Source organism: Nerophis ophidion, linkage group LG26 (assembly GCF_033978795.1).
Source record: "Nerophis ophidion isolate RoL-2023_Sa linkage group LG26, RoL_Noph_v1.0, whole genome shotgun sequence".
NCBI classification, from domain to species: Eukaryota; Metazoa; Chordata; class Actinopteri; order Syngnathiformes; family Syngnathidae; genus Nerophis; species Nerophis ophidion.
Genome location: NC_084636.1, coordinates 24,540,117 through 24,612,205, shown reverse-complemented (window position 1 = coordinate 24,612,205; position 72,089 = coordinate 24,540,117). Strand labels below are relative to the sequence as shown.

Genomic DNA, 72,089 nt, shown 5'->3' with positions numbered 1-72,089 from the left:
ATGCCATAGTTTATGCTAAGTGTTTACCTCATGCCTTGCCAAGTAAGTTTTGTTTGTTCCATGCCATAGTTTATGCTAGTTGTTCGCTTCATGCCGTGTCCCTCCAAGTTTTGTTTGTTTCATGCCACAGTTACGTAAAGTTCCATGTTTTCTGCGCTATTAGCTTCAAGTTCTATCGTCACCTTGTTCCTTCGCCTTGTTTTCTGCTTTGTACCTCGCTGAGTGTAATTTACGATTAAATGTGCCTACCTGCAAGTCCTGTCCTTTCCGCATCCTGGGAGAACAAACCTCGCAGTAAGCTGGACTGTGGGGTCTATTGTAGTGAATCACACCCGAGTCATCATAAATTAATGAAATCTTTATTAGAGACGTAAACAATGTGATAAAGAACATTTTACATCCATCAAACTAGGAATCTCGATATCTGGTCAGGACATTCCTCACTCTTTTGCCTTCACCTTCATTGTCCATTCGTTTTTGGTGAATTTATATACTGTGGACATAAACGTTAAGTCCGCGACATACATAGCGGACAATAACTGATACAGTCTGCTTTGCCAGTCCAAATGCATTCGCCGTTTTCCTCGACGGCCAGGTAATACAAAGCACGTGCTACCTTTTTTTTTTATCACTTCCACGTGAGCACGCATTCTTGTTGTCTCTCCTTTTACAAATTGACAAAGTTTTTTGCTAAGTAGAAACACAGCTGACCCGGCCGGACATTGGAAAGTTCTCTTGCCGTCTGAGAAGTGTTGTATCCCAAATAGCTGCGATCGCTTACTCTTAAGGTATTCATGTGTGATTTCCACAATCGTCTGTACATGTAGTAGAAGGAGAAACACGGTATGTCTGGATGACTCGCCTCAATATTTCTAGTGTTTACCTCCGAGTTAGGCTAAATAATTATTTGTTTAAGGGGTTAAACAACTTAGTGTAGACATGGCCTCAGTCTTCTTGATTTGAGTGAGGCGTTTCGCCTGCAGTGGATGTACCCTTGGAGTGTTAAACATATCAGTTAAATGAGGGCAGGGAAAAGGTCATCTTGAGGTGTACATAAGGACTTGTCTATTAGCCACACTTTGGGCTACTAGATTGTACTTCTGTTATGCATTTTTCAGAAAATCTTTGAAGGTGCAAAAACGCAAAGCTGAATTAAAGTATTTATTTGAGTAAATACTTTATTTCATTAATAAATAATATAAAAAAATAATGTGCCTTAGCACCAATGGTTTTACATTTTAATGACAAAAAGTGCTAAAATTTAATTTTCAAGCATTTTTTCTATCGCTCATACACCATATTTCCAAAAGTATTTGGCCACACATCCAAATGATCAGAATCAGGTGACCTAATCACTCGGCTTTATTCTAAGAAAATTGAATAGTATGGAAACAACAGCGACTCAGCCACAAAGTGGTAGGCCACGTAAACTGACAGAGGGCTCAGCGGAGGAATTATGGCGTGGGGTTGTTTTTCAGGAGTTGGACTTGGCCCCTTAGTTCATGTGAAATGAACTTTGAAATGCTCCAGGATACCAAAACATTTTGGACAATTCCATGCTCCCAACCTTGTGAAAACATTTTGGAACGGGCTCCTTCCTCTTCCAACATGTTTGTGCAGCAGTGCCCAAAGCAATGTCCATAAAGACATGGATGACAGTCTGGTGTGGATGAACTTGACTGGCCTGCACAGAGTCCTGACCTGAACCCATTAGAACACCTTTGGGATGAATTTGAACGGAGACTGAGAGCCAAGCCTTCTCGACCAACATCAGTGTGTGACCTCACCAATGCGCTTTTGAAAGAATGATCGAAAATTCCTATAAACACATTCCGCAACCTTGTGGACAGCCTTCCCAGATGTGTTGAAGCTGTAATATCTGCATAAGGTGGACCCACAACATTTTGAACCCTATGGGTTAGGAATGGGATGGCACTTCAAGTTCATATATGAGTCAAGGCAGGTGGCCAAATACCTTTTGCAATATAGTGTAGGATGCTTTCACCGTTTTTAATCCGTTTTTTTAGAGCACTTTGTGTGGTTGGTGAAAGCGGTCTGCCTAAGTTAAAGTGACTGTTTATAACTTGCTCAGTTATATTTTTAAACCACAAATATATGAAATTAGCTTATATTACCCTAAGTTGTTTAAAACAACACAATTTAAAAATATATTTTTTATTAACACTTGCTTTTTATTTTGAATAAAATAGGCCTGTAGTGGTAGTAGTAGGAGTTGTAATAGTAGTACTCCCCGAGAAGCAACTAACAATTTGCAGTCCATGCTGTTATGATAGTCTACCATTTAATGATAGCTAACGTTAGAAGGTACATTTTGCCAAATTGCTATCATTAGCTGGAAACAAAACATAGCTATAATGTGGTGTCTGGGGCTCACACAGGAACATATAGGCTTACACCACTTCGAAACGTTAGCACCTTCCAGGCAACCGCAAATAGATGTAGAAATGTAAAAAATTCATACAATAATTATTGTGACCAAAATTGAAGTATCTTGTTTATTAATAGAGAAATATGTTGTCTCTTGCATTTGTTTGCATTTAAGATGGCTAGCAAGTCAGCGCTAGCTTGCCTCTCAATGAAATGAGCAGTGTCACCAGTCAGTGAGTTAATCAATCTCATTTTTATTAAGATACATGTAATTTAAAACAGTAACACTGTAGCGTGTTTTAAATAGGTTTATCATTAATCCCGTTTATCTTCACATTCCTACAGCCTCGTAAATGTTTACTTTAAATCCAACTGGTAAACAAATGAATCAGGTCGTGTTTAAACTGATATGACTTATTCCAGTTATCATGTCTTCGTTATTAGCATGTTATTACATTATGCCTTTGTGCTCTTTTTTTTCCAATTGTTGCTCTTTTTTGTTTTGGTTGTATTTCTACCATGTGCCACAGCCAATGAAAAACCAGCTGATGGCCGATTCAGACGACATAGGCCAGTATTGGTCCGTGTTGTGTTCGGACACCAAACATTCTTGACACCAGTTAAATATTAAAAAATATTGCTAAAATGTGTTCCTTTTTGTCCACTAGCGACGCTGAAATCATTATTCATGCGTTTGTTACATCTCGTCTCGATTACTGTAACGTATTTATAAAAATGTCTATGTCTAGCATTAAAAGATTAAAGTTGGTACAAAATGTGGCTGCTAGAGTTTTGACAAAAACAAGAAAGTTTGATCATATTACGCCTATACTGACTCACCTGCACTGGCTTCCTGTGCACTTAAGATGCGACTTTAAGGTTTTACTACTTACGTACATGTATAAAATACTTAACGGTCTTGCTCCATCCTATCGTGCTGATTGTATTGTACCATATGTCCTGGGAAGAAATTCAAAGAACACCGGCTTATTAGTGATTCCCAGAGCCCCAAAAAAGTCTGCGGGCTATAGAGCGTTTTCCAGTACTCTGGAATGCCCTCCTGATAAAGGTTAGAGATGCTCCCTAAGTAAAAGCATTGAAGTCCCATCTTAAAGCTCATTTGTATACGCTAGCCTTTAAATAGACCCCCCCCCCCCCCCCTTTTAGACCAGTTGATCTGCCGTCTCTTTTCTGCTCTGGGGGCACATATTAGGTGATCATAGATGATGCGCGAGCTGTTCAAAGTGGGGACCACTCATCTGTGCATCAGTTCGGGACGTCTCTGCACTGCTGACTTGTTTCCACTCAAGATGATCTCCTGCTGGCCCCAATATGGACTCGACTCTTACACTATTAACTAGATTCATTCGACGTCCATTGCACCGGTCGCCCGGGGGGACTGGGTGGTTCCTCACATCTGCGGTCCCCTCCAAAGTTTCTCATTGTATCCCATTGGGTTGAGTTTTTCCTTGCCCTGATGTGGGATCTGAGCCGAGGATGTCGTTGTGGCTTGTGCAGCCCCTAAGAAACTCGTGAGATAGGGCTATATAAATAAACTTTGATTGATTGATGATGGAAAAATAAGAGACTTGGATTAACCATTCATTTATTTTTAACACCATTTTTTCTGTTGATCTCAGGTGCACTTGAACCTTTACAAGCTTTACACGCTGCTTCTTTGTTTTGTCGGAATGAATGTGGGTTCCGTCAGCCCTGATGTTTGCTAATAAGGGCATCAACGTGCATGTGCTGACTGAAAAGGCAGTGAGAAATGTGACAGATGCTCAAATTGGGTGTGGATACTGAACACACAGGTAACTGCCACTAATGACACTGTTTGCAGTTTCTTGCCTAACGTGTACAGTATCTCGGTATTGTAGCTGTGTGCAAAGAGAGGTTAAGTGACATGGTAGCGATAGGGATGGGGTTGGCTTGTGTTTTTAAGCGGTTGTTTGACTTGCAAAGCAGGCAAAGGTTTGATGAGAGGCCCCTTCCCTAGAAATAGAACGCTAGGGATATGGACAGCCTCGCGTTGTGCCGGGCTTTGAGCTTCCTCACCCGCAAGCATGAATTAGTGATAAGCTATGTTTCAAGCCACAAGGAGGTGCCGGGATCAGGTTGGTTGCTGTGTTTTTCTCAGTATGCGTTAGGTCATCTGGGGACAGTTGCATGTAGAAGAATCCCTCTCTGCCTCTTTGGCTTTCAGTTCAATTGTGTGTGTGTGTGTGTTTGTGTGTGTGCGTGTTTGTGTGTGTGTGTTTATCTCAGCTCAGCGTCTTTACCCCCTTAAAGCCGCGACCCGGGGTCAGCTCCTGTATGTGGGAGGGGATAACAGGTACACAAGCTTGCTAGCCAAAGCTCGGTCCCTCGCGCAGGTGTTTGTATGGCTCCTAATAAAGAAGAGCGGGTTGAGCCGGGTCTGGATGGGCTCAGCGAGATCAATTTCCACCTTCAGAGGACGTGAACCAGAGGCCATGAGGTTGCCCTCTCCCTTTCTATTTCTCTCGCTCTCTGTTCCTTTCATCTCTTTCTCTCTGTCACTTCTAAGCCAGCAACTCTCTTTTTTTGTCTTTGTCCTCTGCTTCCACCCTGTTGTCCTCTGCATATTCAGATGAGGCTTTCGCTAATACAATTTGCTCATGTCATGTCAGACAGCCTGTTTTTTCATCAGTGTGGTCAGATAGAGGGGGGGTATTCAAACTGGGATGCAGTACAGTATAACCTCTACAGTTAAATGTCTGTGGAGTTATACAATCCAAATGTTTCCCAACAACTATTAGGAGAACATGACCGGAGAAAAGCATCTAAGAGTGTTGGGGGGCTTTTGTCTTAGCTTGTTATAATAGTTAAAGATGAACTGTTTTATTGTTTTTACGTTGCACAGTGCTTAATTTATTTTTACACCTACATGACAATTAGGCTAAGATAGACTTGATTCAATCCACAATGAGAAAATTATGTTGTTGCATTGCAGATACAAAAAGTCCACAAAAAATGAGGTAAAAAATGAGGGAAACATCAAAGAACATGAAAGACATTAAAAACTGTCATGAGGCGGGTGTTTACGCAGCTTGCTGCGAAGTTCGTTCTACCGGGATGGAAACAGACTACTCTGGACAAGGCATGCAGGTAAAAAACATGATTTAATCTTGACTCAAAAAGGTGAAAACAAAAAGGCGCACAAGGCGAAGGCCAAACTTAGCGCAGGAAACAAAACTAGCACTTAGCCTGAATTATGGACATCAAACAAAAACTCGCTAACTGTGGCATGACTAATAAAAACTTACTTGGCATGGCATGAAGCAAACAATCGCATGACACGAGCAGCGTGAACTAAGCATGAAAACTGTGGCATGAAAGGAGCAATATCGCCAGACCGACTGACTGGCAAAGATGGTTTAAATATTTTCTTGATTAGAGCCAGGTGAGCGTCCGAACACCAGCGGCATGTGAAAATCATATGCGACCATGGCAACCAAATCAGACAAGAGTCCATCAAAAAAAGGAACTAATGGAGTTCAAAACAACAGAAAATAACAAAAACATAATCCAGACCACTGAACATGACAAAAACAGCAACAAGCTGCCATTTCAGTGGAGACATTTTTACATACAACTACAAAGTAAAACACAACTAAAAATATATACAGTATATGCAATACATGCTACGCAAATACGATTACACCATGCATAGACAAACAACAAAACACAATTTAGCACACACATACAACGCAGTGGCCTCTGCAGTGCTCTGCGCCATCGTCCACTAGGGGTCAGGGGCAGACCCAACAAAGCAAGAGAGCCAACTCTGTCTTAGATTGCCCACTAGCCTGTGGCCAATGTCCGATTCGTGCGGAAGAACGAGAATCCATCTAGGGCAGGGGTGTCCAAAGTGCGGCTCGGGTGCCATTTGCGGCCCGCAGCGTGATTTTTATTGGCCCGCGACACATTCTGTAGACTAACTAAACAGGTCCCAAATTAGAACAAAAACTATGAAAAATTCAACGGGACCAAATCCCCCAAAAATGGGACCTGAAAACCAAAACGTCCGACAACCTTACTGAATAAGGTCTTTGATGACTTCCTTGTGCCCTGTCATGAAAAAGTGTACACATTTCCTTGTTTTTGAGTGTACTAAAGCCCTCAAAAGCACTTCAGTTGACAGTATAATAGCAATATTAGTAAATACAAGCTTACTTTAGAGCACAGTTAACATAAACACAAATAAAATCCTTATTAAAATAATCATGAATGATTTTATTGCTTTGTTATTTATAACACACATCTAAGATGTAGAAGTGTTTTTCAAATGTTAGCATATGTTCACCTACCATATTTTTTGGAGTATAAGTCGCTCCGGAGTATAAGTCGCGCCTGCCGAAAATGCATAATAAAGAAGGAAAAAAAAACATATATAAGTCGCACTGGAGTATAAGGCACATTTTTGGGGGAAATTTATTTGATAAAACCCAACACCAAGAATAGACATTTGAAAGGCAATTTAAAATAAATAAAGAATAGTGAACAACAGGCTGAATAAGTGTACGTTATATGACGCATAAATAACCAACTGAGAAGGTGCCTGGCATGTTAATGGGTTGTACTTGTATAGCGCTTTTCTACCTTCAAAGTACTCAAAGCGCTTTGACACTACTTCCACATTTACCCATTCACACACTGATGGAGGGAGCTGCCATGCAAGGCGTTAACCAACACCCATCAGGAGCAAGGGTGAAATGTCTTGCTCAGGACACAACGGACGCGACGAGGTTGGTACTAGGTGGGGATTGAACCAGGGACTCTCGGGTTGCGCACGGCCACTCTCCCACTTGAATGACTCTTACTCTTATGGTAAGAGTCATTCAAATAACTATAACATATAGAACATGCTATACGTTTGACAAACAATCTGTCACTCCTAATTGCAAAATCCGATGAAATTTTATACGTCTAGTCTCTTACGTGAATGAGCTAAATAATATTATTTGATATTTTACGGTAACGTGTTAATAATTTCACACATAAGTCGCTCCGGAGAATAAGTCGCACCCCCGGCCAAACTATGAAAAAAACTGTGATTTGTCGTCCCAAAAATACGGTACATTGTTTTGGTTTGAGTATTTTTTCATATACAAAATGTATGAAAGTGGCCATTGCATCCTTCAATTTTTCTCTATGTGGCCCTCGCTGGAAAATGTTTGGACACCTCTGATCTAGGGAGACCGAAGTGTCAAAGAAATGCTCATTTAGCTTCGTGAAGGTCGTCCAACCCAACGCTCAATGCTAGCTCCGCAGCTCCGTCTCTTTCTCCGCATCTCCCCCCTAGTCTCTCCAAACGGACTCTGGTGTGGCAGAGAGCATGCAGCCGGTCTCAGGGGCTAAAATGGCCATAGTCAACAGGCTCCCCTGATGCAGATCCAAAAGTTAATTCACATGAAAACAAGAGGGAAACATCTAGAACACTTGGCTTGGCGCAGTGGCAGAGTGGCCGTGCGCAACCCGAGGGTCCCTGGTTAAATCCCCACCTAGTACCAACCTCGTCACGTCCGTTGTGTCTTGAGCAAGACACTTCACCCTTGCTCCTGATGGGTGCTGGTTAGCGCCTTGCATGGCAGCTCCCTCCATCAGTGTGTGAATGTGTGTGTGAATGGGTAAATGTGGAAGTAGTGTCAAAGCGCTTTGAGTACCTTGAAGGTAGAAAAAGCACTATGCAAGTTCAACCCATTTATCATTATAACCCATGGCTACTGTACACAAGAGCACAGAGCTCCTGCAACCAGCAGCCACTACAGAACCGCCATCTTTGAAATTAAGAATCTTTCAAACATCTAATAGGGGCGGTATGGCGTAGTGGGTAGAGCGGCCGTGCCAGAAACCTGAGGGTAGCAGGTTTGCTTCCCACCTATGGACATCAAAGTCGCTGCCGTTGTGTCCTTGGGCAGGACGCTTCACCCTTTGCCCCCGGTGGCTCTCACACCGGTGAATGAATGATGAATGAATGATTGGTGGTGGTCAGTCTACCCCAGGGCAGCTGTGGCTACTGATGTAGCTTACCACCACCAGGTGTGAATGAATGATGGGTTCCCACTTCTCTGTGAGCGCTTTGAGTATATAACAATAGAAAAGCGCGATATAAATCTAATCCATTATTATTATTATTATTATTAATGCGCAAATCACCTTTAACACTTTGTCGTTTTCGTGTTTTGTTGTTTTTAAGTTCAACAAACTATGAATTTGGTCAACCTTTTTGGCCTGCAATCAAATCCCATTTTGAGTCCCAGTCCAATACGTCGAAAAAAGATTAGAGATCTGAAAATGTTTATTTATAGCCAATAAATAACTCAAGTTAGCACCGTTACACATTTTTATAAAACCAATCTAATTAAATGTAGAATTTGCTATCCATCCATCCATTTTCTACCGCTTATTCCCTTTTGGGTTTGCGGGGGGCGCTGGCGCCTATCTCAGCTACTATCGGGCGGAAGGCGGGGTCTACCCTGGACAAGTCGCTAGTATTGTTGTAAATCATATTACATAATAAAGTGCAGAGTAACTAACCGAAAGCTAGAACTTCTGTTGGTTTCATTTGGATTTAGCTTTCAAAGCCTTCCTGCAGTCCAGAGACTTACTCCCAGATAAAAAAAAAAGGACCCTCTCAATTATCCATCCATCCATTTTCTACCGCTTATTCCCTTTGGGGTCACGGGGGGCGCTGGTGCCTATCTCAGCTACAATTGGGCGGAAGGCGGGGTGCACCCTGGACAAGTCGCCACCTCACCACAGGGCCCCCTCTCAATTAAAAAAATACAATAATAACAGTAAAAAGAAAAAACTATCCATTCATCCATCCATTTTGTACCGCTTGTCCTTTTTTGGGATCGCGGGGGAATCGGAATCTTAGAAAGTAGAAAGATTACAGTATCATTGGCAGTGTGGATAAATGATGGGTTTGAGACAGTGTTTTAGCAGACACACGCAATCCTGGAATTCAAACACGCACATGTGCATAACAGGGAATATGGAAATGTGATTGTGTCTCCTTGAGCATGAATCATTTTTGAGGGAATCTTTTACCTGAGTACAATTTTTAGCCATGTAAACACTTAGACACAGCTACGGTAAAGATCGACTGTGCTCAGCAGCTAATCAGCCAACAGTTTTCTTTACAGAGTGGCCCAGGGCCAATTTAGATTTTAATCTTAATCTTGATTTTAATCGTGTTCAATAATTATATCTAACCTATTTTACAGTTTACCTCCTTGTCAAATTGGTTAAATCATGTGTTAATCACAAAGGTTATAATGTATTTAACACATAAACCTAAGGTTTATGAGTTAAATAGATAATAATCAACATTTTTGGCCTCCGATCCTGATCTAATATTTATTTAACACATAAATCTGATTGAAAAAAAAAAAGTACTATTTAAGTATGCGGCATAAATAACTAACAAAAAATAAATGTGCACACAATTATGTTGTTGTAAAATAAGTTAAAAATTAATATAATTCTTAAGAGAGTTGTCAATAAAATTAAGTGCAAATAAAATAATGCTTCACTACTTTATTCATATTTTTTGCACTTAAGAAAATGTTCTATTACTTTAGCTCCAGACTTCTTCTGTTTGTTTGATATTGTCATTACTGCTTCAAGTATTGGAAACCTGATTACAACTGAGCACTGCTGTGGCCCATACAGACCACAGCTGAGAAACTGTTATATTTTGGTGGTCCTTTAGGGAGTGCTCTCGGCCCAACTTGAATTTTAAGAAAACGGATCTATATCACAAGGACATTTTTAAAATTTAGATTAAAGTCATTATGAGTCCACTTTAAATTTGGGGTTTCTTTTTTTTTTTTTTTTTTTCATTTTGAGTCAGTGACATACAGCAGTTTCAAGAATGATCAAATATTACTTCTATTTCCTCTGACAAAAAATAGTTTGGAAACTGTACAAATTGTCATCCCGGGAATGTTTTAACTTCCTTTTGTTATATTTTCATCTCGATACTTTTAATAACTGCACAGTGACCTTCTATTATATGACTTTCTTCATATTGACGAGTGTAGCATTGGAATGTTCTTCGCTCCTGCTTCCGAGTGGTATACATTCAGACACCAAATGAACATTTCAGCCAGATTTCAAGGTGTGGAGACACTGTTAGGCGTAGTTGTTTTTTTACAGAGCGAAGGCAGGTGGGGAACGTGAGAGGTGAATGCAGGTGAACAGGTGTGGGGAAGGACAAGGCGGCCAGGTTCGGCAGGTTTGGTGGGGGTGGGGGGCTGCAGCGAGCGTGCAAACATACCTCCAGCTAATCTGCACCGCTCTAATTTGAATGCTTGCTCATATGGAGCACAGCGCATCCGACAACCAACCCCCCTGGTCTTACCCCCTGCTGGGTCTCCCTGGCTGATGGAGCGGGTGGTAGCGGTGATGATTGTGGATGTACGATACATGGCGTGTGTGTGTGTATGTTTTGTACATTATTGATGTCCTTGTGATGCTACCGGTGTGTGTGTGTGTGTGTGTGTGCTCGAATGTGAGCGTGTTAATACAGGAATCGAGGATGGCTTGTTCTCCTGAAACCCCCCTCCCACGCCGCAGGCTTCAGTCGATCATTTTAATCTCCCCCCACACGTGAGCAAGGGGACAGCCTTTCCTGAAACTTGGCACACAGTGGAGGGTGGGGTAACCAGCTCAGACCGGATTGACAACCTCTCTTCTAATACTGTTCCCTCGCAGCTTGTTGCGTGTCCTCTTCCTCGTGGTTTTTTTTTCCACAGGGTCCACTGTGGCCGACCCTCTCTTGCTACAATCTCTCCACAATTTTTTCCTTTCCCTTCTCCCTTCCCTGGTTCAAAGCTGACACATAGTGCAACTCCCAGCATGCATTTTGATCCCTGCTGCCCTCTGCCTACCTCTCCTCCATGACCTCCTGCACAATTGCATGCACACAAACACACACACACACACCTGCGGTTGTAGGTGTTTACAAGGAGACACTTACTCAGCCATCTGCACACATGCAGGAAATAGAATATGTAGTCAGCATCACAAGGTACCATTCCGTACGTATGCAAATCTGTGTTAAAGTATGCATATGAACAGTATTTCTGAATATTTTGTATTGTATGAGTAAGACAATAGACAACATGTTATTATTGTGCATCACACAGTTTTGCCGGTATTTTGCTGGCTTTTTGGTTATTCATTGTGGCCTAAAATGCGTGAATTTGCGGCAGCTTTTTTAGAAAGTCGCATAGAAAGTTGCATAAAAAGTTGCGATCTTTTGAGACTTTTTTTCCAAAACATTGAAATAATTTGTGCTTTTATGAGTTTGCCAATGTTTTAGGTGTTCCCTGTAACCTTAACCTCAAAGTACAGGATTTAAACAACAAATGGAAAACAAATATACTGTATTGATGTTTTACTCGTTTTATATCACATACATTTCAAAGATCGACACTAGATGGCAGTCAAACCACATACATGGAGGTCATTGTCAAATCACTGTATTGTTTTAGTTCATTATAAGTAATGAAAGTAACTAGAAATTGTGTCTAAATTCTGAAAATCCGAATGAACTGAAATGCTAACAGTTATCACACTAGCCAGATAGCGTCAAGTAACAAAATATGACTCTTAAAAAAAGCTGGCATGCTAACGTCATGTATCAAAATTTTACCAACATTTGATAAAGAACATTCATCAAATGTTTTCCATTTGATAAATGGAAAACAAATACACTGTTTTGATATTTTACTCGTTTCATATCACATACACTTCAAAGGTCGACACTAGATGGCTGTCAAACCACATACTTGGAGCTCCGTGTCAAATCGCAGTATTGTCTTAGTTCATTGTAAGTTATGAGAGTAACTAGAAATTGGGTCTAAATTCTGAAAATCCAAACAAACTGAAATGTTAACAGTTATCAGGCTAGCCAGATAGCGTCAAGTAACAAAATATGACTCTTAAAAAAAGCTGGCATGCTAACGTCATGTATCAAAATTTTACCAAAATTTGATAGAGCCAGCATTTCTGTTTTGTTAAAGGGTGAGGAATTATCATCACACTTCAACATCTCTGTCATGTAATTGCTGCCAAAAAAGAATATGTTCTTAATTGAATTATATTGGATGAATGAATATTTAAATACATGTAAATTAGGAAGTAAATGTTTGTACACACCATTACCCACAAGCCTTAGCGCCATAGACGGGAACCAGAAGTAGGTTTGAGCTACACAGGAGGACAACAATTGTGCCGTTTTGTCAATATACGGTTGCTGTTTGAATTTGACTGCTGTTCCAAGACAATTTTGATGGGCGAAAATGATGCTGATTGGCTAAAATGTGTGGCCATTGGACAAATTTGGAAGGCCTCCCATAATTCGCAGGGGTTGGTTAAGTTTGCTTGAATTTGCGCGTTTGCGAGAAGTCACAAATTCCATGCTGTGCTAAAAATTCTATATCTCTCTCTTTTACTTTTTACTTTTTAAATTGATCTCAACTCTGTACACTACTGCTGGAATTCAAATTTTCCTGAAGGAATCAATAAAGTACTATCTATCTATCTATCTATCTATCTATCTATCTATCTATCTATCTATCTATCCTTCTATCTATCTATCTATCTATGGCATCTATCTATCTATGGCATCTATCCATCTATCCATCTATCTATCTATCTATCTATCTATCTATCTATCTATCTATATATCTATCTATCTATCTATCTATCTATCTATCTATCTATCTATCTATCTATCTATCTATCTATCTATCTATCTATCTATCTATCTATCTATCTATCTATCTATCTATCTATCTATCTATCTATCTATCTATCTATCTATCTATCTATCTATCTATCTATCTATCTATCTATCTATCTATCTATCTATCCATCTGTCCACATATCGATCTATCTAATTTTTAAGGGTTAGAAAAATACAATAGAACATTGACGGTTAGTCAGTGTCAACCTTTGATTTGTGAATGTGAATTATATTTATATAGCGCTTTTCTCTAGTGACTCAAAGCGCTTTTACATCGTGAAACCCAATATCTAAGTTACATTTAAACCAGTGTGGGTGGCACTGGGAGCAGGTGGGTAAAGTGTCTTGCCCAAGGACACAACGGTAGTGACTAGGATGGCGGAAGCGGGGATCGAACGTGGAACCGTCAAGTTGCTGGCACGGCCACTCCACCAACCGAGCTACACCGCCCTAAAATGTTTGTTCTTATTTTATAACACTTCGTTTCCATTGCAAGTTAAAATATGTTCCCAAACCACCTTTACCTGCAAGGTTTTTAACATTTTTACCGTCCTTAAAAAAGGACATTTTCTACCAATTACGTTATATTATGCATGCAGAATTCCAGATAAAAACTTGGATCTTTATTTGTTCTGTGCTGCTGCACCTTGTCACGTCATTAGTTTTGAAATAAACGTTGTGTAAGCTTTACCACTCAGCACTTTTAGCATACACTAGGCTGAACCGTCATGGTGAGGGGCAGAGCCTTTTGTGCTGTATGACACGCTAATGATGGCATGTGTCTTTCAAGATGTAAAAAAGAGACATTGCCTTTGAATTTCTTGTTTTAGGCAAATATTTCTATAAACAGCACATTTTGATTGCCTTTCTATTTTAACACAAATATGCAAATTGAGGCAAGGTTTGTTTCTGTTTGTAATTCAAAGTTATGTTTGGCAACTTACAGTTGTGTACGTTTGTTGACATTTTTTCACCGCTGAAGCCGTCATATCTTCTTGTTGAGTATGTGATTGTTTTTTTTAACTGTTTTAGACTGTGTTTATTTTAGTCAATGACGTAACAATCAGAAAATCAGCATTGATTTGTCACAGCCTATTTTGGTTTGCCTGTTAATGCAATGATGAATATTTGACAAGTTGCATTTTTCTGTTGGAGAAATCAAAATGTTCAGAGTTGTTTCTGATGTTCTGTCTTTCCCCCCTTCAGGCAGGAAGACAGACGGACGGCAGGACGGATACACGGGCGGGGGCTGTGCTAGGCGGCTCGGCGGCAGGCTGGTGGAAGATGTCGTCCGGAGCCGGCGGGAGGGGAGGGAGGCGGCTCAGGGGGACGGCGGGCGGAGGGAACAGCGGATACCGAGGTGGATCCGGAGAGGCCGAAGAGGGCCCAGTGGGGATCCCTTTCCCAGAGCACAGCGCAGACATCCTGGGCAGTCTCAACAAGCAGCGGCTCAGTGGCCTGCTCTGCGACGTTCTCCTGGTCACACAGGACCGGGAGTTCCCAGCTCATCGCTCTGTCCTGGCATCCTGCAGCACCTACTTCCACAAGCTGTTCACCTCAGGGGCGGCCGCAGATCAACGCAATGTCTACAACATCGACTTTGTGGCGGCAGAGGCTCTGGAAGCGCTGCTGGACTTTGTCTACACGGCCACGCTGACCGTCAGCCACACCAGTGTGGCGGATATCCTCGCAGCCGCACAACTTCTGGAGATCTCACCTGTTCAGGATGTCTGTACCCACCTGCTGGACACCAAAGTGCTCTCCCCGCCGGTAGGACACAATTCTAAAAGCACAAATGGGTACCTTGGGGGGGGGGAAATTTAATCCCTAGTATAGTTGACGCATTTAAAAACAAGTCAGTGCTACTCTGGTCCAATCAAAGTGGCAACACCGTAAGATTAGAAGGCATATTCGAGACATCTTTACCATTAGAATAAAATAGGGATTCAGTTTACGCTAGACACCTGTACAACGCTTTCTTGTCATTGACTTTTCAACTGCTTTCAAACAACTGTATCTCGATATTTTTTTCCTAGTTCCGCCTTCTTATTCAACACCTAAATGTACTGGCTTTATATACGTGTCTTAACAAACAAGAATAACTGTTAAACATTAAGGTGTGTGGTCCTCACGACTCCCCCTTCATTACGTTCTGCAGTCAACCCCGTCAAGCTTACATCAAGGCACTTATCAGTCTCTCTCACGATGCCAAACTCACACCCACGGCCTTGGGGTTAGTTCAACGCTTACTCATGCTGGGCCAATAGCTTGTGTGGAGGAATAGCACGCTCTTTTTTCCTTTTTTTGCAACCACATCATATCACAGCTACACGTCCACATAATCAAGCGTGGTGACGTGCGATAGGCTCCTTCATGTATTGTTATCTCATAATAAAGATGTCACTGTTTCACTCGCGACGATCATGTAGGAAAAGACTTCAGTGGATTTTTCATTGTGGTCATTGCAATGTACCATTCTTGCATCTTATATGTGGAAAAAAAATTTATCTTTTTCAGATTTATTTTCCTAGCATTTGCCTGACTTTAGACATGCACCTGGGGATAGGTTGATTGGCAACACTAAATTGGCCCTAGTGTGTGAATGTGAGTGTGAATGTTGTCTGTCTATCTGTGTTGGCCCTGTGATGAGATGGCGACTTGTCCAGGGTGTACCCCGCCTTCCGCCCGATTGTAGCTGAGATAGGCGCCAGCGCCCCCCGCGACCCCGAAAGGGAATAAGCGGTAGAAAATGGATGGATGGATTGCCTGACTTTAAGATATATTTTTCCTCATTAAAAACAATGAAACATAACACTTTAATTAGCTATGCAGTCACATTGTTAACTGTTGGAAGAGAGATGGCCGCTGAACTAAAAACTCTTGACAGGATGTATGGGCCATCATGTAGGGATGTAACGATAAAAGGTAGTAATGATAACCGTGGTAAATCACCCAAACAAAGGTTATCAGTATTATCGTTTTAAATACATTTTTTTAATAAAAAAAAAAAATCATGATTGACGACTGTACTTTGATAAACTCACAGACTGACTGGCACCACCTTACTGGCTTAAATGCTAACATGAAAACAAGATACATTAACTGTTGCCTTCCTCAGAGGTTGCCACGTTATACATGAACGTCTTTCTCCATTAAGAAAATATATTCCCTAATCTTAATTTATATAAATACATTGCTGTCTGAGCAACTTAACTATTCAGTTGGACACATTGAACCTAAAAGCTGTGATTCTAAGTACAGAGTGATCCATCTATGCACAGAAATACAAGACAAGGTGTTTTTAGAGTGCGTTCATGAACAGCTAAACAGAGTAGCTAGGCGCAATGCCTGCCAGAAAAGTCAAATAATACATTTTATTTGTTACACACTTTTAATTGAAATAAATCTTAAAATGCTACAGTACAACCTGATATTTAAAACAAATGTAATATTTGCCATTAAAACAGATGAAATTCTAGGACTAAAACACAATCAGTAGCCTTTTGTACTTGGGCAAAATGTATTTAATATGATCATAATTCGAATTACAATTTTACTGTGTACATGGACATTGAAAAAATTATCAGATTGTGATGTGCATCAGACCTAGAATCGGAATACTTAATTTTGACATGCGTAGCACATTGCTTAAACGAAAGTAGAAGAGGAAGAATCAGTGACTTCTGCTGTAAAAAAATTTGGCTCTGTGCATTTCTGCTTGTCCGACGCTGTCACGTTATGCACGATTTTTCCTTCTGTTCGCTACTTTTGTTTTACCTCTCTTTTTGAAACTGAGCTGTTCCGTGGCATCCACGTTGTGGTGATATGTACTGGTTGCCGTAGTTTCTGGAGTCGCAGTCGTGTCAGCATCAGGGCGCATCTTCATATTGTGTGCATTAGCACTTGGAGTAGCTGTAAGACCGTGACAAAAACAGCTTGTTGAGACCACATTAGATCCCTTCTTTTATTGTTACATCGACGCATGACACTACAGACCATACTTTTGTTTTTGCTAGTCTTGGTTTTAGAGCAACAAACTCAACAGTATATAACACTACTTCTGTCCATCTTGAATGGTAAGAGACAGTAGCAAGACAATCGCTTCATTCCGAGATTTGTAAATTTGGTCCCCCCTCCACAAGTATATCCAAAAGTACAGCTGATGTCATAGACATGCGCCGTAAAGATAATTGATTGATTGATACGTTTATTAGTAGATTGCACAGTACAGTACATATTCCGTACAATTGACCATTAAATGGTAACACCCGAATAAGTTTTTCAACTTGTTTAAGTCGGGGTCCACGTTAATCAATTCATGGTAATGTTGACCCAAACCTCGGAAGAAGTGTTTTCATGCGCTCCCACATCGGAATAAACCACTCATTTTAATCAGAAGAAAATTTTGATCCAAACGTATGTGGTTAGGTCAGAAGATTCCGAATGACATGTTTACATGAAGTATTTTTATGCCAGTAAGGCTTTTAATCCAAATAACTGTCTGTATGCACATAGCTAGTGAAGCATAAGAAACACAAGACATGCAAAATATTGGGTTTAGCTTTGTCAGAAGAATTAAGTACAACTACTTTTGAACACATTCAACTATACAGCTGTAATAATGATAATTTTTTATATCACACATTTTTATATCGTTACATCCCTAATGTGAAGGAAGGGCATTTCCCCCATGAAAAGAGGAGTAGGTGACTTCTGTGTTTACGCGTTACAGTTTCTTTCCTGTCTGCTCTAAAACCTAAATCTTTTTCTCCCTCTCACTACTTCTCCAGGCGGGCATTGAGCAAAGAGAGGGGGATGAGGAGAGTGGAAGAGGAGGAAGAGAACAGGGAAACCAGGTGCGAGCTCGGGAGTTTTTGGAGTACTTCCAGAGAGGGGCCCACTGGAGCAGCAGCTGCAGCACACCAGAGCTCAGGGACCTGCCTACACACCCGCACTTTAATCATGGCAACGGGGGGACCCCCAGCAATGGGGCGCCCGGTGGCCCTGGCGAGTACTATTCCCCCCTGGCCCTGGCTTTGGCCCAACGCCCCACACATGAACAAGAGGAGGAGGAAGAAGAGGACGACGAGGACGAGGACGTGGAGGCGGTGCAAGGCAACGGGATAAACCTTACGTCATTTTACTACCCTCCGTCCCAAAATGGGCACTTCTACCTCACCCCTGAGGTTCGATCAGGGCACGCAACAGAGGCAGAGGACGGGGCCAGGCAGCTGATGGCAAGGGACAGAGGCTCAGCCAGTGCCCTCCTGCAGAGGATGATGAACTCCATCGAGAGGCAGAAGGAGTGTGGGGCGGCCGGGGAAGAGCCGGGCGAAGGCGATGACCCTGATATGGAATTTTACTACAATTACTTCAACAGCGCGCACTACGAGGACACGCCCTCTGCCGCCGTGACACAAGGAGCAGCACCGCTGTGGCTATCGCGAGGCAACGCCGGCCATGACAGGGTTGGCGGAGGGGAAAGGGGAGTGGGGCCGAGGGCCAGCGGGGGAGGTGGAGGGGAGAGGAAGATGCGCTCTAAGGCCTTTCAGAAGTGCCCCATATGCTCCAAGGTCATTCAAGGAGCAGGCAAGCTACCCCGCCACATCCGAACACACACGGGAGAGAAACCCTATGAGTGCGCCATCTGCAAAGTGCGCTTTACCAGGTAAGCCCAATTAATGAAGCGTCGGCCCCATGTCACATGTATTAACAGTCTCTGGGCAAAGCACCCAGCAAGTAGGGAGTGCCGCCAAGTCAAGAGAAGAAGAATTAGGCTTTGCATTAAGATCAAGCCTGCTGTTTATTTTTGCATGGCTTAGCATGTGGAATATTTCACTGGAATATATATGGTTATAAAAGCGGATTTCACTTTGACAGTGTCTAAAGCAAAGTCCTGGTTGTTTAACACAGGGGTCCTATAAAAGAAGGCTTGCTGGTGTTATCGAGTAGAGGGCTGCTATAAAGTTCAATAGAGGGCGGGGGGTACAGGATTGTGCTCTGTGTGCTTCAGTGCAGCCATTTGAACTTTTGATCTCTGCTTATGTTGATTATTGCCCACAGCACTGTAGTTAAACACCCCCACTCCCCTTTCGCTTTGTCCTGCCTTCACCTTCTGAAATCTGCTTTATGCGGCTGCAACCAGTCTCAAGTCAGTTGACTTTCTCCATAGTTAGGAGCCCCTTATTTTCCTGGATTTCCTGATTTTAATTTATCAATCTGAGAATTTGTGCTTGGAAATAGATGCACAAATACCTTGCCTGCTGGCACAACAATTAGAGAAGACAACTTGGAATTGGCCTCTCGGTTAAATTCGACCGGCAGTGGGAAGTATTTGTAATCTTAATCTTGTTTGATCAGGGTTACGAGTGCACTGCACGCGGTAAAAAAAATCAGCCCTGTCCTAAAATAATTCACTTATGTCAGCGGGAATCTCCAGCAAGTGTTTGTGTTATTGTTTTGTGTGTTCCTGCATCTGGTCATCTAACATTTGTAATATATGACAGTTCATTCAAGTTGTTGCTCAAGACAGTTAATCCTTTTCTATTTCTTACGTAGTTGAGGGCTCCATGGTAAAGGTGCAGGAGCATGACGAAGGCATTCTTATCAACGTACAAAGTGCAGTGCATTATTGTGTAAATTATGCATGTTATAATAGTATACAGTAGTAACAGTTACACCAGTAATATTTCAGGAATACAAGTTGAACAAAATTCATACCACTGTATTAGAAAGGCATGCAAACATTGTTTTTCTTAATTGTGGTTAACTTTTATTTACTCTTCCAAGAAATTTAGGGGAACAAATGCAGTGTGCTTTTGCAGCTCTCTCTCCTACATATACTCAGAAGTGAAAATCTCCAAAATGAGTTGTAGGACTTAAACTAGGAAGCTGAATTGTTTTAATGAATTTTCTGATATGTCAGTTTTTTTATTTTTTTATTTTTTTAAATATATTTTATTGAATTTTACAGTTAAAATCACATTTGACAATCATACTTTGCTCACTCAGACCCTTCATACATGCACACATCCACTCGTCCACACTCACATGCACGCTTGAGGAGGGAGGTGCATATGGGCTTTAACAACTCAAGGTTTACAGTGTAGACATTATTTGAAAAAGTACCCAGACGATGTATATATCCATCCATCTTGCCCTGGCTCAGGATCAGCAGACGATCCAGACCATAGCAAAATGGATAAATATTCCTCGGCATCAAGGATCCTCAGGCTCTCTACCGTTCACACTTAAAAAAGAAGAAGAAAGTCACATTTTTGTGGCTTGGTCAGATGCAAAAAATTAAAGATACAAATATTTTTTTTAAAAAGTCACACAAAAAAGCAAGTAAACCATATCAAAAGTGACACAAAACAATGGTAGTGTGGGAACACTACAAAAATAATAACAGTAATAAAAAAGGAATAAAACTACAAAAAATATATGTATTCTTATTTGTATATATTTTTTTCTCTTTCTTCCCTTCTTCCTTTCCTTTCTCTCCCCTATCCTTTCTTCCCCTCCCTTTCCCGAAAAAAAAAATGTCTAGAACATATGATTCAATATATGTCAGTGAAATTCCCATTTATTCATATTTGTAGAGTTTATAAATGTTATTTTTTCAAGAGTCATTACGTTCACAGGTTAATTTAACCAGTTCCTGAAGTTTGGTGCAGATGGTGTTTTCCACTCTTTGAGAATGAGTCTTTTGGCCAAAACCGTCCCGAGAAGCAACACAGCTGTAATATATTCTGGAAGTTTTTGTGTTTCTGAAGACCACCCAAACAAAATGATATCCCTGTCAAGGAAAGGTTTTCTCTGATATACGAGTAAAAGAAGAAGATGCTGGACAAAAATGCTCCCGTCCAAAGGCAAAACCTAGTAACTCACTTCTAGCTGATTTTGAGAAAACAAAGGAAAACCAATCTATCTTGATGCTGTTTTACAAAGATTTACAAAGTCATCAAACGTATAGATGTTTTCTTGAGCTTTCATTTTCTTGCCGATTGAGCCATGGATTGAATCTGCTCTCATGAACGTGTGCCCTTTCTCCAGATATTTTATCACAATCTCGGGTGGGCCCCATTCTGCGTTTGCACATTGGGCAAGAGCCGTGTACAGCGTCCAGTTTTTATTTTGACCTCCACAGTTATCTGCCCAAAAGAGTATGCAAGGGGAAGAATCAAGAACACTACATTGTACATGCATAGCTCGGTTGGTAGAGTGGCCGTGTCAGCAACTTGAGGGTTGCAGGTTCGATTCCCGCTTGTGCCATCCTAGTTACTGCCGTTGTGTCCTTGGGCAAGACACTTTACCCACCTGCTCCCAGTGCCACCCACACTGGTTTAAGTGTAACTTAGATATTGGGTGTCACTATGTAAAGCGCTTTGAGTCACTTGAGAAAAGCGCTATATAAATATAATTCACTTCAATTCACTTCATTTAATGAAGGTGCTTGCAACGTCCTGGGCCAATCTTCCAAATATCCCCTCGTGCCATAATATCACATAATCAGGTTGACCGTCGGCCCCCATTCGTGCAAATGTCTCATTAAAGACAATACGGCGACTGACAAAGAAGCTCCGGTTGGGCCCTTGAGATGCTAGGTTATTCTGTTGTATCTACGCGGTTATGTGGTAGTTGCTAGGTCCTGCCATGTGCGTAACAGCTTACTTACGGAACAAATTACAATATCGCATACACTAATGTAAAGCATATCACCTAGGAACTCCAAAATTATTATCAGCTCAGTTTTGACCAAAATTTAGTTACTGGGTTTTGCCTTTGTACGGGAGAATGGTTGAATAATTGGACATTCCCTAAACGAATGAGACAGTGATCCTTCAGCTGATTTACATTTATCACAAAGTGGAGACGTATCAGGATAAAATTTGTATAATAAGACTTTGGAGTAATAGAAACAATGAATCACTTTAAACTGCCTGAGCCTATGTCTGCTGTTAATTGAGCAATTGTGAATTTGAGAGAGTGTCCGTTCCTGTTGCTTTTTCCGTATTTTTGTTCTTATTTCCTGTTCCCATGCTCTTTTAACACCGTCTGCTGATGTAATGGACATAATGAAGCAGCTGGCAAATTTGGCGATTAGCTTTTTACTTGTAGGCGATAGATTTAGTAATTTTAATAAGAGAGGGTGTTTTTCATATACGAGCTGATTCTTTGAAATGTTTTCTTTAATACATTTTCTTACCTGAAAATAGCGAAACCATCTGGATTGGAACAAGTTGAATTTGATCCGCAATTGCTCAAATGACGCAAGACTGTCCTCGAAATAAATTTATTTTATGCATTTGATTCCGTTTGAGTACTAGTTTAAAAATGTTCCGTCTATTATTGATGGAATAAATGCATCATTGTGGCACATCAGGTTTTTAAAAATTATTCTGGGTAGAAAATCCGTAAGCTGCTGTCAGTCACTGTGGAGTTGTCCTCATAAAAAAGCCAAGTGACACAGTGAACAACTGAACATTGAGCTTTATTGCCAGTCCACAGTTCCGCTCTTGACTGCAATTACACAGATAAAGATGTAGAGTTTATGGCTTTATTTCACGCGGCCTGGCTGACCCCACGGGGAAAAGAGAGACCAGTGAATGCAAGCAAACGGTCGTCAATTTAACTCAAAATAAAACAATTTGTAGCGTATTTAGCTGACTGCGTTAGAATCAATATGTGGATTTTCTGCATGACGGACATGCCTCAAGTAGGCCTGATTTGATGTCTTTTTCCTTTGCTCGCAGGCAGGACAAGCTCAAGGTCCACATGCGGAAACACACGGGAGAGAAGCCTTACCTTTGTACGCAATGCGGGGCCGCCTTCGCTCACAACTACGACCTGAAGAACCACATGCGCGTTCACACAGGCCTACGGCCCTACCAGTGCTCCAGCTGCTTCAAGACTTTCGTGCGCTCCGACCACCTGCACCGCCACCTCAAGAAGGACGGTTGTAACGGCATCCCGTCTCGCCGGGGCCGAAAGCCTCGGGTGCAAGAGCCCGGGCTCCTAGAGGCCCAGATGGGCCTGCTGAGCCCTGGCTCAGACACTAGCCTGGAGCCTCACATCATCAAGGAACGGCTCTCTGAAGCACTCAAGTTGGAGGTGGAGGGTGCCCACGCACACAGCCCTCAGCTGCAGGAGGTAGCGGGGGGGGTCGGACCCTGAGACATGAACTTCAGAAATGACTGCTGTCACTCTGCTCCACCTGTCCACACAGAGGAGTAAAAAGCGTACATAAAAAACTATTCCTCTATAAACCAAATCAGGGTGTCTCCAACAATTTAATCCTAACATTTTTTTCTCCTTTCACTTTGGCAAACAAAGTAGATGTGCAAGCACTTGAGTCGGTTTAAAGCGCAATGAATGCTTCTAATCGCGCTCCCAAGACGTCCACTTTCTGGGACATTTCTTTCTTATCAGTGATTGGGGTTTTATACATTGGCATAATGTATAAAGGACACTAAGACACTCTTTAGCAACTATGCAGTTGATTTTAATTTTTAGTTTTTTTTATTACTTTTGTCCTCACAGCCTTCGAGCTCTGAGCAGGCTGTCGTACGGGTGAAGCGAGGACAAATCTTTCACAGAGAAAAAAGCTTTTTTTTCCCTAAATTCTTTTGCAGGTCTATCGATGTACAGTTACCATAGTAACAACGTTGCCATAATATGGCATATGCAAGGAAAACTCACCACACTTGTGATGCAACAGCTTTCTCTGTCTCTCTATTTCTCGCTTTCTCTTTCTCACTCGCTCTCCAAATGCTCCAGAAAGAGTCAGACGAGGGTTCGATTGAAGTGTTACTTACTCGATAAAGAAAATGCATTCTAAGAAATGATAGTGGCGAGTCGAATCCACGTTGGTGGGGGCTCGAGGGTTGCAGGACCAAGCGGCCGGAGGGATGGTGTTTTTAAAATGCTCCCACTGCTCTCACAGCCCTGCGATTTCAGATCACCCTGTTGAAATTTGTCTTAATTTTTGCTTTTTGTTCCCTTTTTTTGTTTTGAGTTGACTGGGTACTTGACACTTTATAATTGTATACGTGTATATACAGCATGTGGCGATATGACATCCCTGTTGACGCTAAGGTGTATTTAACATTCTGGCTTCTCCTCGCGGGCTTGATGTCGTATTTACGGGCCTGTATGAATGTTTGTTGAGAGACAAGACAGAGTCACCTGTTTGTTTTTGTTATGAAAAAACAAAAACAAACCGTTGACAGTTTCTGCCCTGATAGGATGAGGAGTGGGAATGGATGAATGAATGTGCTTCACTTTTTGCAGTGTGTCCTTGTGTGACAAGGCGCAGGTTTAGGTAAACGACATGAAGCCCAAATGAGAGAAATGAGCGTGATGAAGAGAAAAGATTAGCACCTTGTTTTTCTATGTTTGCACAGCTTTACTAAAGACACCCAACAAAAAAGAGGGAGATGATATATATATATATATATATATATATATATATATATATATATAGAAAAAAGTTTGCTTTGACTTCTTTTAGCCGTGGGGTCCACCTGTGCGATGAGCACCGTCCCCAGTCTGGAGGACAAATAGGAGCGCATCGGCAGCTGATTCATGGGGAAGGGGGACAAATGGAGAAGGGATCTTGCCATGTCTGTTGCATTCCAAAAAAATAATCTCCCCCAGCTCAGCCATGTTTCCATGCAGGAGGAGCGGGAGGGGAGAGCAGGGGAGGGGGAATCAGAGCAGGCCTCTCCCTCTCTGTGGTCCTTTAATGCCCTTTAGGGATATGATTATAATAGAGTATGGTGTTATCGTGGGTAGGACGCTCGGAGAGGCGGCAGTTTAATGTGCATGCGCGCGTGTCGGCGTGCGTGCGTGTGTGTGTGCGCGTGGCAGCCACAGGGTCCCTCTGGCCACATCATCAGTGTGTGAGTCAGCCCCGGCCTGTTCAAACATGCACCTTGAGCTGCCAGCCTCAATGTACTTCTCTCCAAACACACTCAGCCCAAGACACCAGCATGCACAAGTTTAATTTCCACCTACTTCTCGACCGGGGATAGGCTATTGTAACACTTTTTTTTTTTTTTGTATTGGGGAGAGGCTGGGCACCAGTGTTGGCGTAGCTCCTTCAATCAATCGACAGCGCCTCTGCTGGTTGTAGCCAAGTCGTGCACTCCATTTTCCCTCCACTGCCTTCCGCCCACGTGCAGCTGTGATAGGCTCCAGCCCCCCCCCCCCCCCCCCCCCCCACTTCTCCTGTCCTTAATTGCACCTTCTCTGAAACAAGGCAGGTTCAGAATGCACTTTGTTACTCCACGTGAGGGCACTTTGTCAACAAAACGGGTACTTTTAAGTAAAAAAAATATATATATATATACATATAGTTGCAAATGAGATCGTCCCTCTGTGGTAAATTTAAGACTCCTTTTTTTTTTTTTTTTGATTTAACGACAAAGCTGCCAAACATACAAAATCTGGACTTTGAGCGCTCTGAAAGAGGGGCTTAGTTTTGTGACCTTATTATACGAGATGAATTAATGTAACTGATTGCACTTGAAGTCAGCCGTTGGTGAGCTGTATATGTGTCTTAACGGTAGAGAGGGGGCAGAAAAAGTGTGTTTCGTGTTCCGTTAGACTTTCGAGGATCTCGGGACAAGCTAAACAAACATCGCTGCTAAGTTGGCGGTGATAACGGGCCCAATCGTTGTAAAACACCTCGTCGGACAGTCGCTTGTTTACTTCACAGCTCTCTTGGCGCACGTTTGCATGAATCCTGGTTTACCCTCGCTTGTCGTTATCGGCGGCTGTTCCGGGCCTCGAGAGTGTGCTTTTTATTTATTTTTGTTGGCGCCCATGGTTGTCGTATAAAGACAAGGTTGATAATTGCACTGTTCAGAGCAATGTGAGCTGATGTCTGTACCGTCTTGAGTAGTATGGACCCTAAACAACCTGTGAGTCATCTAAACCTGTGCATTTGAACCTGCATATTCCTCCTATGGTCTTTGTGCTCTTATACTGGCACTCTTTGGTCCGGAGAACTGTAGTCAATTCTACTCCCTAATCATTGAATTCGAACCACATCAACAAGTTGCGAAACAAACTCAATTGTCGTTGAAAAACCTTGAACGGAAAAGAAACGGTCACTCGAACTGGTAATTAGGTGTGACCCTAAACAAACAATACAGGTAGCATCTGTGTGTTTTAGCACTTTGGCTGATGGCAGCACGTTTTAATTTGCTCAAAATTTCCCCTAAAAAGTGCATTGTTCCAAAATTGGCCGTATACAGTGGTACCTCAACTCGAGTCTTTTGAGGTAAGAGCTGTCTTTGGGTTAATGGTTCTGCTTCAAGTTCAACGCAATAATTCGAGATATAAGCATTCCTGTAGTCAAAACCCGGTCTTACCAACAGCTTGTAGCTTGTAGCTAGAGATCGACATGACTGTTTTACAACCAACAGAACGAAGAAAGTGAGTGTGATGGACGGTACTGAGAAGTAGAAGCGCTGTTGATTGCAGATACAAGTGTTTTAGGTTAAGAGCTCCGTTAAGCTTGTGAATTGAGGTACAACTGTACTTACTAAAAACAGTTTCCACTATGTAATGTTCATCAGTTTGGAAAGAAACCGAAACCAACTTGACTTTAGCTGAGACCAGAAAGCCAAGAGTGAAAGCACCCTGATGTGAACCTGTCCCCTCATTGGCCAGTTTTAAGTAGTCCAAACTGGACCTTCTCCGTTTGTTTGTTTTTTACTGTTTCTTGTGCGAAATAGATTATTCACATGTTGTGAAGTATTTTTTGACTTTGCTTGAACACGTCTGTGTGAGTGATGAGTGCATGCGCCGGAAAAAGGGGGTGATGTTTTGGGGGCGGGGCTCCGGAAACCGGTGCCTGGGTGGGTGTCTGTGATTTAAAGCCTGATAGCACTGGAAGTGGTGCTTTTAGCTGACCGTGGCGCAAACATTTGCACTAATTTTAAATGTTTTCATCCTGCTTTTGGGTTGTTTTTTTCATGTCCACTCGGGTCAGCCACCCCTTCCCCGTAGAAATAGTTATCAATCAACATGAACTAATTAATACCAAAGGACACAAGACATGTTAGGGTAGCAATCAATGTGTGTTTTGTTTTGTAGAGGTTTCCAAGTATCCACCATTGGAGACGTAAGAATGTAGCAAGGCGTCTGACGACAAACATTCGAAATATTTGGGTGGCTGTGAAGGTCGTGGCGTGTACAAAGATATCAAACCAAGACATGATTTATTTATTTATGTTCAGTTCAGCTGATAAACCCAATTTATTCATTCCATCAGGCTGTGACTGTGTGTGTGCTTATGTGCAATTTGGATCTGCAGCTTACTCCTAACAGATGGGCCCAGTTTAACCAAACCTGTGCTTTTACCACACAGCACCCTGTTTTCTCAGGGCATTCCACCTACCGCAACTGGACTGTTCAGTTCGTCTCTGAAGACCCAATTCCTCTTATCCGAGCAGGCTTCCTCAATTCATGTTCATAGACTTAGATTGGTCACGTCTAGACTAAATACTAAATCTGAGCAATCGAGTGAGAGACAAACTGAACAGTCCTGTTCCAACGCATCATGCTCATAGACTTGGATTGGTCAGATCCAGACTAAAAACTACATCTCACCAGTCTAAGTCCTGCATGGATGAGAGGAGAAATGTATTTCGATAGGTAATGCTTGTAGACTTGGACTGGTCAGATCTAGACTAAATACTAGATCTGAGCAATTTAAGTTCTGTTTGAGTGAGAAAGAAATTGAAAACAGTCCAGCTCCAATGGATCATGCTCATTGACTTGGATTGATCAGATCTAGACTAAATACCACATCTGACCAATCTTACGTCCTGCTTGGATGGCAGGCGAAACGCCTTCCAAGACAAAATTAACAGTCCAGTTGCGATAGATAATTCTCGTAGACTTAGATTGGTCCGATCTAGACTAAAAACTACATCTGACCTGTCTGAGTCCTGCTTGGATGAGAGCCGAAACGTCTTTCAATAGGTAATGCTCGTAGACTTTGAATGGTCAGATCTAGACTAAATACTATTGATTGATTGATACTTTTATTAGTAGATTGCACAGTTCAGTACATATTCCGTACAATTGACTACTAAATGGTAACACCCGAATAAGTTTTTCAACTTGTTTAAGTCGGGGTCCACGTTAATTCATGATAGCTCTGAACAATTTAACTCCTGTTCGGTTGAGAGATAAACTGAACAGTCCAGTTCCAATGGATCATGGTCATAGACTTGGATTGGTCAGATCTGGATTGAAAACTACATCTGAGCAATCTAAGTCCTGTTCGGATGAGAGGTGAAACGCCTTTGAAGACAAACTAAATCGTCCAGTTGCAATTGATCATGTTCGTAGACTAAATAAGAGATCTGACCAGTCTAAGTCCTGCTCGGAAGAGAGGCAGAGCGTCTTCTAAGACAACCTGAACAGTTAAGTTTTTAGGGACTGAATGTCCTGAGAACACCATGACCTGGATGAATGCGAACAGCCATAGACCAACACCCTGTTTAGTTTTTCCTGCCCATGTTTCCAGACCAAACTCGACGAGCTGATCGGCTCATTAGCGACATTACCCAGCGGACATCTTAAGCTTTACTTGAATTAATTTATTATTATTGTTATTCTTACATTCTTTGTCGAGTTGCGCATCCCCCGCTTTATCACGACTCCCTTTTTTTTTCCACCCCCACCAACCCCCGAACGAACCTTGACGTCTGTTTCTGTTCTCTTATCAAACGTGTCTGCTGAATATATCTGAGAAGCCATAAAAGCAGATGACCAACAACAACGATAAGGATTAATCATCCCAAAGAAAGGCGAGACAAGGTCACTGTTATGGGGATTTGTGGCGGCAGACGCTCGGCAAGCGCACTGGGCCAGGGGTTGACGATTACTATTACTGGGGCGTTTGTGGCGCTTGTGCAGGTCCTGAGGACGGACGGGGGTCTCAAACTCAGTTTGGATGGGTGATGCTGGGCCTGAGTATTCCCTTCAGAATCACGTGACTAAATTTGTAAATTTTTCGGCAGAAATGTCAAATTGAATGTAAAAACGGTATATTTTGAAAGGGTTCACCGTGAGGTGGTCAGTAAACATTCCGCTTGCTTAAAGCAAGTTGCTCCTTGTATTGACCAATGTGTGTGTTGTGTTGTCAAATATCAGGCTGCAATTACTCAACTATCATGTTAAATAGACGGCCACAAAATATGGGTCAGTGCAGTTTGAGACCCTTGCTCTAATCCAGTGGTTCTTAACCTTTTTGGAGGTACCGAACTCCACCAGTTTCAAATGCGCATTTACCGAACCCTTCTTTAGTGAAAAAAATATATATATATATACAAATATGTCTTGATTGGATTATCCAGAGAATAGTGCTCAATACCGTGGTAGAGCGCAATATGTATGTGTTGCAAAAATCACAAGACTACTTCCTCCCTACAGAACTGTATCATGAGGGGTTCCCTCAATCATCATGAGATTTTTAACTCTTAAACTTAACTATTAAATCTCCTGATGATTGAGGGAACCCCTCATGAAACAGTTCTGTAGAGATAAGGTAGTCTTGTGATTTTTCCCACACCTACTTATATATACATTTTTGTAGGTGTGGGAAAAATCACAAGACTACTTCACCTCTACAGAACTGTTTCATGAATAGCTCTGAATAGCTGAAAAAAAAAAATCTGATGATTGAGGGAACCCCTCATGAAACAGTTCTGTAGAGGTGAAGTAGTCTTGTGATTTTTCCCACACCTACTTATTGCGCTCTACCACGGTATCGAGCACTATTCTCTGGATAATCCAATCAAGACATATATATACATATATATATTTTTCAAATTCAAGACTAAAGTTATATGTTTTTGGTAACACTTTAGTATGGGGAACATAATCTAAGTAACAAAGACTTAATTTAGAGTTATTTGGACACTAAGGGAACATAGTAATAAAGACTTCATTTAGAGTTATTTGGTTAGGGTTAGGGTCATGGTTAGAGGGTTAGGGTTATAACAAGGCCATGCCGAATAAGGCATTAATAAGAACTTAATAATGACTAGTCAAGAGCCATTGTAGTACTAATTTACATGTTAAAAAGCACCTGACTAATGGTGAATATGTTCCTCATACTAAAGTGTTACCATGTTTTTTTTACTGGAGCACAAAATGAACGGTGCGTGAACATTTGTTCAGACAAAAAAACCAACACAGTGCATAAACTCACAACAAATTACACACCTGCAAATCAGCTGTTGGCCTATCCGTAATACGCCGATAGGGAGAAGTTTGTATTCATACGATGAGTCGGGTGTGTTTTGACCTCCGCCGAACCCCTGAGACCGACTCACCGAACCCCTAAGGTTCGATCGAACCCAGGTTAAGAACCACTGCTTTAATCATAACGTGAGGGGGGAGGGGGGGGCACCTCCAGGTCCTAGTTAAAGGGAGGGCACCCCCTAAGACCATCCTCAGTTTCTTACAAAAGTAGCCATCCCCCAAGTCCTGAGTATATTTGCACTTGATGGTTTTCCTTCCAAATGTTCCAATACGGGTGCGAGGAGGCTGTTTGAGGCGCTTTTCAGGGACGGGGTAGCCCACGCGCGGTTCCTTCATGTCGCACGTCTCCTTTTTTGCCTCATTTGCAAGAACTTCTCAGGTGGAAAGATATATATAAATACACTGCTATGCATTAGCTTGCTTTCTTTGTGATCATGCCTTCCTCTCAATGACTTTCCTTGCTAGCGATCACACACACACTTGGGTGAAGGAGCCATAGGCACTTTGTTGATACGTCTTACATGATTTGGTACATTTCCCATCAACCATCGCGGGACACATTCCATATCTTCATACTGTGATCGGCCCGTTCATACTCCGCAGACGACCTTTGACTTCTCAGCTTCTGCGATTGTAAAAATTAGCACTTTGTGGAAAAAAAAGGCCATCCTCACCTGTGTATGTTTGTGCGCTTTTTTTTCTTTTTTTTTTTTTTTTTTACTTTTCTTGTCGCTTTGTCTCCTAAATTCCCCTTTTGAGAAATGAAACTTGAATAGTTGCAGGAATGTGGTGCAAAAAAAAAAAAAAAACACCCCAAAAAACTGCCTCACGTCTCCGAAAGATGGATGCCATATTTTGCATAGACTAATGGTGGTTGTTGGGAGAAAATTAATCTTGTTTTTCAGTTTAGAGATTTTTGACTTGAGTTAATGGTTTAACCTGGGATAGACTATTTGGGGTTATTGTGAGCGTCTTCTGAGGGGCTTAAAAGTGTCACAATATTTCCCAACACTCAAACTGGGATGTTAAACTAACACACAGAGTCACCTCGGGCACCCAACTGATGCACTTGTAGCTGTAATCATGTGACCAAATTGTCTCGCTAATTTATTGGGATTCAATAATAACTGACAACGTGAAGCAAAAGTTTCTTTGCCCAATGTGACTTTTGTGTTTTTACAAAATTGTTAGCTCCACAAGCAGTTGTCTTTTTGGGAGAATTTGCACTTTTTTGGTGATAAAGATCAAGAAAAAGTATATATGTGTGTGTGTGTGTGTGTGTGTATGTATACATATATGTATGTTTATACATATATACACCCACACACACACAAAAAACCACTACATCCATACACACAGTCAAAATCATGTAATTCCATGTTGTCCTTTTTTTTTTTTCTTTTTGAATATATCCAAAAATGTCTGGCATCTGGTTGTCTGGTTCAAAGAATATACAAATATTTCTATTAAAAAAACAATGGTTGCAAAAGGTTCTGTCGCTTTTATTTGAGTTCATACATTTCAAAATGGCCCCAAAAAATGAGATTCGCTTGTATCGGAAGTCACAGGTGCACCTGATTTGGTGGTCTGAGTGTGTTTAGCAGCGGGGTTTCTTTTCCTCATTCAAAATATACAAGATGTTGTCATAAATAGATGCAAAGTACAGTAGGTTAGTAAACTAGAATGTGTGTATGATGTATTCCATGTAATTACATAAACGTAAACATAAAATATATATATATATTGTAGAAGTACAGTAAGTAAAAATGTGTATGATGTAATCCACGTACTTGCAAAAACGTAAACTTTTTAAAATGAATTTCATTCATTCATTCATTTTCTACCGCTTATTCCCTTTTGGGGTCGCGGGGGGCGCTGGCGCCTATCTCAGCTACAATCGGGCGGAAGGCGGGGTACACCCTGGACAAGTCGCCACCTCATCGCAGGGTTTTTTAATTTTGAAAGTACAGTAATTAAGTTAGACCATGTGTGTATGATGTATTCCACAAAAGCCTAAATTGAACAAATTAAATTAAAAAAAACTGTTTTCCACAACATTTTTTACCCATTTTAAATTATTGTAAAAGTACATTTAAAAAAAAAAATGTGTATAACGTATTCCACATACTTGCAAACCCTAAACTTTAAACAAAAAATATACATACTTTTAAACCTACAGTAAGTACAAAAATGTGTGATTTTTTCCACAACTTTTTTTTACATTTTTGTAATTACTGTAAAAGTACATCAAATACGTTTTTTCTCTCCAAAATGTTTTATAACGTATTCCAGATACTAGCAAAAACCTACATTTTAAACAAAGAAAATAAATAATTGTAAAACTACATTAAGTAAAAAAAATTTTTTTAAAAAGTGATGTAATACACATACTTTAACATTTTGTATCTGTTTAATTACTGTTAAAGTACAATAAATACAGCGATGTAAGGAACTGAAATACAGAAAAGACAAACATGAGGTAACTTTATTGGACTTTTATTTTGAAAGCGCTCTCCGTATACCATTTCTATACGCTGCCAACAACTACAAGGAGATAATATAAATATTGTCCTGATCTTTAAATTCATATTGGTCCGTTAACCCAAAAAAGTATTATTGTGAAGTCATTTACAAGCTATATTAAACATTATTACATTCTAAAACACCACAGTTGTCAATATGAATGTTACTTCTCCTTGGCAAAATGCTATCGGAGAGTAACAGACGTGTCTCCATCATTTAACTTCTATGTCATGAATTATTGTAACCACCAGGCGTCGCCAAAAACAAAATGTCCACTCCACTTCAAAACATCAACAATCTGTCATAAAATTGGTGTTCTTCATACCTGAGTGAAGTCATTGGATGAACACAATACAAGTATGGCGATATCACATCAGATCAATATCAGTATCGGCCAATGCTCAGTGCTCCAATATCCGTATCCTTAGGAAAGTTGTATCATCCATGTCATATTTTTCTGGCTTTTTTTTTACATACCATCATATTTTTTTTTTCATTCCAGTTTTGTAAAATCTTCAGTCACACAAGTTATTTACAAATATCCATCCATATTTTTTTTTTACCGCTTGTCCCTTTTATCTCAACTGCATTCGGGCGGAAGTCGGCGTACACCCTGGACAAGTCGCCAATTCATTGAATATTTACAAATATTCAAAGTTATTTCACTATTGGTCTGCCCTCCAGCCAGCAGGTGGCAGTGTTGTCCGTGTTACGTTCCATTCGCGCGGGCACAGTCCATTCTTCCTCTGACACGGGGTCAACTCGCCAAAAACACGCACGCACATGGACAACAAGGACACGCAACACCCCCCACGCCCACGCCACATTTCGTCATTTATATGTCTACCTGGTGTGGGACCACCGCACTCGAGCGTCGTAAAGTCGGGAGTTGTTGACCACTCCGACTGCCCCTCAGGCCGGGGTGCGGGGCAGAGGTCACGGAGCAGCTCATTAACCCCGCCCCCTCCCCACGGGCAGCCCACGCGTGGTAAGCAGGCGACACGTACACACTTACACACGTACACACTTTATAACGCTAATAGGCTCATAGCGGTTAAGACCACTTAAGTAGGCCGCGTGAACTATCTTCTCTTGCGTGGACTCGCCGTGTTGACCGGAAACAACACGCAGGTGCAGTAATGTAAGCAGGAAGTCCTTTTTCTTGGACTTAAAGTATCATTAATGCATCCCATAATGATCCTTCTTATCACACATTACAGCAGGGGTCACCCAACTTTTTGAAACCAAGAGCTACTTCTTGGGTGCTGATTAGTGCGAAGGGCTACCAGTTTGATACACACTTAAATCAATTACCAGAAATATCAATCAATCAATCAATTTTTACTTATATAGCCCTAAATCACTAGTGTCTCAAAGGGCTGCACAAACCACTACGACATCCTCGGTAGGCCCACATAAGGGCAAGGAAAACTCACACCCAGTGGGACATCGATGACAATAATGACCCAGTGGGACGTCGGTGACAATGATGACTATGAGAACCTTGGAGAGGAGGAAAGCAATGGATGTCGAGCGGGTCTAACATGATACTGTGAAAGTTCAATCTATAATGGATCCAACACAGTCGCGAGAGTCCAGTCCAAAGCGGATCTAACACAGCAGCCAGAGACCCGTTCACAGCGGAGCCAGCAGGAAACCATCCCAAGCGGAGGCGGATCAATCAGCAGCGCAGAGATGTCCCCAGCCGATACACAGGCGAGCAGTACATGGCCACCGGATCGGACCGGACCCCCTCCACAAGGGAGAGTGGGATATAGAAGAAAAAAGAAAAGAAACGGCAGATCAACTGGTCTAAAAAGGGAGTCTATTTAAAGGCTAGAGTATACAAATGAGTTTTAAGGTGAGACTTAAATGCTTCTACTGAGGTGGCATCTCAAACTTTTACTGGGAGGGCATTCCAGAGTACTGGAGCCCGAAATGAAAAAGCTCTATAGCCCGCAGACTTTTTTTGGGCTTTGGGAATCACAAATAAGCCGGAGTCCTTAGAACGCAGATTTCTTGCCGGGACATATGGTACAATACAATCGGCAAGATAGGATGGAGCTAGACCGTGTAGTATTTTATACGTAAGTAGTAAAACCTTAAAGTCACATCTTAAGTGCACAGGAAGCCAGTGCAGGTGAGCCAGTACAGGCGTAATGTGATCAAACTTTCTTGTTCTTGTCAAAAGTCTAGCAGCCGCATTTTGTACCAACTGTAATCTTTTAATGCTAGACATGGGGAGACCCGAAAATAATACGTTACAGTAATCGAGGCGAGACGTAACAAACGCATGGATAATGATCTCAGCGTCTTTAGTGGACAGAATGGAGCGAATTTTAGGGATATTACGGAGATGAAAGAAGGCCGTTTTATTAACGCTTTTAATGTGTGACTCAAAGGAGAGAGTTGAAATAGCCAATTTGCTCAATTTACCTTTAATAAATAAATCGATATATATGTATATATATATATATATATATATATATATATATACTGTATTTCCTTAAATTGCCGCAGGGGCACTAATTAATTTAAAACCTCTTCTCACTCCTGCGCTTACCAAAGGAATGCAGTAATGTGATGTAAGCTTGGACCTTAAATCCTACTGAATAGCCCTTAATCTTCTTCCCTTTATGCGATTTTGAAATGACCAGTATTGAAATCAGCCTCTTTTATTTTGAAAATGATGACAGGGGAAGTGTCACTTGTGACGTCACGAGTTTGACCAGGTATATGGGTATGTCTGTCTGTCATTCCGTCGTACATTTTTTTTTCCTTTTACGGAAGGTGTTTTGTAGAGAATAAATGATTTAAAAAACACACTTAATTGAACAGTTTAAAAGAGGAGAAAACAGGAAAAAAAAGGAAAATTAAATTTTGAAGCATAGTTTATCTTCAATTTCGACTCTTTAAAATTCTAAATTCAACTCAAAAAAAGAAAACAAAAACTAGCTAATTTGAATCTTTTTGAAAAAATGCAAAAAAAGAATTTATGGAACATCATTAGTAATTTTTCCTGATAAAGATTAATTTTAGAATTTTGATGACATGTTTTAAATAGGTTAAAATCCAATCTGTATTGTGTTAGAATGTATAAAAAAAAGGACCAAGCTATATTTCTAACAAAGACTAATCATTATTTCTTCAAAATTTTCCAGAACAAACATTTTAAAAGAAATTTAAAAGACTTTGAAATAAGATTTAAATTTGATTCTACAGATTTTCTAGATCTGCCGGAATATTTTTATTTTTTATTTTAATCATCATAAGTTTGAAGAAATATTTCACAAATATTCTTTGTCGAAAAACAGACGCTAAAATGAAGAATTAAATTAAAATGTATTTATTATTCTTTACAATAAAAAAAAAATGTACTTGAACATTGATTTAAATTGTCAGGAAAGAAAAGAAAGGAATTTAAAAGTTAAAAAGGTAATGTGTTTAAAAATCCTAAAATCATTTTTAAGGTTGTATTTTTTCTCTAAAATTGTCTTCCTGAAAGTTATAAGAAGCAAAGTAAAAAAATGTATGAATTTATTTAAACAAGTAAAGACCAAGTCTTTAAAATATTTTCTTGGATTTTCAAATTCTATTTGAGTTTTTTCACTCTTAGAATTAAAAATGTCGAGCAAAGCGAGACCAGCTTGCTAGTAAATAAATACAATTTAAAAAAACAGAGGCAGCTCACTGGTAAGTGCTGCTATTTGAGCTATTTTTAGAACAGGCCAGCGGGTGACTCATCTGGTCCTTACGGGCTACCTGGTTCCCGCGGTTCCCCCTGACTTAAAGTATCATTAATGTATCCCATAATGATCCTTCGGGATCCCCCGGGAAGAGCTAGACGAAGTGGCTGGAGATAGGGAAGTCTGGGCTTCCCTGCTTAGGCTGCTGCCCCCGCGACCCGACCTCGGATAAGCGGAAGATGATGGATGGATGGATGGATGGTTATTGGAATTTTTTACAACTTTACTTCGACAAAATGTTGACACCATCTTGTAATATTTGGACTTGCAATGTCAGCTATTTTCTTTTCTCAATATTATGTCTATATTTTACTATAATGCTTCTTTATTTTCCCAGTAATCTGGTTGATGTAATATTTAGATGTTTTTTAACAATATTGTGGTGAATATTATGATTTCATATTCCTAATATTATGGCTATTTTTCTTGTAATATTCGGACTATTGTTTTAACAATATTATGGCTGTATTCTTCTAATATTATGTTGTTATTTTCCCAATATTATGGCTATATTCATATAATGTTACGATTTTATGGTTTAAACAATGTTAGGACTTTATTTTCACAATATTTTCACAGTTTTCTTTTAATATTACAACTCTATTTTCGCAATATTATGGATTTTTTCTTGTATTATTAGGACTTTGTTGTTTTAACAATATTATGGATATATTCTTTTATTATTATGATGTTATATTTGCAATATCATGGCTATATTCTTCTAATATAATGTTATTTTCCCAGTATTATGGCTATATTCATATAATGTTACGACTTTATGGTTTAAACAATGTTACGACTTTATTTTCACAATATGTTCACAGTTTTCTTTTAATATTACAACTCTATTTTCGCAATAGTATTAATTTGTTCTTGTAATATTAGGACTTTGTTGTTTTAGCAATATTATGGCTATATTCTTCTAATATTATGAGGTTATTTTTGCAATATCATGGCTATATTCTTCTAATATAATGTTATTTTCCCAGTATTATGGCTATATTCATATAATGTTACGACTTTATGGTTTAAACAATGTTATGACTTTATTTTCACAATATTTTCCCAGTTTTCTTTTAATATTACAACTCTATTTTCGCAATATTATGGATTTTTTCTTGTAATATTAGAACTTTGTTGTTTTAGCAATATTATGGCTATATTCTTCTAATATTATGATGTTATTTTTGCAATATTATGGCTATATTCTTCTAATATTATGATGTAATTTTCCAAATATTATGGCTATACTCATATAATGTTACGACTCTATGATTTTAACAATATTATGACTTTATCTTCACAATATATTGACTGTATAGCTTGTTTATTTGTAATATTAGGATTTTACTATTTTAACATTATTATGCTATATTCTGGTAATGTTACAACTTTATGATTTTAATAATATCATGACTGTATTCTTTTAATAATACAACTTTGTTTTCCCATAATCATTGTTATATTCTTATAATATCAAGACACATTATATTCCTTTCTCAATATTATGTCTATATTTTACAATAATGCAACTTTATTTTACCAGTAATATGGTTAATGTAATATTTAGACGTTATCTTTTTAACAATATTGTGGCGAATATTTAGATGTAATTTTCCTAATATTATGGCTATTTTCATGTTATAATAACACTTTAACAGTGGGTTTTTTCTTGTAATATTAGGAGTCTATTGTTTTTACAATATTATGGCTGAATTCTTCTATTATCTGCAATGAGGCGGCGACTTGTCCAGGGTGTATGCCGCCTTCCTCCCGAATGCAGCTGAGATAGGCTCCAGCGACCCTAAAAGGGACAAGCGATAGAAAATGGATGGATGGATGGATGGATTCTTCTATTATTATGATGTTATTTTCCCCAAATTATGGCTATAGTCATATAATGTCACGACTTTATGATTTAAACAATATTATGACTTTATCTTCACAATTTTTTGACTGTTTTCTTTGAATATTTTTGAAACATTATGGATTTTTTCTTCTAATATTAGGACTTTATTGTTTTAACATTATTATGGCTATATTCATATAATATCACGACTTTATGATTTAAACAATATTATGACTTTATCTTCACAATATTTTGACTGTTTTCTTTGAATATTTTTGCAACATTATGGATTTTTTCTTCTAATATTAGGACTTTATTGTTTTAACATTATTATGGCTATATTCTACTAATATTGCAATGTTATTTTAGCAATATTATGGCTATGTTCATATAATGTTACGACTATGATTTTAACAATATTATGACTTTATCTTCACAATATATCGACTGTATTCTTTTAATATTACAACTCTATTTTCGCAAAATTATGGCTTTTTTCTTGTAATATTAAGATTTTATTATTTTAACAATATTATGGCTATATTCTTGTAATATTATGATTTTAATGATATGACTGTATTCTTTTAATATTACAACTTTGTTTTCCCATCATTATGACTGTATTCTTTTAATATTACAACTTTGTTTTCCCATTAATATGGTTATATTCTTATAATACCAAGACTCATTATATTACTTTCTCAATATTATGTCTATATTTTACAATATTGCAACTTTATTTTCCCAGTAATATGGTTAATGTAATATTTAGACGTTATCATTTTAACAATATTGGGGCGAATATTTAGATTTCTTTTTCCCTAATATTATGGCTATGTTCTCGTTATAAAAACACTTTAACAATGGATTTTTTCTTGTAATATTAGGACTCTATTGTTATAACAATATTATGGCTATATTCTTCTAATATTATGATGTTATTTTAGCAATATTATGATTATATTAATATAGCGTTACTACTTTATGATTTTATAAATATTATGACTTTATCTTCACAATATATCAACTGTATTCTTTTAATATTACAACTGTATTTTCGCAACATTAAGGCTTTTTTCTTGTAATATAAGGATTTAATTTTTTTAACAATAGTATGGCTATATTCTTGTATTATTACGATTTTATGATTGTAATAACATTACCGTATTTTTTTATTTTATTCTTTTCCCATTATTATGGTTGTATTCTTATAATGTGAAGACTCATTATATTACTTTCTCAATATTATGTCTATATTTTACAATAATGCAACTTTACTTTCCCAGTAATATAGTTCATGTAATATTTAGACATTATCATTTCAACAATATTGTGGCGAAGGTTATGATTTTATTTTCCTAATATTATGGCTATATTCATATAATGTTACGACTTTATGATTTAAACAATATTATGACTTTATCTTCACAATATTTTGACTGTTTTCTTTTAATATTATGATGTTATTTTAGCAATGTTATGGTTATATTCATATAATGTTACGACTTTATGATTTAAACAATATTATGACTTTATTTTTTCAATATTTTGACAGTTTTTTTTAATATTAGTACTCTATTTTTGCAACCTTATGGATTTTTTCTTGTAATATTAGGACTTAATTGTTTCAACAATTACATGGCTATATTGTTTTAATATTATAATGTTATTTTAGCAATATTATGGCTATATTCTTCTAATATGTTATTTTAGAAATATTATAGCTATATTCATATAATATTACGACTTTATGATTTTAACAATATTATGACTTTAGTTTCACAATATTTTGACAGTTTTCTTTTGATATTACAACTCTATTTTTGCAACCTTATGGATTTTTTCTTGTAATATTAGGACTTAATTGTTTTAACAATATTATGGTTATATCCTTCTAATATTATGATGTTATTTTAGAAATATTATGACTATATTCATATAATGTTAAAACTTTATGATTTTAACAATATTATGACTTTAGCTTCACAATGTTTTGACAGTTTTCTTTTGATATTACAACTCTATTTTTGCAACCTTATGGATTTTTTCTTGTAATATTAGGACTTTATTGTTTTAACAATATCATGGCTATATTATTCTAATGATGTTATTTTATTGTAGCGACAAACTGTATTTAGTGACAGTGGTTTTCTGAAGTGTTCCTGGGCCCATGTGGTGATATCCTTTAGAGAGTGATGTCAGTTTTTGATACAGTGCCATCTGAGGGATCGAAGGTCACGGTTATTCAATGTTGGTTTCCAGCCATGCCGCTTACGTGGAGTGATTTCTCCAGATTCTCTGAACCTTTTGATGATATTATGGACTGTCGATGTTGAAATCTCTAAATTTCTTGCAATTGCACTTTGAGAAACGTTCTTAAACTGTTTGACTATTTGCCTCCGCAGTTGTGGACAAAGGGGTGTACCTCGCCCATCCTTTCTTGTGAAAGACTGAGCATTTTTTGGGAAGCTATTTTTATACCCAATCATGGCACCCACCTGTTCCCAATTAGCCTGCACACCTGTGGGATGTTCCAAATAAGTGTTTGATGAGCATTCCTCAACTGTATCAGTATTTTTTGTCACCTTTCCCAACTTCTTTGTCACGTGTTGCTGGCATCAAATTCTAAAGTTAAGGATTATTTGCAAAAAAAAAATGTTTATGAGTTTGAACATCAAATATGTTGTCTTTGTAGCATATTCAACTGAATATGGGTTGAAAATGATTTGCAAATCATTGTATTCCGTTTATATTTACATCTAACACAATTTCCCAACGGGCTTCACGGTGGCAGAGGGGTTAGTGCGTCTGCCTCACAATACAAAGGTCCTGCAGTCCTGGGTTCAAATCCAGGCTCGGGTTCTTTCTGTGTGGAGTTTGCATGTTCTCCCCGTGAATGCGTGGGTTCCCTCCGGGTACTCCGGCTTCCTCCCACTTCCAAAGACATGCACCTGGGGATAGGTTGATTGGCAACACTAAATTGGCCCTAGTGTGTGAATGTGAGTGTGAATGTTGTCTGTCTATCTGTGTTGGCCCTGCGATGAGCTGGCGACTTGTCCAGGGTGTACCCCGCCTTCCGCCCGATTGTAGCTGAGATAGGCGCCAGCGCCCCCCGCAACCTCGGAAGGGAATAAGCGGTGGAAAATGGATGGATGGATGGACAATTTCCCAACTCATATGGAAAGGGGGTTTGTGTGTGTGTGTGTGTGTGTGTGTGTGTGTGTGTGTGTGTGTGTGTGTGTGTGTGTGTGTGTGTGTGTGTGTGAGTGTGTGTGTGTATGTATATAAATATGTGTATATATATTATTTTTATTTGTATTATAATTTATATTTTGACATTTTATTTTTATAGTTTTTTTTTTGCAACGTTAGAGCTATATTTTTGAAATTATTTTTTAAGTAATGTCATTAAAATAATAGGACCTATATTATTGCAACTCTATTCTTGTATTAATACAACTTTATTTTCACTACATTATTTGACTTTATTATTGTAATATTAAGAATTATTTTATTTTATCTTAATTATTCTAACATTTCATTCCAAAAACCTACATCTTTTTAACACAAAACACTTCAATGATACCTTTATTGTCTTGTAAAGGACTTTATACATTGTCACACCTTTCCCCCCCCCCCTTTACTATTTTTAGTACATTTCTGAAATATTCAGATTTTGTTTCTTAAAAAATAGAGTTTATTTTCATATTATTAAATAGTGTGAATGTCTGTCTATTTGTGTTGGCCCTGTGATGAGTTGGCGACTTGTCCAGGGTGTAAACCGCCTTCCGCCCGATTGTAGCTGAGATAGGTGCCAGCGACCCCAAAGGGAAAAAGCGGTAGAAGATGGATGGATGTTTGTACCAAAACATATCACTTTTTTCTTCTTCTTCTTCTTCTCATCATTATTATTATTAGTAGTAGTATTAGTTTTATTACAGACCATCTCTTGTCAAGGCATCTTCCTGCTGGAAAACGTTGAGTAGTTTGACTTGTCAGACAGCGCCCGCTGCAGAGGTCATAGCCGCAGTACTGTTTATTTTCCCCTGCGGATAGCGCCATTGAACTACTTCCAGTTCAAGTTACCATATAAAAAAAACTATTTACAAATTAAAGCACTGTATTATATCAATATTCTTATAAATTCACAACTTTTTCTTGCAATTGTTTATATTTTTCTTCACTAAGGTTTTAAAGACCTACTGAAACCCACTACTACCCACCACGCAGTCTGATAGTTTATATATCAATGATGAAATATTAACATTGCAACACATGCCAATACGGCCTTTTGAGTTTACTAAATTGCAATTTAAATTTCCCGGGAGTTTTTTCTTGAAAACGTCGTGTAATGATGACGTGTACGCTTGACGTCACGGGCTGTTAGGGAATATGAGCGCTGCACACACACACAGCTAAAAGTCGTCTGCTTTAACCACATAATTACACAGTATTTTGGAGATCTGTGTTGCTGAATCCTTTGCAGTTTGTTCCATTAATAATGGAGAAGTCAAAGTAGAAAGATGGACTTGGGAAGCTTTAGCCCTCTAGCCACACAAACACACGGTGATTCCTTGGTTAAAATTCACGGAGGTGAAACTTTACTATGGATCACAGTAAACATGTATCCCAACCGAATGTCAACCTGCAGGTTTTGGTGAGAAAATTGTGGTAAAAAGTCGCTTCTTACCGGATATCAGCTGAGCTTGTGCCGCCCATACAGCTGCCGTCGACTTCCCTGAGACGCTGCGCGTCAACACACCCGTGGACACACCCCTCCGACTATCAGGTACTGTTAAACTCACTAAAACACTAGCAACACAATAGAAAGATAAGGGATTTCCCAGAATTATCCTAGTAAATGTCTCTAAAAACATCAGAATCCGTCCCAATGCAATCGCGTTTTTTTTTTTTTTTTCTAGTCCGTCGCTACCAATATCCTCAAACACAAATCTTTCATCCTCGCTCAAATTAATTGGGAAATTGTCGTTTTCTCGGTCCGAATAGCTCTTTTTGTTGGAGGCTCCCATTAAAAGCAATGTGAGGATGTGAGGAGCCATCAACGGGTGACGTCATCGTCTGCGACTTCCGGCAAAGGCAAGGCTTTTCTGTTAGCACCAAAAGTTGCAAACTTTATTGTGGATGGTCTCTACTAAATCCTTTCAGCAAAAATATGGCAATATCGCGAAATGATCAAGTATGACACTTAGAATGGACATGCTATCCCCGTTTAAATAACAAAATCTAATTTCAGTAGGCCTGTAATACCACTTGGGTAAAAAAGGACAACACACACACTTGCACACACACACTTGCACACACAGGAGGTGTTTCATTCAGTCACGTTTGAACCTGTTGGCCAGATGTCTGGCGGCTCCAGCTCATTAATTGTTATGTTTGTGAGGTATCTTAAAACATATAAAACATACATTATTGATGCTGAAGTGTCCAGTCAGAACATCGAGCCTTGAAGGGGGCTTTTTTTTTATTGAGGGAGGGGGGGTTGCCTGCTTAATTTGGCCATGTTTTGTCCATACAGTTTCTACAACGCAATATACATGTATATGGTCTCACTTGCTATGCAGGCAAAGCAGCATCATTAAGCTAAATGAGCCTCTTACTGCCCCCACAGAGAACATTCCAAAATGTAAAAGACACACGCACACACACACACTAGCCTCATTTCCAGCACTGCACACTTTTTCTCGGGGGGACATAAAGACCCCCCTCAGCCCGAGTGAGCACACAGTGGGACACGAGTCTCATCCAAAGTGGATTATTGACACCGACTTTCTCCCAGGCTCTATTTTGTCCACATCAGGTGTTTAAACGGCTCAATATGACAATAATTAGGCAGCCAGTGAGACATGTGTTCTTTCTTATGTTGATAAGGGACATTGACCTTTAACCTGTGCACCCCTGAAGCCCCGCCCCCCCTCAACACCACTACCAGCCGCACCACCTACACCACAACCCCACCCTCTCCATATGCTTCCAGCCAATCCCACCCTCGCCTTGTCCAGCTCCCATCAGGAAGTGTGTGTGTGTGTGTGTGGCGCGAGGGGGTCCAGGCTTCCAGCCTTGCCTACGGCCAATCTCCTCCTCCTCCTCCTCCTCCTCCTCTTCCTCCCCAGAGAACAAGAGCACCGAGGTGCCTTTAAACCACTGCGGCAAAAAAAAAAAAAAAAAAAAACCTCTCCAAAAAACCCTGCAGTCATTAATATGCAAAAATGCAAATGAGAAGGTAATTAAGAGCCTGCGCTCTCTGGAGGCTCTTTGATTGCTAATGAATTCTAATCTGCAAAGAAAGAGGGGGAGGGGAAGGAGACAAACATGAAAAGAAACGGAGACAACAACGAGAGAGAGAGAGAGCGAGAGAGAGAGAGAGAGAGAGAGAGAAAAGGGGGATTCATATCCTGGATTAGTTGTCATGTATGACACAGGATGGCCACAGCATTAGGTACACGTGCCCAATACAAATGTTGCCTTTTCACTGCTAATAATTGGAGGTGTAAAGGTAACAATGTGTATTATTTTTGCATGGATCATATAGAAGCATATTTTTGTTTACTAATACGTTAGGCACAGCTGTCAATGAAATGCAAACTACAACGACAGTAATAACTAGAATATTTCCACGGGAATGTTGAAGGGCCTGTTACCTGTGCTCTGAACCACAAGTAACTAAATCCGTGTGTTTTAGCTGTAAACATACAAAATTAGCTCAAAATCTAGCAAAAAATATGTTAGCATGCTAACATTAGTATGCTAATATGAACTGCGCTAGCATACTTCAAAGACGCTGCCAAGTATCAAAATCCATGATTTTTAGGTCTAAACAAAGATAATTAGCGCAAAAACTAGCATAAAATGTTGGCATGCTAACATTAGCATTCCCACGGAAATGTTGATGGGCCTGTAACCTGTGCTCTGAACCTCTGACCCGGAGTGCCAAGTATTAAATCCATGAGTTTTAGATATAATCATACAAAGTTAGCTCAAAAGCTAGCAAAAAATGTTAGCATGTTAACATTAGAATACTAATACGAATGACGTTAGCATACCTCACAGACGGTGCCAAATTTCAAAATCCATGATTTTTAAGTTTAAAAAAAACTAAATTAGCCCAAAATCTAGCATAAAATGTTAGCAGGCTAATATTAGCATTTCCATGGAAATGTTGATGAGCCTGTAACCTGTGCTCTGAACCTCTGGCCCGGGGCGCCAAGTATCTAAATCCATGAGTCTTAGATTTAAACAAACAAAATTAGCTCAAAAGCTAGCATAAAATGCAAGCATGCTAACATGAACGATGGTAGCATACTTCCAAGATGGTGCCAAGTATCAAAATTCATGATTTTTAGGTCTAAAAGAACAAAATTAGCGCAAAAGCTAGCATAAAATGTTGGCAGGCTAACATTAGTATTTCCACCGAAATGTTGATGGGCCTGTAACCTGTGGTCTGATCCTCTGGCCCGAGGCGCCAAGTATTAAATCCATGAGTCTTAGGTTCAAACAAACAAAATTAGCTCAAAAGCTAGCATAAAATACGAGCATGCTAACATGAACGATGGTAGCATACTTCCAAGACGGTGCCAAATATCAAAATCCATGAGTTTTAGGTTTAAACAAACAAAATTAGCTCAAAAGCTAGCATAAAATGTTAGCATGCTAACATTAGCATTTCCACAAAAATGTTGATGGGCCTGCTACCTGTGCTCCGGACATCTGGGCCGGGGCGGCAAATATCCAAATCCATGAGATTTAGGTACAAACATATAAAATTAGCTTAAAAGCGAGAATAAAATGTTGGCATGCGAACATTAGTATTTCAACGGAAATGTTGATGGGCCTGCTACCTGTGCTCCGAACCTCTGGTCCAGGGCGCCAATTATCTAAATCAATGTTTTTTAGGTATAAACATACAAAATTAGCTCAAAAGCTGGCAAAAAAATGTTAGCATGCTTACATTAGCATGCTAATAGAAACGAAATTAGCATACTTCCAAGATGGTGCCAAGTTTCAAAATCCCTGATTTTTTAGTTTAAACAAAAAAGATTAGCTAAAAAGCTAGCATGAAAACATGCTTACGTCAGTATGACAACTAAGCACATGTTAGCATACTTAAAAATTCCGCCAAGTATTAAATTGCACTGGACAGCATGCGGGTGTTAAGGTGTGAAAGTTTCAGGTGAGAGAGTACGCCAAAAGCAGTACCTGTAAGGCACGCCCCCAATATTGTTGTCTGGGTGGGAATCGGGAGAAATTCGGAAGCATGGTTTACCCGAGAAATTTTCGGGAGGGGCACTGAAATTCTGGAGTCTCCCTAGAGAATCGGGAGGGTAGGCAAGTATCCCTACTCTCTGCGCACTCTCCACAGGACTTCCGGAGGGACACGGTCGAATGCCTTCTCCAAATCCACAAAGCACATGTAGACTGGTTGGGCAAACTCCCATGCACCCTCAAGGATCCTGCCGAGTAAATAGTTGGTCCACGGTTCCACAACCAGGACGAAAACCACACTGCTCCTCCTGAATCTGAAGTTCGACTATCCGGCGTAGCCACCTCTCCAACACATCTGAATATACCTTACCGGGAAGTCTGAGGAGTGTGATCTCATGATAGCCGGTTCCCCTTTTTAAATAGAGGAACCACCATCCCAGTCTGCCAATCCAGAAGCACCGCCTCCAATGTCCATACATTGCTGCATCCTCTTTCGGGGTCCTGCTAGCAAGGAGCCTCTTAACTACCTCGGCAACCTCAGCCCTAGAATTAGGAGAACCCCCCCAGAGAGTCCCCGGGCATTGATTTCGTTTAGGTGGGTCTGATTCCGTTTAGGTGGGTCTGAGGAGGTCTTCGAAGAATTCCTTCCACCGTTTCACAACATCCCACGGTGACATCAGCTGAACCTTGTCCCCACCATACACGGTGTTGACAGTGCACTGCTTTCCCCTCCTGACAGTGGCCCGAAATCACTTCGAAAGCCGTCTGGAAGTTGTTCTCCATGGGTTCTCCGAACTCCTCCCATGTCCGAGTTTCTGCCTCTACAACCGTCAAAGCCGCACACCCCTTTGCCTATCGGTACCTGTCCCCTGCCTCCGGAGTCCCACGAGCCTAAAGGACCCAATAGGACTCCATCTTCAACTTAACGGCATCCCCCACGGGTCCTGGGATTTTCGCAGCACCTTGTCCCCACCATACACGGTGTTGACAGTGCACTGCTTTCCCCTTCCTGATAGTGCCCCAAAATCGCTTCGAAAGCCGTCTGGAAGTTGTTCTCCATGGCTTCTCCGAACTCCTCCCATGTCAGAGTTTCTACCTCTACAACCACCAAAGCCGCACACCGCCTGGCCTATCGGTACCTGTCTCCTGCCTCCGGAGTCCTATGAGCCTAAAGGACCCGATAGGACTCCATCTTAGAATTGACGTCATCCCTCACGGGTCCTGTGATTACCGCAGCACCTTGTCCCCACCATACACGTTGTTGACAGTGCACTCCTTACCCCTCCTGATAGGCTTCGAAAGCCGTCTGGAAGTTGTTCTCCATGGCTTCTCCAAACTCCTCCCGTGTCCGAGTTTCTACCTCTGCAACCGCCAACGCTGCATACCGCTTGGCCTATCGGTACCTGTCCCTGCCTCCGGAGTCCCATGAGCCTAAAGGACCCGATAGGACTCCTTCTTCAACTTGACGGCATCCCTCACGGGTCCTGGGATTACCGCAGCACCTTGTCCCCACCATACACGGTGTTGACAGTGCACTGCTTTCCCCTCCTGATAGTGGCCCAAAATCACTTCATAGTTGTTCTCCATGGGTTCTCAGAACTCCTCCCATGTCCGAGTTTCTGCCTCTACAACTGCCAAAGACGCACACCGCTTGGCCTATCGGTACCTGTCTCCTGCCTCCGGAGTCCCATGAGCCTAAAGGACCCGATAGGACTCCTCCTTCAACTTGATGGCATCCCTCACATGTCCTGTGATTACTGCAGCACTTTGTCCCCACCATACACGTTGTTGACAGTGCACTCCTTCCCCTCCTGATAGTGGCCCAAAATCGCTTCGAAAGCCTTCTGGAAGTTGTTCTCCGTGGCTTCTCCGAACTCCTCCCATGTCCGAGTTTCTGCCTGTGCAACCGCCAAAGCCACATACCGCTTGGCCTATCGGTACCTGTCCCCTGCCTCCGGAGTCCCACGAGCCTAAAGGACCCGATAGGACTCCTTCGTCAACTTGACGGCATCTCTCACGGGTCCTGGGATTGCCGCTGCACCTTGTCCCCACCATACACGGTGTTGACAGTGTACTGCTTCCCCCTCCTGATGGTGGCCCGAAATGCTTCGTAGTTGTTCTCCATAGGTTCTTAGAACTCCTCCCATGTCCGAGTTTCTGCCTCTACAACCACCAAAGACGCACACCGCTTGGCTTATCGGTACGTGTCCCTGCCTCCGGAGTCCCATGAGCCTAAAGGACCCGATAGGACTCCTTCAATTTGACGGCATCCCTCACGGGTCCTGGGATTACCGCAGCCCCTTGTCCCCACAATACACAGTGTTGACAGTGCACTCCCTTCCCCTCCTGATAGTATCCCAAAAATTGATTCCAAAGCCGTCTGGAAGTTGTTCTCCATGGCTTCTCCGAACTCCTCCCATGTCCGAGTTTCTGCCTCTACAACTGCCAAAGCCGCACACCGCTTGGCCTATCGGTACCTGTCTCCTGCCTCTGGAGTCCTATGAAACCTAAAGGACCCGATAGGACTCCTTCTTCAACTTGACGGTATCCCTTGCGGGTCCTGGGATTACCGCCACGACAGGCACTGACCACCTTGCGGCCACATCCCCCATGAGTTGCTTCGACAATAGAGGCACTCGGACTGAAGAACCAGCACCTCCCTGGTAACCAGTTCCAAGTTCTACCGGAGATTTGGTAAGTAAATAATACTATTCTAATGGACATGGTGTGTTATTAATCATATGTACACTATTAGGATATCTTCTCGAAGATTGCATTTCATCACTTGAGTTGGGGCCGTAACACATCCCACTTCCACACACACACACACACACACACACACACACACACACACACACACACACACACATTGCTGTTATTGTTGTTGAGCTGCTCCCGCGACACCAACAATCTCAGCTTGGCTTTCCCCTCCCCCCCACCAGACCTCCTATCCGTCTATCTATTGCTCCCTCGCTTCTTAACACACACACACACACACACACACACACACACACACACACACACACACACACACACACACACACACACACCACCCCAAGCACCCTTTGGTCCCGGGCAGCCCTGACATGCCCACTTCAATTGATTAAGAGTCAATTGAGCTTCTGATCTGATTGTTATCATGCTCCATAAGAGCACAGAGGCTATTTTTAGACCTAGTTAAGTGCTTGTAGTTTACTGGAGACTAAAAGCTTCATGTGGATATTTTTTTTATTTAAAAAAAAAAAAAAAAATTGTTCTTTTAGACCTATTAATTGTTTAATTGTAAAAAAATACTATCATATTAAAATAGAATTAAAGTGTTCTTAATCTCGTTAAAAATATGAATAATTATCGTAACATTAGGACTTTTTATTTAGTATTACAATTGTTTTATTGAATAATTGAATCTTCATTTTTGGTATTTTTTTAAAAATATTTTTGTTTCAGCGTTCCTTGTGAACGATCCTTACAGATAAATAGGGGATGGCAGGGCGCAGTTGGGAGAGTGGCTGTGCCAGCAACCTGAGGGTTCCTGGTTCAATCCCCACCTTCTGCCATTCTAGTCACGTCCGTTGTGTCCTTAAGGAAGACAATTCACCCTTGCTCCTGATGGGTCCCGGTTAGCGCCTTGCCTGGCAGCTCCCGCCATCAGTGTGTGAATGTGTGTGTGAATGGGTGAATGTGGAAATAGTGTCAAAGCGCTTTGAGTTCCTTAAAAAGGTAGAAAAGCGCTAGACAAGTAAAACCCATTTACCAAATAACAATTATTATTTTGTTAAAAAATCAATCAATCAATCAATGTTTATTTATATACCCCCAAATCACAAATGTCTCAAAGGACTGCACAAATCATTACGACTACAACATCCTCGGAAGAACCCACAAAAGGGCAAGGAAAACTCACACCCAGTGGGCAGGGAGAATTCACACCCAGTGGGACGCCAGTGACAATGCTGACTATGAGAAACCTTGGAGAGGACCTCAGATGTGGGCAACCCCCAACCCCCCCCCCCCCGCCCCCTCTAGGGGACCGAAAGCAATGGATGTCGAGCTGGTCTAACATGATGCTGTGAAAGTTCAATCCATAGTGGCTCCAACACAGCCGCGAGAGTTCAGTTCAAGCGGATCCAAGACAGCAGCGAGAGTCCCGTCCATAGGAGACCATCTCAAGCGGAGGCGGATCAGCAGCGTAGAGATGTCCCCAACCGATACAGGCGAGCGGTCCATCCTGGGTCCCGACGAGCGGTCCATCCTGGGTCTCGACTCTGGACAGCCAGTACTTCATCCATGGTCATCGGACCGGACCCCCTCCACAAGGGAGGGGGGGACATAGGAGAAAGAAAAGAAGCGGCAGATCAACTGGTCTAAAAAGGAGGTCTATTTAAAGGCTAGAGTATACAGATGAGTTTTAAGGTGAGACTTAAATGCTTCTACTGAGGTAGCATCTCGAACTGTTACCGGGAGGGCATTCCAGAGTACTGGAGCCCGAACGGAAAACGCTCTATAGCCCGCAGACTTTTTTTGGGCTCTAGGAATCACTAATAAGCCGGAGTCTTTTGAACGCAGATTTCTTGCCGGGACATATGGTACAATACAATCGGCAAGATAGGCTGGAGCTAGACCGTGTAGTATTTTATACGTAATTAGTAAAACCTTAATGTCACATCTTAAGTGCACAGGAAGCCAGTGCAGGTGAGCCAGTACAGGCGTAATGTGATCAAACTTTCTTGTTCTTGTCAAAAGTCTAGCAGTCGCATTTTGTACCAACTGTAATCTTTTAATGCTAGACATGGGGAGACCCGAAAATAATACGTTACAGTAATCGAGACGAGACGTAACAAACGCATGGATAATGATCTCGGCGTCTTTAGTGGACAAAATGGAGCGAATTTTAGCGATATTACGGAGATGAAAGAAGGCCGTTTTAGTAACGCTTTTAATGTGTGACTCAAAAGAGAGAGTAGGGTCGAAGATAATACCCAGATTTTTTACCGAGTCACCTTGTTTTATTATTTGGTTGTCAAATGTTAAAGTTGTATTATTAAATAGAGGTCGGTGTCTAGCAGGACCGATAAACAGCATTTCCGTTTTTTTGGCGTTAAGTTGCAAAAAGTTAGCGGACATCCATTGTTTAATTTCATTAAGACACGCTTCCAACTGACTACCATCCGGCGTGTTGGTCAGCTTTAGGGGCATGTAGAGTTGGGTGTCATCAGCATAGCAGTGAAAGCTAATACCGTATTTGATTGTTATTTGATAGAAAACTGCCATATTCGAGAAGATAATATATATTTGGTAGGATTTTCTACGAAAAAGGCACCGTATTCTGTAATAATGTCACATGTTTAGAAAAATATTTAAATATGGATTTTGCACTCTAATTATTGTGTAAATATAGCAGCGTTTTGTAGTTGGTTTACTTTCACCAATAGTAAATTAGTATACATTTGACATATTTGGGGGTTAAAGTAATACGAGTTTGTCCTGAAGAACTCTGTAATTATTAATAACAATGACATATTTTGGAGGTCACTTAAAACATATTTATCCTTTTTCACACTCTAATTGGTAGGATGCTGACATGTTTGGGGGTAAGTAAAGTAGCTTTTTATCTTTGGTGTCATAGTGAACCAAAAGGACACTGTGATTAGTAAAAAAAAAAAAAAATACATTTTGTTTCATTAGTTTAAATATATGTATTTGTTTATTAGGAAGGTTCACTATTATTAGTCGAACATTTGACATATTTTGTGGTAACTTGAAAAAGATTCAAGTTTTTAGTTAGATGTTGTCCCCAAAAAATTACACTGTAATTAGTAGAAATTTGATACTTTGTTTTTTTTTGGGGTGATTTGAGCATGAGTTTTATCTTACTACTAATTTTGTACAAAAATTGCGCCTAAATTTGTAGAAATTTGACATATTTGGGGTTAATTTGAAAGTTATTTTTTTTCGTTATTACGATTTTGTAAAAAAACAAATAAAAACATGGGTTGCATACTTTGGGTTTTTTAAACATGGGTTGTGTCTTTAGAATAATTTTGTACAAATATGTTGCTGTGATTAGCAGAAATTTGAAATTTTGGGGGTTTATATGAAAGTGAGTTATGTCTTTATTGGATTTTGCACTGTAGACAATTGACACATATAGGGGTCATTTGTAAATCAGCTGTGTCTAATTTTGTACAAAAAATGTGTCATAACTAGTAGAAGGTTGACATATTTGGAGGTCAGTTGCAAATATGTTTTTAGTATATTTTGTTATGAAATATTTGCTTTAATTAGTAGAATTTTGACATATTTGGGGTTGATTTGAAAGTTAGTTTTTTCATTATTAGGATTTTGTAAAAAAAACAAAAAACAAAAAAAAAAAACATATTTACCACTTTTCCCACTCTAATTGGTAGGATGCTGACATGTTTGGGGGTACAAAAAATATCTTTTTATCTTTTATCTTAAAAAAAAAAAGACAAATATCTACTTATTTTTACTAGGATTTTTCACTATTATTATTAGAACATTTGACATATTTTGTGGTAACTTGAAAAAGATTCAAGTTTTTAGTTGAATTTTTTCCAAAGAAATAAGACTGTAATCAGTAGAAATTTAATACTTTGGGGTTTTTTAAACATGAGTTGTGTCTTTAGAAGAATTCTGTACAAATATGTTGCTGTGATTAGCAAAATATATTACATTTTGGGGGTTTATATAAAAGTGAGTTGTGTCTTTATTGGATTTTGCACTGTAGACAGTTGACACATTTAGGGGTCATTTGTAAATCAGTTGTGTCTAATTTTGTACAAAAAATGTGTCATACTAGTAGAAGGTGAGGTCAGTTTCAAATAATGTGTTTTTAGTATTTTTTTGGTGAAATATTTGCCTTAATTAGTAAGCATTTGACATTTTTCGGGTTAATTGGAAAGTTATTTTTTCATTATTAGGATTTTTTTTTAAAAAAAAAGTTCTGTAGTGTGTAGAAATTTGACAAATTTAGGAGTCATTTGCGAATTAGTTCATTTGCGGGTTTTTTCTAATTCGAAAATTATTTTTAAAAAAGTGTTGCTGTAATTAGTAGAAATTTGACACTGTATTTTGGGGTAATTTGAACATGAGTTGAGTTTTTAGAAGAATTTTGTACAAGAACTGCTTAAATTTGTATAAATTTGACATATATTCGGGGTGATTTGAGCATGAGTTTTATCTTCTAGAATAATTTTGTACAAAAATTGCGCCTAAATTAGTAAAAATTTGACATATTTGAGGTTAATTTGAAAGTTAGTTTTTTCATTATTAAGATTTTGTAAAAAAAAACAAAAAAACATATTTACCACTTTTCCCACTGTAATTGGTAGGATGCTGACATGTTTGGGGGTACGTAAAATATCTTTTTATCTTTTATCTTTAAAAAAAAAAGACAAATATCTACTTATTTTTACTAGGAATTTTCACTATTATTATTAGAACATTTGACATATTTTGTGGTAACTTGAAAAAGATTCAAGTTTTTAGTTAAATTTTTTCCAAAGAAATTAGACTTTAATCAGTACAAATTTGATACTTAGTTTTTTTTTAAACATGAGTTTATTTTTGTACGAATATTTTGCTGTGATTAGCACAAATTTAAAATTTTGGAGGTTTATATGAAAGTGAGTTGTGTCTTTATTGGATTTTGCTCTGTAGACAATTGACATTTGTAAATCAGTTGTGTCTAATTTTGTACAAAAAATATGTCATACTAGTAGAATGTTGACATAGCTGGAGGTCAGTTGCAAATAATGTGTTTTTAGTATTTTTTTATGAAATATTTTCTTTAATTAGTAGAAATTTGACATATTTGGCGTTCATTTGAAAGTTAGTTTTTTCATTATTGGGATTTTGTAAAAAGAAAAAAAAAGTTCTGTAGTGTGTAGAAATTTGACATATTTGGGAGTCATTTGCAAATTAGTTCATTTGCGGGTTTTTTCTAATTTGATAATTCGTTAAAAAAGTGTTGCTGTAAATAGTTGACAGTTGTTACTGTATTTTGGGGATGATTTGAACATGAGTGGAGTCTTTTAGAAGAATTTTGTACAAAAACAGCTTAAATTTGTATAAATTTTACATATTTTGGGGTGATTTGAGTATTAGTTTTATCTTCTAGAATAATTTTGTACAACAATTGCGCCTAAATTAGTATACATTTGACATATTTGGGGTTGATTTGAAAGTTAGTTTTTTCATTATTAGGATTTTGTAAAAAAAAAAAACATATTTACCACTTTTCCCACTCTAATTGGTAGGATGCTGACATGTTTGGGGGTACAAAAAATATCTTTTTATCTTAAAAAAAAAAGACAAATATCTACTTATTTTTACTAGGAATTTTCACTATTATTATTATTAGAACATTTGACATATTTTGTGGTAACTTGAAAAAGATTCAAGTTTTTAGTTGAATTTTTTCCAAAGAAATTAGACTGTAATCAGTAGAAATTTAATACTTTGGGGTTTTTTAAACATGAGTTGTGTCTTTAGAAGAATTCTGTACAAATATGTTGCTGTGATTAGCAAAATATATTACATTTTGGGGGTTTGTATAAAAGTGAGTTGTGTCTTTATTGGATTTTGCACTGTAGACAGTTGACACATTTAGGGGTCATTTGTAAATCAGTTGTGTCTAATTTTGTACAAAAAATGTGTCATACTAGTAGAAGGTGAGGTCAGTTTCAAATAATGTGTTTTTAGTATTTTTTTGGTGAAATATTTGCTTTAATTAGTAGACATTTGACATTTTTCGGGTTAATTGGAAAGTTATTTTTTCATTATTAGGATTTTGTTAAAAAAAAAAGTTCTGTAGTGTGTGGAAATTTGACAAATTTAGGAGTCATTTGCAAATTAGTTCATTTGCGGGTTTTTTCTAATTCGAACATTATTTTTAAAAAAAAGTGTTTCTGTAATTAATAGAAATTTGACACTGTATTTTGGGGTAATTTGAACATGAGTTGAGTTTTTAGAAGAATTTTGTACAAAAACAGCTTAAATTTGTATACATTTTACATATTTTGGGGTGATTTGAGTATTTGTTTTATCTTTGGGGTTAATTTGAAAGTTAGTTTTTTCATTATCTTTGGGGTTAATTTGAAAGTTAGTTTTTTCATTATTAGGATTTAGTAAAAAAAAAAACATTTACCACTTTTCCAACTGTAATTGGTAGGATGCTGACATGTTTGGGGGTACGTAAAATATCTTTTTATCTTTTATGTTTGACATATATTTGGGGTTATTTAAGCATGAGTTTTATCATGTAGAATAATTTTGTACAAAAATTGCGCCTAAATTGGTAAAAATTTGACATATTTGAGGTTAATTTGAAAGTTAGTTTTTTCATTATTAGGATTTTGTAAAAAAAAAAAAAAAAACATATTTACCACTTTTCCCACTGTAATTGGTAGGATGCTGACATGTTTGGGGGTACGTAAAATATCTTTTTATCTTTTATGTTTAAAAAAAAAAGACAAATATCTACTTATTATTAATAGGAATTTTAACTAATATTATAAAAACATTTGACATATTTTGTTGTAACTTGAAAAAGATTCAAGTTTTTAGTTGAATTTTGTCCAAAGAAATTAGACTGTAATCAGTAGAAATTTAATACTTTGGGTTTTTTAAACATGAGTTTATTTTTGTACAAATATTTTGCTGTGATTAGCAGAAATTAAAAATTTTGAGGGTTTATATGAAAGTGAGTTGTGTCTTTATTGGATTTTGCTCTGTAGACAATTGACAATTGTAAATCAGTTGTGTCTAATTTTGTACAAAAAATGTGTCATACTAGTAGAAGGTTGACATAGCTGGAGGTCAGTTGCAAATAATGTGTTTTTAGTATTTGTTTATGAAATACTTGCTTTAATTGGTAGAAATTTGACATATTTAGGGTTCATTTGAAAGTTAGTATTTTCATTATTAGGATTTTGTAAAAAAAAAAAAAAAGTTCTGTAGTGTGTAGAAATTTGACATATTTGGGAGTCATTTGCAAATTAGTTCATTTGCGGGTTTTTTCTAATTTGATAATTCGTTAAAAAAGTGTTGCTGTAATTAGTTGACATTTGTTACTGTATTTTGGGGGTGATTTGAACATGAGTGGAGTCTTTTAGAATAATTTTGTACAAAAACAGCTTAAATTTGTATACATTTTACATATTTTGGGGTGATTTGAGTATTAATTTTATCTTCTAGAATAATTTTGTACAAAAATTGCGCCTAAATTAGTAAAAATTTGACATATTTGGGGTTGATTTGAAAGTTTTTTTTTTCATTATTACAATTTTGTAAAAAAACAAAAAAACAACAACATATTTACCTTTTTTTACACTGTAATTTGTAGGATGCTGACTTGTTTGGGGGTAAGTAAAATAGCTTTTTATCTTTGTTATCATATTTTACCAAAAGTGCACTGTGATTCTTTAAAAAAAAGACAAATATCTACCTATTTTTACTAGGAATTTTAACTATTTTTAGTAGAACATTTGACATATTTTTTGGTAACTTGAACCATATTCAAGTTTTTAGTTGGATTTTGTAAAAACAATTATTACTGTAATTAGTAGATGTTTGACAAATTTGTTTTTTTTTCTTAAACATGAGTTGTGTCTTTATAAGAATTTTGTACAAATATTTTTGCTGTGATTAGCAGAAAGTTTACATTTTTGGGGTCTATATAAAAGTGGGTTGTGTCTATTGGATTTTGCACAAAAATGCACTGTGGGCAATTTACACATTTAGGAGTAATTTGTAAATTAGTTGAACAATTTTGTCCAAAAATTGCGCTTAAATTAGTCCAAATTTGACATATTTGGCGGTAATTTGAAAATATGTTTTTTGGTAGGATTTTGTACAAAAAGTGTACTGTAATGAGTACACATTTTACATAATTGGGAGTCATTTGCAAATTGTTTCAATTGCATTTTTCGTCAACTGCAAAGTCTTCAAAACATTTTGAAAAATGTTGCTGTAATTAGTAGAAATGTGACATATTTCAAGTAATTTTGAAATTAGTTATATTTTGAACAAAAAAACTCAACGGTAATTACTAGAATGTTCACATATTTGGGGGTCATTTGCAAATTAATTATTTTTAGAACAATATTGTAAAAAATGTTTCTGTAATTATTAAAAATGTGACATATATAAAGTAATTTGAAAATGAGTTGTGTCTTTAGTCTTATTTGTACACAAACCAACTGTAATTACTAGAAATTGGACATTTTGGGGTCATTTGCAAATTAATTATTTTTAGAAGAATATTGTAAAAATAATTAAGTAATAAGCTGAAATTTGACCAAGTTTGTGGTTTGAAAATAAGTTGTTTTAATATAATTTTGTACAAAAGGTTTGCTGTAATTTGTAGAAATTTTAAATATTTAGGGTTAATTTAAGATTAGTTTTTTCTATGTTAGTATTTTGTAGACATAGTGTAATGATTAGAAATTTTGGGCTCATTTGCATTTAAAAAAAAAAATTTTGTAGCTTGCAAATTCTTGTAAAAAATTGTTGAAAAATATTACTGTAATTAGAATTTTGACATATTTTTGGGTGATTTGAAAGTTAGTTTTTTCTTTAGTAAGATTTTGTATGAAAAGTGTAAGGTATTGAATAGAACTGTGATATATTTTGGGGGTCATTTGCAATTTTGTACAAATAAATTGTGCTTAAAATTGTATACATTTGACGTATGTTGGGATAATTTGAACATGTGTTGTCTTTAAAATGAATTTGTACAAAATGTTGCTGTAAATAGTAGAAATGTAACGTATCTGGGGATAATTTGCACATTAGTTAATTTTCAATTAAAAAATACATTTTTCGTGATTTTCAAATTCTTGTAAAAGTTGTTGTAGAAATGTTTTGCTGTAAGTAGTAAATAAAAATTACATATTTGGCCATAATCTGAACATGAGTTGTCTTTAGTAAAATGTTGTACAAGATCTTCAGTGTAGTTGCTTGGATATGTTACTCATAGTGTTGTCCCGATACCAATATTTTAGTACCGGTACCAAAATGTATTTTGATATACATTTGTCCTTTTCTAAATAAAAGGGGACCACAAAAAATTGCATTATTGGCTTTATTTTAACAAAAAATCTTACGGTTCATTAAACATATGTTTATTGCAAGTTTGTCTTTAAATAAAATAGTGAACATACAAGACAACTTGTCTTTTATTAGTAAGTGAGCAAAAAAAAAAGGCTCCTAATTTTGCTGCTGACATATGCAGTAACATATTGTGTCATTTTCCATTCTTTTATTTTGTTAAAATTATGAGGGACAAGTTACCATGAATTGATTAACGTGGACCCCGACTTAAACAAGTTGAAAAACTTATTCGGGTGTTACCATTTAGTGGTCAATTGTACGGAATATGTACTGTACTGTGCAATCTACTAATAAAAGTATCAATCAATCAATCAAAAAGTGGTAAAAATGTATTATTAATCCACTTGTACATTTACTGTTGATATCTGCTTACTTTCTCTTTTAACATGTTCTATCTACACTTCTGTTAAAATGTAATAATCACTTATTCTTCCGTTGTTTGGATGCTTTACATTAGTTTTGGATGATACCACAAATTTAAGTATTGATCCGATACCAAGTCTTTACAGGATCATACATTGGTCATATTTAAAGTCCTCATGTGTCCAGAGGCATATTTCCCGAGTTTATAAACAGAATATGAATTTTTTTAAAAAGGAAAAAAACATTTTGTGACGATAAAAGATAGCGATGTAATCATAGTAGTATCGACTGAATACTTTCCTGTACTCGGTATCATTACAGTGGATGTCAGGTGTAGATCCACCCATGGCGTTTGTTTACATTGTGTCACCGGTGAGCTACGGTTTGTAGTGAAGCATGTTTAGCTATTCCTCGTCCTGCAGGGATGATACTTGTAAGAAACCCACTTGATTTTCGCCATGGAGACCAGGATTAGTGATTTCGAAAAAGCTTAAACACTGCCGACTGCGAATGGGCGTTCGTTCGCTCCTCTGCTCGAAACACCAGCAATGTCATGACGTGACGACGCGCTGTCCTCCCAAGGAACCGGTACTTATCAAACAGAGTAAAGTACCGTTTTTGAATCATTAGTACCGCAATACCATACCAGTATCGGCATACCGTACAACCCTAGTTACTTCCATCCATCCATCCATCCATTTTTCTACCGCTTATTCCCTTTGGGGTGGCGGGGGGCGCTGGTGCCTATCTCAGCTACAATCGGGCGGAAGGCAGGGTACACCCTGGACAAGTCCTAGTTACTTATAAAATGTAATCCATATTCATACACGTCCGCTCAGCTAACTATGTAACATCTATCTCCACTTGTGGCTAAACTCCTCTCTCGTGATGCCAGTGGGTTTTACCTGCATAAATTGCACTTTTGTTGTTCTTGTTGTTGCGTGTACTTCAAGCTAGTAATAAAATAAAACAATGCGCATATTTTAATGGATATCCGCACGGCAACCAGTGCACTGGCAGCGAGTCAGCAGACGGGCAGAATGGAGGCAGGCTGCAAAGCAATTGTCAAATGAGAGCAGACAGAAGCAACAAGGATTGTTGATTTAGTTTTTCCTTGGGTAAATAGATTGTTGATTTGCTTTGTCTTTGCCGCCGTGCGCCGCGTCCTTTGCGGAAGTGCAGTGTTTGGGCCGGATTAATGTCAGGGACAATCCCTCAAACTCATTTTCTTCCTCGCCAGGATTTACACTTTGCGGGGGATCAGAGGGAGCGCACGCTCGCTCCCTCATGACGGCCAACTTTTTGCTTTTGAACACTGCCACTGGGCGAGATAGGCCGCTCTCTCTCCTTGCACAAAGAAAGTGGTGAGGGAGAACGTAACCTATGGGAGTGTTCTCTACCTTCTCAGGGGGGCCTGCAGAAAATGTGTATTAACAATAATAACTGTAGTGGTTACTACTATGATTGCTAATTCTACTCATTAAACTGATGCAATCACTCCTCCCGCCAGTTATCGATGATAACCACCACCTTCGAAACGGAAGACTTGAAATTAGAGATGTCCGATAATGGCTTTTTTGCCGATAACCAATATTCCGATATTGTCCAACTTTTATGTGACAGACTTCTCAAGCCGTCGTGCGGGTTCCAAGGACCGTCAAGGCAGGACATAGCTGCGGGCACGTTTAGACTTCTTTATTTTTCAGTAAAGAGTGCTTTTCAGCTGCTCCGCTTGCCTTTCTGCTTCGGGTGTCGTCGCCTCGCAAGCGCTCTCAGTCTCTCTCTCTCAGCGTCAGCTTCCCTCTGGCTCCTTCTCGTCTCTCCGCAGCTCCTCCTGACGTTCACGGCTGTCGACCTTTCATACAGTGCGAGAGGATTAATCAATTGTCCAGATGCGCGATCCACGCACCTGATCTTGATTGCAGCGTCGCTCCCGGTGCGCCCCGCCTCGCCGCTCGCTCGCCATCCATGCCTCCTCCCCGCCATATTGGGCCGGGCTACGGCGTGCCCTACCTCGCTGTCGGACTGCCGGCCACGCCTCCTCGCCGCCATCGGGGACGGCGCGGCGAAGTTGGTAGAGTGGCTGTGCCAGCAATCTAAGGGTTACTGGTTCAATCCCCACCTTCTACCACCTTGGGCAAGACACTTCACCATTGCTCCTGATGGGTCCCGCCGTCAGTTTGTGAATGTATGGGTGAATGTGCAAATACTGTCAAAGCGCTTTGGGCTCCTTGAAAAGGGGTAGAAACCCATTTACAAGTACAACCCATTTACCATCTTGGGCTGGGCTACGGCGTGCCCTGCCTCGCTGTCGAACTGCCGGCCACACCTCCTCGCCGCCATCTTGGGCTTGGCTACGGTGTGCCCTGCCTCGCTGTCGGAATGCCGGCTCCGCCTTTCCACATCTTAATTACCGATTCCGATATCAACCGATACTGATATAGTCATGGAATTAAGACATTATTATGCCTAATTTTGTTGTGATGCCCCGCTGGATGCATTAAACAATGTAACGAGTTTTTCCAAAATAAATCAACTTAAGTTATGGAAAAAAATGCCAACATGGCACTGACATATTTAATATTGAAGTCACAAAGTGCATTATTTGTTTTAACATGTCTCAAAACAGCAGCATTGAATTTGGGACACGCTCTCCTTGAGAGAGTATGAGAAGGTTGAGGAGTTAGTGAAGAAGAGTAAGTGCTGCAAGGGGTTCTGGGTATTTCTTCTGTTCTGTTTATGTTGTGTTACGGTGCGGATGTTCTCCCGAAATGTGTTTGTCATTCTTGTTTGGTGTGGGTTCACAGTGTGGCGCATATTTGTAACAGTGTTAAAGTTGTTTATACGGCCACCCTCAGTGTGACCTGCATGGCTGTTGACCAAGTATGCCTTGCATTCACTTGTGTGTGTAAAAAGCCGTGGATATTGTGTGACTGGGCCGGCACGCAAAAGAAGTGCCTTAAAGGTTTATTGGTGCTCTGTACTTCTCCCTACGTCCGTGTACACAGCGGCGTTTTAAAAAGTCAGCAATTTCACATTTTGAAACCAATACCGATAATTTCCGTTATTGCATTTTAAAGCATTTATCGGCCGAGAATATCGGACATCCCTACTTGAAATAAAGCACAAAGTCAAACCCTCGGTCTGCCTTTTTATGCAATGCTCCATGTGAGTGCAACGTGCATGTGTCATATGATTCATTGAATTGCTTCTCCCGCCAGTTATTGAGGATAACTGCCACCATGCATCAGAAATAAAAAAAAATACTCAAAATAATAAATTCAAGCGAAGCCCCCAACATGCTCGCTCGCGCAAAATCACGTGTCGTATAACCCAGTGTTTTTCAACCACCGTGCCGCGGCACACTAGTGTGCTTACGTTAAGTACATTCTGGTGTGCTGTGGAAGATTATCTAATTTCACCAAATTGGGTTAAAAATTATTTTTTTCAAACCAGTAATTATAATCCGCAAATAATGTGCCGTTCAGTGTCTGTGCTGTCTAGAGCTCGGCAGACTAACCGTGTAAAACTCTTTCATTTCAGTAGGTAGCAGCAGGTAGCTAACTGCTTTGTCGTGATCACAGCGGGAGGCAACGTGCAGGTAAAAAATAAGGTATCTAACGCTTAAACCAAAAATAAACACAAGGCGAGTGCCGCTAAGAAAAGGCATTGAAGCTTAAGGAAGGCTATGCAAAACGAAACTAAAACTGAACTTGCTGCAAAGTAAACAAAAACAGAATGCTGGACGACAGCAAAGACTTACAGCGTGTGGAGCAGACGGTGTCCACAAAGTAAATCCGCACATACATGACAATCAACAACTTAAATATTTTTGATTGCCAAAACAAAGCAGGTGCGGGGAATAGCGTTTAAGGAAGACATGAAACTGCTACAGGAAAATACCAACAAAACTGGAAAAGCCACCGAAAAAGGAGCGTAAGACAAGAACTAAAACACTACAAACAGGAAAACGTCAAAAACTTCAAAATACGTCACCGAGTGATGTGACAGGTGGTGACAGTACACGTACTTTGAGACAAGCGCTGTAGTGATGCATGCTTGGTTATTGTTTATAGTCATAGCCAACAATTGCAAAAACGACTTAGTAGTGTCAATATCGGCTACTGAGTTTCATTTTTCAATGATTTCTGCGGGTGGTGTGCCTCGGGATTTTTTCAATGAAGAAAATGTGCCTGATATAACCAATACATTTTCTCCCCCCCACTAGTTATTAACGATAACCGCTACCTTTGAATAACGGGAATAAATAGTAGAGCTCAAAATGATCACAGAAACAGTCCATGATGTGGTCGCTCACGCACTAGCATCATGTGAGCACAATGTACAGTATAAGGTTGTATGCACTAGTATAGTACTGCGATACTAATGAATCATATTCCGTACTATACCGCCTCTAAAAAAGTACCGGTTTGAAAATGACACAATATGTTACTGCATATGTCAGCAGCTAAATTAGGAGCCTTTGTTTGCTTACTTTCTACTAAAAAACAAGTAATCTTGTATGTCCACTATTTTATTTAAGGGCAAACTTGCAATAAGAAACATATGTTTAATGTACCCCTAAGATTTGTTGTTAAAATAAAGCCAATGATGACGTTTTTTGTGGTCCCCTTTATTCACAAAATTAACAAAAAGTATGGAAATACATTTTGGTACCGGTACCAATATATTGGTATTGGGACAACACTAGTACAGTATATAGTACATGCCATAATCAATGTGATTGCTCCTCCGTCCAGTTATTAATGATATCTGCCACCTTAGTATGTGCATAGAAAGTCTAAAAATAATCAACAGAGTTGAAACCAGTGGTACGCTCCATCGCACCAAAGCACGTCCTAGCACATATGTGTCATATAACCGCAATTGTTCCTTCCGACAGTTATTAGTGATAACCACCACATTGCATTGAATAAATAAATGGAAAGACTCAAAATATTCCCACTAACAGCCCATGCTATGCTCGATCACACACAAGCATCCATGTGATCATAACGTACGTGTCATAATAAATGCAATGGCTCCTGCTGCCAATTATTAATGATAACCGCCACCTTACATAATGTTTCTATAAATAGAAAGTCTCAAAATGATCAACAAAGACAAAGCCCATGTCACACTTTCATCACACAAGCACATACTACCGCAAAATGTGAGTCACATAAGCAATGCAATTGCTCCTCCCGCATGTTGTTTGTGATAACCGCCATATTGTATAAAATACATGAATAGAAAGACTCAAATCAATTAACAAATTCAAAGCTCACGGAACTCTCACTTACAAGCACAACCTATGTGTTCTATTATTAAGGCAAATGCTCCTCCCACCAGTTATTAATGATAACCAATACCTTGCGTAATAGAAAAAATAATAAGACTAAAAATAATGGGTAACAGCCCATCCTATTCTCGCTCACACACAAGCACCAAGTGAGCACAGTATATGTATCATAGTCAATGTGACTGCTCCTCCTGCCAGTTACTAACGATAACTGCCACCTTACATAGTGTTTCTATGAATAGAAAGTCTAAAAATAATCGACAAAGTCGAAACCCATAGTACGGCTGCTCATGCACAAGCACATGCGTGCACAACATATGTGTCACATAATCAGTGCAGTTGCTTCTCCCGTTAGTTATTTGTGATTACCGCCATCTTGCATAAATTAATTAAATAGACTCAAAATATTCAACCAAGTCAAAGAAAATGGAACACTCATTCACAATCAAATGCAGGCACAACTTACATGTCATATAATCAATGCAATTGTTACCCCCACAAGTTATTTGTGATAACCGCCACTCTGCATAAAATACATAGAGATACTCAAAATAATCATCAAGGTCACAGCTCACGGAACGCTTACTCACAAGTCCATGCTAGCACAACATACGTGTCACATAATCATTGCAATACCTCTTCCTGCCAGTTATTTGTTATGACCGCCACATTGCAAAAAATAAATACAAAATTAATGCTAAAGAAAATTAACACATTTCAAGCCCCTGGTACGCTCACTCACACACTAGCGTGTACAACATACGTGTCATATAATCAATGCCATTGTTCCTCCTGCTAGTTATTTATGATAGCCGCCACTTTGAAAGAGTCAAAACAATCAACCAGGTCAAAGCCCATGGTACACAAGCACACGCTAGCACAGCAAACTGTATGTGTCACATATTCAACACATTTGCTCTTTCCGCCAGTTATTTCTGATAAAATCAATGAAATGTATCAAAATAATTAACAAAGTTGAAGCACGTGGTACGCTCACTCACACATGAGCATGGTCTAGCTCAACAAATGTGTCACATAACCGTTGCAATTGCTCCTCCCGCCAGTTATTTGTGATAACCCCCGCCTCGAAAGATTCAAAATAATCAACAAAGTTGAAGCCCATGCTACACTCACTCACACGCAGGCCTGTGTTCGCTCCACATGTGTTCTCTAATCAATGCAATTGCTCCTCCCACCAGTTACTTGTGACTACCACCACCTTGAAAGACTTAAAACAATCAACAAAGTCAAAGCCCATGGTACTCTTGCTCATGCACAAGTACATGCTAGCACAACATATTGTATGTGTCACATAATCAACAAAATTGCTCCTTCTGCCAGTTATTTCTGATAACCACCACCTAGCATAAAATAAATTAAATGTGTCAAAATAATCAACAAAGTTGAAGCCCATGCTACACTCACTCACACATGGGCATGTGCAGGCTCAACATATGCGTCACATAATCAATGCAATAGCTCCTCTCCCCAGTTATTTGTGACTACCACCACTTTGAAAGAGTCAAAACAATCAACAAAGTCTAAGCCCATGGTACTCTTGCTCATGCACAAACATATTGTATGTGTCACATAATCAACAAAATTGCTCCTTCCGCCAGTTATTTCTGATAACTGCCACCTGCATAAAATAAATTAAATGTATCAAAATAATCAACAAAGTTGAAACCCATGCTACACTCACTCACACACAGGCATGTACTAGCTCAACAAATGTGTCACATAATCAATGCAATTGCTCCTGCCACTAGTTATTTGTGACCACCACCACCTTGAAAGAGTAAAACAATCAACAAATTTGAAGCCCATGGTACTCTTGCTCATGCACAAGCATATGCTAGTGCAACATACAGTATGTGTCACATAATCAACACATTTCTTCCTTCCGCCAGTTATTTCTGATAACCGCCACCTTGCATAAATTAAATTAATGTATCAAAATAATCAACAAAGTTGAAGCACATGGTACGCTCACTCACACATGAGCATGTAGTAGCTCAACAAATATGTCACCTAATCAATGCAATTCCTCCTCCCGCCAGTTATTTGTGATAACCACCACCTTGAAAGATTCAAAGTAATCAACAAAGTTGAAGCCAATGCCACGCTCACTCACACACAGGCATGTGCCCGCTCAACATATGTATCACATAATCAATGCAATAGTTCCTCCCGCCAGTTGGTTGTTATGACCGCCACCTTGCATAAAATAAATATAATAGAAATGCTATTTTTTATTATCTTTTTTTAACACATTGTAAGCCCATGGTGCATCCACTTACACACAAGCGTGTGCAACATACATGTCTTCCTGACAGTTATTTATGATAACCGTCACCTTGAAAGAGTCAAACCAATCAAAGCCCATGGTACACTTACTCATGCACAAGGACCTGCTCGCACAACATACTGTATGTGTCACATAATCCACAATATTACTCCTTCCGCCAGTTATTTCTGATAACTGCCACCTTGCGTAAAATAAATGAAATGTATCAAAATAATCAAAAAAGTTGGAGCACATGGTACGCTTACTCACAATGCGTCACATAATCAATGCAATTGCTCCTCCAGCCAGTTATTTGTGATAACCACCACCTCGAAAGATTCCAAAAATAATGAACAAAATAATGAACAAAGTTAAAGCCCATGCTACGCTCACTTACACACATAGGCATGTGCTCGCTCAACATATATGTCACATAATCAATGCAGTAACTTGATATTTGTGACTACCACCACCTTGAAAAAGTCAAAAGAATCAACAAAGTCAAACAATTAGTCAAACAGTTAGTTGTTATGACCACCACCTTGCATACAAAAATATAATAGAAACGCTAAAAAAAAAAGAACACATTTCAAGCCCCTGGAGCGCTCACTCACACTCAAGCATGTGCAACACACGTGTCATATAATCAATGCCATTGCTCCTCCTGCAAGTTATTTATGATAACCACCACCTTGAAAGAGTCCAAACAATCAACAAAGTCAAAGCCCATGGTACTCATGCTCATGCACAACCAACGTGATTGCTCCCCCAGCTAATTCATAATAATCACCACCTTTCATAATAGAAATAAATAGAACGATCAGAAATAATCCACTAAGTCGCCAGTTGTTTGTAATATTTTATCACACACTCTACGGCGCTGTGTTACTACAACTTTCCTGACTTTGTGGATTATTTCAAATCGCTTTGTTTATGTTTTGCCAGATGGTCGACTAATAACTGGTGGGAGGAGCAACCATTGATCATCTTCATAGGTGAGACTCACAAAGTCACAACAATATTGGACTCCAAACCTTGTTTACGAGGTAACATCGCCAACTACTGGTCCTGTATCATATTACCGCATCTCCAGTCGCTTTTGCAGTTTTAATGTGGACGTTTGTAAAACCCCAGGGGTAGTACTTTGACATTATTACTAGATTTTAGTTGTGTAAACACGGCCTGACTTTGGTTGTGTTGTTGCAGTGAAGGGGGTGGGGGAGGCTGGGTTTATCATGAGCACAACAGATAGATCCCCACCATCAGTCCCCTCCCCTCCAACACAGATAGACACTGAGCACGGGCAGTGAGCCAAAACTATCAATCCATCCTCTGCTATACCTCCAGACTCCAACATTCATGTTCTTTTGCTGGCCAAAGTGTGTGTATTTACAGTACCCTGCACACACACACACACACACACACACACACACACACACACACACACACACACACGTTGTTGTCGCACTCGGTTGTGTTGCCGTTCTCTCCAAAAGTGACGCACTTAACTTCAGAACGTTACTCCTGGCCCAGTTCTTTTCCCCCTTTCCTCTCGTCTGGTCACAAACCTGTGCACCTCTTGCCCTTCCCCCCACTCAAAGCTAAGCCTCTACTATTACAGGCAGCGAGGGGCTCCGCGTGGAACGAGGTGAGGCGTTCGCCTCACTATGCCTTTTTCTGCACCGTGTTCATCTCACTGGGAGATGAGGGGGATCGCCTCCTAGGGAAAAAGTTAAATAAAATAAAAAGTTGGTTGCTTTTTAACAGTAGTTCCCCAGCCCCATAACGTCCAGATGACCAACATTTCACCAACAAGTTATCTTTATGTACAAAACCCAAAACCAGTGAAGTTGGCACATTGTGTAATTCGTAAATAAAAACAGAATACAATGATTTGGAAATCCCTTTCAACCTATATTCAATTGAATAGACTGCAAAGACAAGATATTTAATGTTCGAACTGAGAAACCAATTTTTTTTTGCAAATAATCATTAACTTAGAATTGAATGGCAGTAACACATTACAAAAAATTGGCATTTTTACCACTGTGTTACATGGCCTTTCCTTTTAACAACACTCAGTAAACGTTTGGGAACTGAGGAGAGCAATTTTCGAAGCTTTTCAGGTGGAATTATTTCCCATTCTTGCTTGATGTACAGCTTAAGTTGTTCAACAGTCTGGAGTCTCCATTGTGGTATTTTAGGCCACGCACACTGGAAAAAATAAAGAAGGAAATCAAACGAGAACATTTCATTGGAATTAAGAGACTGATTGTGTTTCGAGAGGGGAAAAAGAACATAAAGTGAGTCATTGATGCTGCCTTTTAGTATTTTAGTATTGCCAAGACGCATTATGATATTATTGATGTAGGTAAAGTCTGAATGTCAACAAAGTCAAAACAGTTGGAATTATTTCCCATTCTTGATTGATGTACAGCTTAAGTCGTTCAACAGTCCGGGGTCTCTGTCGTGATATGTTAGGCTTCATATTGTGCCACACATTTTCAATGGGAGACAATCCAGGACTTCAGGCAGACCAGTCTAGTACCCACACTTTTTACTATTAAGACACACTGTTGTAACACATGACTTGGCATTGTCTTGCTGAAATAAGCAGGGGCGTCCGTAATAATGTTGCTTGGATGGCAACATATGTTGCTCCAAAACTTGTATGTACCTTTCAGCATTAATGGTACCTTCACAGATGTGTAAGTTACCCATGCCTTGGGCGCTAATACACCCCCATACCATCACAGATGCTGGCTTTCGAACTTTGCGCCTATAACAATCCCGATGGTTCTTCTCCTCTTTGATCCGGAGGACACAACGTACACAGTTTCGTCAGAGCACAGAACACTTTTCCACTTTGCATCAGTCCATCTTTGGTGAGCTCGGGCCCAGTAAAGTCGGCGGCATTTCTGGGTGTTGTTGATAAATGGCTTTCGCTTTGCATAGTAGAGCTTTAACTTGCACTTACAGATGTAGCGATGAACTGTAGTTACTGACAGTGGTTTTCTGAAGTGTTCCTGAGCCCATGTGGTGATAACCTTTACACACTGTTGTCGCTTTTTGATACAGTACCGCCAGAGGGATCGAAGGTCACAGGCATTCAATGTTGGTTTTCAGCCTTGCTGCTTACGTGCAGTGATTTCTCCAGATTCTCTGAACATTTTGATGATATTACGGACCGTAGATGGTGAAACCCCTAAATTCCTTGCAATAGCTGGTTGAGGAGTGTTGTTCCTAAACAATTTGCTCACGCATTTGTTCACAAAGTGGTGACTCTCGCCCCATCCTTTTTGGTGAATGACTGAGCTTTTCATAGAAGCTGCTTTTATGCCCAATCATGGCACCCACCTGTTGCAAATTAGCCTGTTCACCGGTGCGATTTTCCAAATAAGTGTTTGATGAGCATTCCTCAACTTTATAAGTCTTTTTTGCCACTTGTGCCAGCTTTTTTAAACATGTTGCAGGCATCAAATTCCAAATGAGCTAATATTTACAAAAAAATAACCGTTTTTCGGTTTGAACGTTAAATATCTTGTCTTTGCAGTCTATTCAATTGAATATAGGTTGAAAAGGATTTGCAAATCTATGTATTCTGTTTTTATTTACGATTTACACAACGTGCCAACTTCACTGGTTTTGGGGTTTGTACTTTTTGCTCTTGAAAATGGATCTGGCAGTCATTTCGTTTTTATAGTAGTGTGTAGATAACAAAATGTAATTGTAACGCTCCCTTTCCATCGCCAGACTCGATATGCCGCCCCTTCTTGGTGTGACCTCATCTGCAGAACTGGAGCCCATTTTCCTGCATAGACAGTGTGGATAAAGGCAAGTAAAACTGTTATTTTAATCACTCAATTACACGTTTTTGTCGCCTGGGTGCATGGTTTCTTCAAAACTGACTTAGACTTAGGCAAACTTTATTGATCCATAAGGGAAATTGTTCCACACAGTAGCTCAGTTTCAAAGGATGGAAAGAATGCTGCAGGGATTAAGTAGACCTAAAATGTACGATAAAATATAACATATATGCAATATTTACAAAATATATATACAGTATATAATACATACTGATATATTATTACATGTTATTATATTTTTTATATAATATACAGTATACAATATATAACAAATCCCAATTACCATGTATAATATTACAGTATATGTAACAGCTGCAGCAAAAAAAAAGGGCGGCATAAACTAGAGCGTACATCCAGCAGAAAATATACATTATAAACAAATAGAGGTTGCTAACGTAGAAGCAGTTAGGTGGGTTATTAAAGAGCTAAACATGGCTATAGATTAGGAGAATTAGGAGCGAAATTATAAAATAATCGACTTTCTTGGACTTCCCTGCTCGTCCATAGACACCATAGCCCAGATCTTTTGACTCAGGGGGCCAAATTTAGAGAAAAAAATGTGTCTGGGGCCCCGGTATATCTGATTTTTAGGAACACTAATACTAAATCTCACAATAATATCTGATTGAATGCAAAAAGCGTTATGACAGAGCCTGAGACGCCCAGAATGTACATGAAAATAAAGAATGTGGGCTTTACAATATTAAGTATGTTAAAGTTATGTTAAAGTACCAATGATGAAATTTGTCCTCTGCATTTAACCGCATCCCCTTGTTCACCCCCCTCCCCCGGAGTTGAGGGGAGCAGTGAGCAGCACCGCTGGTCCCGCCTGGGAATAATTTTTGGTGATTTAACCCCCAATTCCAACCCTTGATTCTGAGTGTCAAGCAGGGAAGTAATGGGTCCCATTTTTATAGTCTTTATTATGACTCAGCCGGGGTTTGAACTCACAACCTACCGATCTCTAACCACTAGGCCACTGAGTAGGTTGAACTATGAAGGATAAAACACTGAATATTGACAACATTTGAACGTCACACCCCCTCTCAATCGACATATTTTACAATCAAGCGAAACGCAGCTAAAGTGCAACAAACACAGCGAAATATGAACGTGAAGGGTAAAAAAAAAAAAAACACCTACAATCTGATATACCGTATTTTTCGGAGTATAAGTCGCTCTGGAGTATAAGTCGCACCTGCCGAAAATGCATAATAAAGAAGGAAAAAAACATATATAAGTCACACTGGAATATAAGACGTATTTTGGGGGGAAATTTATTTGATAAAACCCAACACCAAGAATAGACATTTGAAAGGCAATTTAAAATAAATA

General features: G+C 39.3%; 1 protein-coding gene across 1 annotated transcript; it reads left to right on the top strand.

Moving 5' to 3' along the window:
* The first annotated feature begins 14,338 nt into the window (after window positions 1-14,338).
* LOC133543797 (zinc finger and BTB domain-containing protein 7A-like) lies at window positions 14,339-31,949 on the top strand. The gene is made up of 3 exons (XM_061888588.1): window positions 14,339-14,941; window positions 17,962-18,839; window positions 22,927-31,949. Exons 1-3 carry the CDS (start codon window positions 14,354-14,356, stop codon window positions 23,345-23,347), a joined length of 1,887 nt encoding a protein of 628 aa, XP_061744572.1. The 5' UTR covers window positions 14,339-14,353; the 3' UTR covers window positions 23,348-31,949.
* Window positions 31,950-72,089: the final 40,140 nt, after the last annotated feature.

Bases quoted from the DNA above. Each gene is read 5' to 3' on its own strand.
- LOC133543797 (XM_061888588.1), top strand. From the start codon at position 14,354: ATGTTCTGTCTTTCCCCCCTTCAGGCAGGAAGACAGACGGACGGCAGG. The intron at 14,942-17,961 runs GTAGGACACAAT...CTACTTCTCCAG, and splicing joins CCAAAGTGCTCTCCCCGCCG to GCGGGCATTGAGCAAAGAGA. The intron at 18,840-22,926 runs GTAAGCCCAATT...CTTTGCTCGCAG, and splicing joins TGCAAAGTGCGCTTTACCAG to GCAGGACAAGCTCAAGGTCC.